Consider the following 72,089-nt stretch of genomic DNA (forward strand, 5'->3'; position numbering starts at 1 on the left):
AATGTGCTTGCCTCTGGGAAAATGCTGGATGGTGTTGCGGCCAAAATCTCAATTCCGACTCATACAGGTGCTTACCTCAGAAAAAGTGCTGGATAGTGTTGGTGGTAAAATTACTATTCCTACTCTGACAGGTGCTTGCCACAGGGAGAGTAATGGATAGTGGTGGGGGCAAAATTACTATTCCTACTCCGAAGGGTGCTTGCCTCAGGGAAAGGAATGAATAGTGGTGGGGCAAATGTACTATTCCTACTCCGACAAGTGTTTGCCTCAGGGAAAGTGCTGGATGGTGGTGGGGCAAAATCAGCCGCGGTCGGTAGGGGAGTACCTGCCGGGGCGGTGACGTGGGGAGGGGGAGGGGCAGGGTGGGGGGTAGTAATCTATGGAAAATGGACGTTTACAGGTAAGTAAACATATTAATAAATCAAGCACATTTCGTTGCGTGCACTGCATTGCATTTAGGGATGCAGTGCACACAACAAAATTTGTTTGATTTATTTATATGTTTACTTACCTGTAAACGTCCATTATCCATAGATTACTACCCCCCACCCTGCCCCTTCCCCTCCCCGCGTCACCGCACCGGCAGGTACTTCTCTACCGAACGCGGCTGGGCAAAATACTCTTCCTACTCTGTCAGGTGCTTGCCTCCGGGAAAGTTCTTGATGGAGGTGAGGAAAAAATTACTATTCCTACTCCGACGGGTGCTTGCCGCAGGGAAAGTAATGGATAGTGGTGGGGCAAAATTACTATCCCTACTCCTAAATGTGCTTACATCATGGAAAATACTGGATGGTGGTAGGGGCAACATTACTATTCCACTCCTAAATGTGCTTACCTCAGGGAAAATACTGAGTGGTGGTGGGGGCAAAATTACTATACCTACTCCGAAAAGGGCTTGCCTCAGGGAAAGTGCTGGATAGTGGTGGGGGCAAAATTACTATTCCTACTCTGACAAGTGTGTGCCTCAGGGAAAGTGCTGGATGGTGGTGGGGGCAAAATTACTATTCCTACTCCAACATGTGCTTGCCGCAGGATAAGCGCTGGATGTTGTTTTTTGTTTTAAACTTTTTTTAAATGTGTCATTTTTTCATTATACATTTTTATGTCAAAGGATAACAACAGCAACACAAAACAGCTGGAAAAAACCCATATATTTTCTAAGAAAAGAAGCCACAGAAGACCATCAGAAAATTATTAAAAAAGGTAAATTATTTTGAAAAAAATACATGAAAAATCACAAAAGCAATTATTTTGTAAGTTAAAAAGATTTTGCTAAATAGAATTACATCTCATTTACATATTTAAAACAATGTATATATTTTTTTCTCCCGAATTTTAAAACTATAAACATCTCTACTTTTGATAAAGTCGAGCAACAAAGCAAGAAACATACCCAGGAAGTTTTTACAACAAGTATATATGTCAATAAAGTTTTTGAAAAAAAAAAGGAAATAGTTGTTCAATACAAAATAATGCTCTTCTCCAAAGAAATACCAATTCAACTAGAAAGCTACTTTGTGAAGGTAAATAAATATCTCATTCTTCTCATAAATAATATTGCAAAATATTCACAAATGTATAATTTCTCTGAAAAGATAAAAACTATTGTTTTAAAATCAAAACATTCTCCTGTTCTTCCATAACCAAAACTATTTAATTCAATTTCAGGTAAAATATTTCCAATTATCACCAACACCTAACCAAAATATTTTTTTTATTATTTTAGACTACATTAAAATTCTAACTGGTTAACAAACCCAATAACCAGAAGAAAAAACTTCAAAAATGGTGAGATACAAAAAACATTAAACAATAAAATTACTTAACTATAATTCTCTCCTTAGAAATCTTTATTAAACTAACAAAAGAGATATAAAACACATAAAATCTTTTCCCTTTCAGAATCACCTAATAAACAAAACCCTCCTCCAAATCAAAGCATCAAGAAACTTCTTTACAAAAGGTAAGAATCTTGAATTATTTGGCAATAAAACAACTTAGCCATTTTTTTCTCCCAATAAAGCATTTTTTTAAATGAACATATCAGCAAAATTAGAAATCCAACATGTTTAAAACATTAAATCTAACTTCAAAAAGCATTAACGTTAAGCAGTAAAAAATGCAGATTTTGTACTGTACTTTTTTCTTCAAAACAGATAAACACAGAAAATTAAAAAGAAGCTAGCACATTTTATTTGTATAGTTTCAACCCCTAACAGAAAATGACTTCAAATCAGGAAGCAAAATATATCACCTCCAGCCAGGGAAACTGTGGGGCATATTATCAAGGGGGTTTATCTCCGCTTTTTTTGGCTTTAAAAGCCAAGAAAGCGGAGATAAAATTATCTCCCTATTACCTAGCTGTTGCTAACACCAGTTAGCGACAGCTAGTAGGAGATAGTGACCATCTTGGGCCCCACTTTGCATGTCAGTGATATTTATCACTAATGACATGCAAAGTGGGCGTGCCAAGATGTTAGCGACTGGAAACAGTCGCTAACATCGCTATCTCCTATTACCAACTTTTGGAGATATTCGCGCTAAGCGCGAATATCTCCAAAAGCTAACACCTGCCCTGAGCAGTTCTTAGCCATGTTATCCAATGGGAGGTGGATAACATGGCTAAGAGCATTAGCTCGGTAATGCATGAATATCGCTGACTTTACAGCGATATTCATGCATTGCGGCCGTTTTTTATCGCATTTGCGATAAACCTTGGTAATACCAAGGTTTATCTGCGATAAAAATCGCCGCAGCTCAGCGATAAAATTTTGTCTCTAACCAAGCAATAGCGATAATTATCGCTATTGCTTGGTAATATGCCCCTGTCTTCTCAAACATAGTGGGTGTGGTTATTGTAAGAGAGAGACTAACTGAGCCAAGGTGTCATTGGAGGTGTGTGCAATACTACTCAACCCATTGCACAGGCAGAGCAGTTACTCTTGGTAACTCTGTTTTAAGAACCACCGAATATAATCACTCTGCCTCTGCAATGGAGATTGAGGTAAGAGAAACAATTAATACACCTCCAATTAACCCTGTGGTACAGTTTTGAGGGCCCAACACATTTCATGTGCAAGTAGGGTACCCTCAACTCCTAATCTAAGAAGAATTGTACAAGGTAATAAACAGGAAAGTAAGCCACAAAGAGTTACACCCCAAACCTTTTCTGACATAATCATTCCACCTGAGCTCTCTGTAACTGTTACTAATAAACCATTTCTTTTGCATGACAACAAAAAGCCTAAAAAAAGAATACTAATCTTTAGCACACCCCGTAATCTTGTAAGGTTGGTGTACAGTGATATTTGAATGATGGATGGGACTTTAAATGTATGCCCCATCCATTCACCCAAATATACACTATTCACACATATATTAATAATACAGTAGTTTCCTTAGTTTATAGTTTACTCCCTGATTAACAATCCTCAACATACCCTGAATTATTGTCAGTGATAAAAAATAAAACATCAAACAAAAGTCCGAGAAAAGTACTAACTGACTTGGAATTACCTATGATTAATACTATTACCAAATTGTACATGGATACCCAAATTCAAGTATGTTTGTTTTACTTTTCACAGGCATATTAGAGAAAAAATCTAAAAACATCCTTAGTTGAGGAATATATATCGGATAGAAAACTACAGTTTGAACTAAAAAACTAACAGCCCTTTGCTTTGTTCCTCCTAACAATGTAGACAAGTAGTACACTTCAATTACAGAATCATAATACTTTACTTCAAACAAAGAAAAATTGGCACCTATTCTAAATTATTTTGAAGACACATGGATTGGCCATCTAAGCAGGTCGGGTCGCATTTCCATGTGAAGTGGTGAGACTGCTACACGACCTGCTTAGAGGGAGTGGCAAAAATAAACAATGCCATAGAGGGATGGCACGCCTCCTTCAATAAATCAATTGACAAACATCATCCTAATTTCTATCATTTTTGGGAAAATTTGAGGACGCAGCAAAGTTTTCAAACAAAGGAGAATGTTGCGATCATTAACAGGTAGTATGTACCCAAGCATATCTAAAAGAACAAAAGAAATATCAGAGAGACTATTGGGAGCAATTAAACAGTTTACGTTGATGGTGGCTTCAAACTACCTTGATAATATGGCACACATCCTCCATTTCTAACCTACACTATCTTCTTACTTACCTGTTTTGCCGTAATAAAATAACCCTAATTCATTTAAAACATTTTTTTTAATTAGTATTAAAAGTTGGGTCTCCTTACCTTCAGATGTCTTCTTTTTCAACTCTTAAACTTACGTAGCATCCATTTTTTCACCAAGACTCCTTTGTCTTTTTTAAATCCATTGCCAATAATCCACATTCCTTTCACAAAACCCATGACCCGAATTAATCTTTCTAAATGTGTTCATAACTGAAAAAAACATATCTGTGCATACCTAAAAACAACGCACCCCAAAGAAATCCAGAAAAAGTTTTGACTTTATGCAAAAAATGCAACAAAATCCAAAGATGCAATCCAATCTATTTAGAAAACAATTCCAAATCGAAGTTCCATAATCCATCACGAAAATCCATCTCCAAAAAATTAAAGTTGAACTTCCAAAATCCAAAAACCAATAAGCAATGGATGTAAAAATATCTGATCTTCTATTTTCCCCAAAAGATTTTTTTTTCAAATATATTAAAAATACATCTAACCGCGACAAAGCAAAATTCTTTTTAAAAAAAAATAATCACATAATTTAAAAAGATACATTTCAAATCACTTTTTTTAATTCAAGTTTTGAATGTATATATTTTTAATAACTTTATTAAACAAAAATTGTTAGGAAACAATGAGACCCAACGTGGGCCTACTACTGCAACCTGTTATGGAGTGAATTACTTGGTTAACAGACAACAAAAGTATTATAAACACATTTATTACATCTATATACCTCCCTCCTCTATCCTTACAATAAACATTAACATTATGAGGCGTGGCTTAGCTGTCTAACATGGCACACGTGCTTTAGTGAAGCTCCTGCAGCCTGCCATTAATTTGTCATTTATCCTCTTTCCAAATCGACATTCTTCTGTCCTGGAGTGTGCGGATGCCTGGTGGTATTGCCCCGCAGCTGCGGAGGACTCCCTGAAACCGCCCTGTGGTGTTAGTGGGCTGAGGGCCTAGCAGCGTGGCAGCCTGGTAATTGCGGGACGCGCTGCCTACCTGATGGGCGCCCGCTGGTTGACCGCATATTCTTCTGCCCTGGTGCTTGTGGCCACCTGGCGATGTGGCGATATAGAGATGGAGCTCCCTGAAGTCAACCCTGGCGAGAACGTGAGGTGCGGACCTGGTGATGTAGAGACCCGGTGAGTGCGGGTCGTGCTGCCTGCCTCGTCGGTGCCTGCTTGCTAGCGATGCTTGGGCCCAGTGTGGCGGGCCTGTGTCCGCGGGGCTGAGGTGGTCGGGACTCTGAGGACCTGAACGGGTCACAGTGGGTAGCCTTGGCCGATCCCCGCTTGCTTCCGGACCCTGGCAGACGACTTGCCAATTGGAGAGCCTCCCAGCTGTGGTCGTGCTGGTGAGGCTGGGGTCTGCCGTGTGGTGCCGTCAGTCTGCCTCAGCCTGCAGACTTGAAACTGGATGTTGCCTGTTGTTCTGGAGAGTGGTGTCTAACAGTGGCAGTGAGGGACCGTTGTCTCCAACTCTATAACGGCGACCACGTGGTGATGTGCGAGATGCAGGAGACTGTTAGCCCAGCGGTCAGCAGAGTAGACTCTGGGCTTTTATTGGATGGCCAGATATCCTGCTGGAGTGTGTCTGGAGCCTGCAGATGGTGGGCTGGACACCTCCTGCAGTTAGTGCGAGCGCCGGAGCCCTGGTGCGGGCCTGACCTGGCTGAGCAGCAGCTATATCTACCCGATGCGCTGCAGGGGGGCACATCCTGGAATTCTGCTTGCTTTGCATGACTGACTTGCCATTGGTTGGACAGGCTAGCATTGTAGCCCACCGTACATACACTTCTGGGCCCCTGTCTGCTTGCTAACACGGGCTGCCCCTGCTATGCCCTTTGCGCTCACCGTTGCAAAGCGTGTCACCCTGTCACCCTACTCCTTCCTTGAGAGCTGTGCATGGTGCTGGTGGCTGAGAGATACGGGCGTGCGGCCTATACTGTTGCTACACCGTGGACTGGGGCTGTGCTGGGATGCCTGATAGGGGAGGCTGTGGCACATCATTCACGGAGGTGGCCAAATGAGATTTGGTGCGGCTTCTGGGTGCGGTAGCCCAGTCTGGTCCGGCTCCCCCTACTCTGAACGTGATACCTGGTGCCTGTCGCACCCGTCGTTTCTACGGGGGCAGTGGGAGATAGCTGCATTGTGGCAGCTGGACCACCCTCATCGACTACATGTAGACCTACCATGGCAAGGTTAAGCAGCTGGGTGGGTCCTCTAAACAAAGCACCATAGACAAAAATACTGGTACAGTGACCTCAGGACCCTCACTTGGTCACCCGGAAGCCCATATACCAGATAATTCGGCGCTGTTGGCAGCAATTACGGAGTTGTGGGAAACATTGGAGACCAAGATAGGGGCAGTTAGCACAGATGTTTTGTGTATGCGGCAGAACCTCCGGAATGCAGTACAGCGCATCACAGAGGCTGAGTCCCATATCTCGACTCAGAGGACACAGTGGACACGCTGACGAAAAAGGTGACTACCCTTGAGTCACTTACCCTGGGTCTGGCCCTTGCCCCCGACTCCCTTTCATCATGTTTTGTGCTGGAGCACGTTCACTGTGCTCTATTGCAGAAACCTCCACCGGGTGCCCACCCGCCCTATCATCGCCCATCTCCTTATTTATAGGGACCTGGATATAATCCTACAACAGGCTAGAGTGAAGGCTCAGCGCATCCTCATCTTTCCGTACTACACCAAACTCATACAGCAGCGCAGATAATCCTTCCTCGAGGCTGAGGCTCGCCTTCGGGGTTGCTAAGCTTCCTTACTCCCTGCTGTTTCCAGCTCATCTGCTGGTGGTGTACCAGTCCCACACCTACTTTTTCGAGTCCCTGGAGGAGGTGTTCCAATGGCTTGAAGAGACGGTGCGGATTAAACCCCACACTACACCCAGAGACTTTCCTAAGATCAAGCAGTACCCTCAGCGTCCTAACTGATGCAGCTCCAAGAACTGTAACTATTTGCATTATATGACATTCACTACACGTTTTATTGCAGGCTTGCCTTACACAATGAGTCCCTGATTTTCAGTTGTTTGTTTTTCTATGTGCAGGAGATTCATGCTGGGGATCCATTGGCTGATCTTTGGCAGTAACCCCTGTTGGAGTCTTGATCTAGATCATGCCGTGACAGATACTTCTGTGTTTGGGAGGTATTGGGATGGGGGGTTTGTTGGGCACTTTACGTGGGTCTTTTTGATGTTCTTTTTCTGTGCCACTATGTTTTCTGCTAGGCACGATTTTGCAATTGTCACTGCCACTCCATCAGCTACGCCTATCCATGCATACCGTGACCAGCCATGATGCAGGATTTGGCCTGTGTTGGGGGTAGGGAGCTCTGAGTTCTCAGCTGGAATACTAACAGCTTGCTCAGTAAGATCCAGAGGGGAACTGTGCTGTGCCAAGTTAAGCGTCACGGGGCGGATATACTCTTCCTACAGAAGCCCCACTTAGAGAATACAAATCAATCAATCAATCAATCAATCAATCAATGACAACATTTGTAAAGCACACTACTTACCTGTGAGAGTCTCAAGTTGCTGGGGGGTGGCGGTGCTGTTACTGCTCGAATAGCCAGGACTTGAGGAGTCTTCTGAAGGTTAGCTGGTCCTGGGTCTGCCGTAGGAGAATAGGGAGGGTGCTCCATGTCTTGGTGGCAAGGTGGGAGAACGATCTGCCGCCGAAGTTTGCTCTTCGGATGCGGGGAACTGTGGCGAGGGCGAGGTCAGCAGTGCGGAGCTGGCGGTTGGGGGTGTAGAAGCTGAGTCGTCTGTTGAGGTATGCTGGTCCGGTGTTGTGGAGTGCCTTGTGTGCGTGGGTGAGGAGCTTGAAGGTGATCCTCTTGTTGACAGGGAGCCAGTGCGGGTCTCTTAGGTGGGGTGTGATGTGGCTACGGTGAGGGATGTCATGGATCAGGCGTGCAGAGGCGTTCTGTATGCGTTGCAGTCGTTTCAGGTCAAGGCTCCTGCGTAGAGGGCGTTTCCGTAGTCCAGCCTGCTGCTGACGAGGGCCTGGGTGATCGTTCTTCTTGTTTCGGTGGGGATCCACCTTTAGATCTTGCGGAGCATGCGGAGGGTGTTGAAGCAGGAGGACGAGACGGTGTTGACCTGCTTTGTCATGGAGAGAGTGGAGTTGAGGATGAACCCTAAGTTGCGTACATGGTCGGTGGGTGTTGGAGCTGTTCCCAATGCGGTCGGCCACCAGGAGTCATTCCAGGCTGAGGGGGTGGAGTTGAGGATGAGGAATTCTGACTTGTCCTAGTTTAGCTTCAGTTGGCTGTTCTTCATCCACTCAGGGACGTCCTTCATTCCTTTGTGGAGGTTGGTTTTGGCGGTGAGGGGGTCCTTGGTGAGGAAGAGGATCAGCTGGGTGTCGTCGGCATCTTAGATGATGTTGAGGTCATGCATTTTGCCGACGTGGGCGAGCGGTGCCATGTAGATGTTGAACAACGATGGGCTGAGGGATGAGCCCTGGGGTACGCCGCAGATGATCTTGGTGGCTTTGTGGCGGAAAGTGAGAGGTGGACGCTCTGGGTTCTGCAGGAGAGGAAGGAGGTGGTCCAGTCCAGAGCCTTGTCTTGGATCCCAGCGTCGTGGAGGTGTGTGCATAGGGTGCTATGGCAGACGGTGTCAAGGCGGCTGACAGATCCAGGAGGATGAGGGCCGCAGTTTCTCTGTTGTCCAGGAGGGCCCTGATGTCATCAGTGGTGGCGATGAGGGCAGTTTCGGTGCTGTGGTTGCTGTGGAACCTGGAATGGGATGGATCCATGATGCTGTTCTCCCCAAGGTGGCGGGTCAGTTGTCTATTGACGGTTTTCTCGATGACCTTCGCCGGGAACGGGAGCAGGGAGATGGGCTGGAAGTTCTTGAGGTCCTTGGGGTCATCCCTGGGGTTTTTGAGTACGGTGTTGATCTCAGTGTGCTTCCAGCTCTCCGGAAAGGTTGGTGTCTCGAAAGACACAACAAAGACACCCTGTCTGGGACGGTTCGGTTATGCACACACTTATCATGCTGGCTTCCCGGGGAGTTGGAATTCTCATACATCGCGGACAGCCGAACATGGTCAGACCCCCAGGGTAGATTCAGTGTGGTGTATGGGACACTGTATGGGGAACCCATTTTCCTGGGTAGTATTTATGCCCCCCTCTTTCGTGGCCTCTTGTGGAGAGGTTGACAGCGCTCTAGACTGACCTGCCATCGGGGTTGACCTTGGTGGGGAGAGATTGGAACGATGTTATGTGCCCGTCGCAGGATAGGTGGTGCACCACGACCCGGGCAGCAGAGACTCATCATCCTCTCAGGGGCACACACCCATTGACTGTCTGCTGCTGCTATTCTCCCCAGGGGTCTGTCAGTTCACTCACCAGTATCTTCAATTTTGTCTCCGGATCCCAGATGCTCTCCTTTCAGGTGGCATCTATCGCCATGGCTGCTACATGATGATGATTATAGATCGCATATCCATTGATCCCTCGTGGACTATCTCTCAACAAACATGGGTACGGTGGACTCCCCAGCTACCTTGTGGGAGGTACCACCACCAACATAGGTAACTACTACACCAACACGACCTACAGCTTCCATATTTTCTCATCAGAAAGGCCGGCAGGGACCTCCATCCAGCTCGACCTCCATTACCTCAAGTAGTGGTGCTGTAAGTGCACAACAGGGTCAAATTCAGCCATGCCCATCCTCCACTTCATCTGGCATTGAAAGTAGCACCTCCACCACCACCAGAAATCTCAACTCCCCAGTTTGAGACTTCTTTAGTATTAGCAAAAAGGCAGAAAACCTAGTCATTTGTTCGATTTGTAAACAAGTAGTTAGTCGGGGTAAGCTTGGTACCAACTGTGGTACCGGAGGCCAGAGAGGTCATCTCAAAAAACACCACAGTATCCAGTGGGAGGCACACCTAAGTAACATCCGGAAAGCCAAAAGTACAAATCCAAACGTAGACATTGATATTGCATCTGTTGATGAGGAGGAGCTGATCGTGCAGAGGGGAGGTGAACAACCGAGAGACATTTTTCCTGGTACACACAGTACCCCTGGCAGCAACACTGCAGTGGTAGCCCCCACACCCTCCTCTACCCCAGCAACATCAAGGAGGCACAGTAGTCTGGTAGAGACACCAATGCGAAAAAGTACATCAATGAGCCTAACTGGGTTGAAGAGGTCTGGATCCTCATCACATATGAAAACGGTCCAGACCACCATTAAAAGCATGTTTTGGTTGAGGCGCCATTGGAACGCAACCACCCAACGGCACGTCTTTATAATGCAATGCTGGCTAAAATATTAGCGCTGGACCTTCTCTCTTTTTCTTTCGTGGAAGGGGTGGGTTTTCTAGATTTTGTGGCAACAGTCTGCCCTAAATGGAAGGTTCCTAGCCGGTCCTTTTTTGCCAGAGTTGCGGTTCCAGCACTACATCAAGATGTGCTGGAGGTGATTGGGGCAGCTTTGCAGAAGAGTGCTGTTCACACTATCCACCTGACAACAGACATGTGGACCAATTGCCAAGCCGTTGATTACATGTGCATCACTGCACACTGGGTCTCTTTTGCGGGGGTTAGAGACAAGATAGCTGCAGGTGGACACAGTGCCACAATTTTTCAAGCTACTCGGAAACATGCAACAGTAGCCATGTTTGCCATGGAGAAATCTCATACTGCAGTAAACATTTTGGAGGAGTTTAACAGTAAGGCCTTTGAATGGCTGCATCCAAGAAAGTGCATGATAGGTTATGTTTCCACGGATAATGACAGTAATATAGTTAGGGCCATGTCCGATGGTAGCTATTTCAGAGTGCCGTGTTTGGCGTACAATATTAACATTGTTGTTCAAGATTTCCTGATAAAAGAAAACACAGTCAGCAAGTTACTGGCCACCTGCCGAAGAATCTGCACACATTTCAGCCATTCTTTTAAGGCCTGGACGCAGCTGAGGTTCATTCAACGTGTCCGTAGAGTGCCAGTCAGAGGACTCATCCAGGAGGTGGCAACACGTTGGAACTCAACCTTCTACATGCTTGAGCGTCTGTTTGAGCAGTACTTGGTAATCAATGAGTATGTCTTTAACGCACGGGGTGCTTCTATGAAAGACATGAGGCTAGAGGTGGAGGAATGGGACCTAGTTAAAAGCCTGACAGACATGCTTTATCCTTTTGAGGTCTTTACGAGTTGAAGTGAGCAGGGAGGACTGTACTTTGGGCAAAGCTATCCCATTGTCGCTCATGCTAGAGCACCAACTGAAGGCGGTGTCTTCAACGTTCCAACATGATGCTGATAAGCAAGACGCATATCAGTTGGCGGAGACCTTATTAACCCGCCAACTTGACAATGTAAGGCTTAATGGAATAAATTGTGAACAAACTTACATTTGTGCAACTATTCTGGATCCACGGTACAAAAAGGCACTGGCCAGCAATACATTCATTCCTTTTAATGAAGCAGATGTTTCAAAGTACAAACATTGGCTAGCTCTATCAGCCACTTGGTTAAAAAAAGAGCGGCAGAAAATTGAAGGACCCGCCACAAGTACTACTGAATCAGCAGGCCATCCGGCGTCAAGGTCCACTTCTGTGGCCGTAGGCAGTCACTTTTCCTCAGAGCCGTTACTGACACCAGCAACCGTATCATCATCATCACCTGCACCAGGCCCAGCTATAATATTGTCGAAAGCGGATTGGATAACTCATCAAGGGTTTGCTCATTCCAGTGTTGATGCAAAGGCCACAGATGGTACGCAAAGTGGAGCACCCCTGGATGACCTTGAGTGGATGGTGCAGGCTTATCTGGATGACCCAACAGAGGTCTTCATTGATCAGAACCCATTGCTGTATTGGTATCGGAAAAAGGGTCAATGGCCACTGATCACAAAGCTGGCTCTAAATTATTTGTCTTGCCAACTCGCAAGTGTGTCTTCTGAACGTGTTTTCAGTGCTGCTGGTGCCATTGTAACTTAAAAAATGACCCGCCTCTTGCCCAAAAATGTGGAGAGGTTAACAATGGTCATGATGAATCAGCACTTCGTACCACCAGATTACAAAATACGTGAATTCACGTAGGAAGAAGAGGACACCGACTTAGGTGACTGAAGTTCTTCTCTGTTAGCGGACCTACTCCCGTTTCAATTCACAGAGTTTGAGGACGAGCTCTACTTCCCTGACAGCTAGATCTGAAATATTGACTTTTTTTTTCATCCTTATTCACTTTTATTCCTGTGTGTCTTTCTTTCTTTTGCAACTTTTAGCACAACAAAACTCTAATCACAACAAATCCATCTGCAGCACTGTCTTCGTCTTATTTCCTTATTGAAGGTGCCGCTGTCTGCATTCCTGAAGTTCACAAGTTCACAACTCAGTCATGCTCCTCTATCCTCCTCCTCCAGACTCCCCCTATCCATTTCCCTCAAGGCAGATGGCTGGATAACACAGAATCAAGAAACTGTAGCTTTGTAGACGAGTCCCCTCAAAAGAATTGGGACTGGAATTACTGACTATATGCGGCTGATTAAAAAGTGGAACAGGTAATGAATAATGAGATGGCATGCAGTGGACAACACTGGCTGTCTGGCTCTGATGAAAGCAATTGCTGTTTGTTTGTTGTGCATGAAATGAATCCTATGTGTTCTGTTATTATTTAATCTTTTACGCACTAAATGTAACTCAAGTCTACTCTGTTTTTACCTTGTTTAATTAAAATTGTACTTCTACTGCAGGGCCCATTACGTTGCATTGTTTAATATGGAAAATGTCCTTGGACTCACTGTGTGTAGATTGGGACTGCATGAACAGCATTGAGTTTGCCAATACCATGATGATGATGAGGCTTGATGATCAAAGTTAATATCTTCCTTTACAGTCACTCACTGGGATGGATGGATCATCATTGTTGGTTTACGGAAGAACTATGGCCATTTAGTGAGCGGCAAACAGGTAAACAAGTCAACAACAACCACAGCAGAACTACATGTCTGTCTAGTCGTGGTATGGAGTGGTCGAGCCAGTGTAGTGTTATGCCAGAGTCCAGGCAGCGGTTCATGTAAAATTGCAGCTATGTGGCTTGCTGCATAAAATTAGATCTGCTTTGTCTGTCTGTGTCAAAAAGGTATGCTACATGGAGGTTGGTTCACTCAGTGGTGCCTGCCTTGACTGTCTGCATGGCCCTGGCCTGCTTTGTGCTAATTACTATCCTTGAAAAGGAGACTCAGTACGCACTTTAGAAATGATGCTTGTATGTAATACTGTCGCCTCTGAAAGTGAAAGTGTTATTTTTTCACTACACGCCGTAACTTATCATTTTTCTCCGTGGTGTTTTAATATCCCTTCCTGTTTTTCCATTGACTATTACAGGCCGGCTTTCCTTTTACCCTGTGCGATGGGAAAAACATTAACTCAGGCTTACCATAGCAATCCGCAATTCTGCATCCGCCAGGCAGGCAGTGGACAGTGTGTCTGGTCACCAAGATTGATCAACAGAGCGTCAGATGGAATGGAGGAGTACCCCGAACCAGAGGAATGGATGGATGCATGCAACTTCCCAAATTGAACAGGACAACTACAACATACAGTATCCTCTTCACTTCTCCTTATCATTTAAATAATGTTATTGTTGTGAACTTCTATGAGTGCGACTCTGTGCGTTTGCTCTCTGCTTCAAATGCATCCCAACAGCTATTCGATAAGTTTCTTTTCTATTTTTAAAACAAATTTTTTAATGTACTAATACGTGTTTATTCTCTCTGAGGGCAGATAGGCAAGTGAAATTGCGTAATTACTGCAGCCCTATTGTTTATTCATAGTTAGTAATTTGTAGTAACTACTACTTTTCAGTAACCTAACCATCCATTTAGCACACAACTTCCTGCATGCAGTGCACTTCCTTTATGTCCCTTAAAAGATTTATGGATATCTTCATATCCAAAGATTTGTTTTTCTTCATTTGTTGTTTGTCCATGCTGTTTTTTTTTTCCTTTCTCCACAAAACTTTCCCAAAAACCCCCATTCCCATCCAATTTTCTAACATTAACCCTCTTCCCCCGGGCTGTGTGGTTTTCATTGAGGTGTGACAGACTAAATGACAACAATAATTCCTCACACTTGCTGGGGAGGATAAGGTCAAAGATACAGAAAATCAATTTCAAGGCTGGTGAAGGAATCCGCTTGACACACACCCATGAGTATTTGCAAATCAAATCAGAATTTCATGTGTGCCATTGAGTGGATTCATCATCAACAACATCCTCCTCCTACCCGTGACGGCTGCTGTGCCCTTCACCTTTAGTACTATTCCTTGTATTAGCCATAATCCACGCAACTAGTAGTTATATTTTGAATACTTTAGCATTTCTTAGGCTATAATTTATAGCACTGTTCTTGTGTACTGTACTATCTATCGTACTGTTCTAATGCTCCGCTCAGGCCACTCAATGTTTCATTTCCTTTATTTTCATATGCTGCTCCTGCCAGTGTGTACCACTACCACTACTACTACCACCACAGCGATGACATTTCATCCGTCCAGGATTCCATAGCCAACCTTAATCGCCATTTGCCATGCAGCCAGCCCTGTGCCTAGCCCTATTCTCAAACATGAATCACAGGTAAGATAAGCATTTTGGGGGAGGAAGAATAATGGAGTGGGAGGAGAGGAGAGACTGACGGTAGTACTAGTAAAGTAGTAGGACAATTGAATTCACTAACTCTGTCAGTAGCACTTTTGTACAAATTTGGGCAATTAGACATTTTGAATCAACCAGCCAGTTAAGTTTCAGGAAAACAAACGTACAGTTAACCCCCCTGCCTCCCCCACAAAACAGTAAAAAAATGCGTATGCTATGATTAAATTGAAAGACCCGACCCACCCCCCTCCCTAACCCCAACCAATGTCCATGAAATCAGTCCCCAAAAGTCCAAAAACACCAACGCCCAATTCCCACCCCCCAAAAGTCTTTAAAAAAGGGGCAAGGGACAGTCTCTCTACTTCCGCGGGCAGTGTCCTTTGGCCAGGTGATCACGCTGCTCTCTCCGGAGGTCCTTGAGCAGGGCTTTCAGCCTTGCCACCTCCTGCTCAAGGTTGGACACTCGCACGGTCAATTGGTGCACACATGCCTTGCACTTGCAGGTACGGTGGGTGGCAGCTGTTGTTTTTACTGCTCAGCGGCGGCGGGTGGCTGCCGGACCACGGCTCCGTACCGCTGGAGGTTTGCGCTGACTGTATGACCCAGGGGCAGCGGAGGAGGATGCAGGTGTCGTGGATGTTGTTGACTGCAACTGCGAGTCATCCTCCTCCTCTTGGGCCACCAGCCGTCGACATTCTGCGACAATTGCCTCCAGCTTCCGTTACCGGGCCCGTCTAGCCAACTCCTTCCTTGTTAGTTTTGAAGGAATATCTATATAAAGAAAGAAAAAACATACTGTAACCAATGCTCTTTAAGATTAACACAAAATAATTCAGCAGAAAGTTGGGTCACAGTAGCACTAGCAACTTGCAAGCACAGTATATAACATTTGTGGCATGTATCTATCTAACCTCCCACTTCGTCGGCCTCTGCTCTAACATTAGTGGGAGTTTCAGGAATTCTACTAGCACTATATGGACTCACTACATTAGACTCAGATAGTACACCAGTCTTCTTCTTCTCTCTTGTTTAGCAAAATTGGTACGTAAACTTGTGGAAGCCGGCATAATGCCAGCGCAGTCAACTTGCACCCGAGAAAAACAGACGCAAGCCATGATGACGCAGACTTGCGTTACTGTTGCCAGTCCAGTACATGCAGGTGGTGAAGCTCTTACTTTTCTATTACGAGTGGCACTGGCCATACTCTGTTACAAGGGCTACTGCTTAATTAATTCATCCAGCCCTGCCCCTGACTACTACAAAAAGAAAATGAAGAAGATAAATAATAAGATCATCTATCCCTTCACAGGATCTTTGCTTACATATGGGATGACTTTAGGTGCTTTGTTTTTGATTGAGTGAACACCGATAGGCCACACATGAATGACAGAGTTGTAAAAAAATTATTAACAGAGGTAGTGAGTGGTCCCCGTAATCGCCGGATATATGCTGTGCTTGCAAACTACTGTTACTAGTCTTGGTAGTATTCTGAAAAATTACAACTTCTTTCCTCGGCTTTGCTACTCTGGCATGAACGTGCGGTATTACATGCTCTTCAAAGTAACACTCTTCATCCAGTGACCGTCTACTCTGTCTACATAAACCTATGCTATCTATGAGGAAGATACTATCCAGGCATCCATCCATTCAAAGTAAATGTCAATCATTCTTCTTAATGTCTCAACTGGATAAACCTTACTTTTTCTCACCGAAAAACAAACCCTTTTATTTTATTTTGTAAAGCTTACCACTGCCCGCCACTACCGTGGCATCCCCCTCAGCAGTTCCTGCTGGCTGTGGCACCACATCTGCCCCTGGAGTGACCACCTAGAGCTGGCCCCGGCACTGGTGGTGGGCTGTGCTGATGGTGTTACACCTAGAAAATACATTTAATATTTTTACATGCCATATACACCACTCCCTATTTTGTCTAGGAATTAAAAAATATGTTACTAGTATTACATAAAGAAATGTAATGATTTGTGACTCTTTAGTCTAAACTAAAAATGTCTCTTTCTTTATGGAAGGGTGTTTTTTATTTATGCTTAGCCATAACATGCAATGCTACACTTTTTGGCACAACTGATGAATGCTTGCTTCTTAACACACACTATTTTTCTCATAACAGACAGAAGCTTCCCTTCTAAGAACAAGAGCAAGATCATATGAATGTTAGTCAGAGTCATCATCATCACCACCAAGACTTTAAGTTCCAACCAGGTGAGGGTTCTCCCATAATTACTGTGTAAATCAGCCACTGTTGAGTTTTCATGAGTTCACCATTTATCTTCTATGAAGTTAATTTTACTAAATGTTTTCAATGCACAATTTTATACAGAGTAACCACAGAGCTAGCTGTTTTACTTTTAATAAAGCTTTAAAACTTACAAAGACTCTGTGGTTTTTGGTCATGACACATGAGTGAGTGAGCGAAAGGGTATGCAATTTGCAAGCATGAGTCCGTGACTCTGAGAGGTCAGGACTCTGACTCCGTAGTCTTATGTTCTGGGTTGTATATTCGTTGGGGATCATCGCTGTATTCGGGAGCTAAATAATGACTCTGACACACTAGCTAGTCAGTAAGGAGATTGGGGGTTCAACTTCTGTTATGACTGAGGTATGTGGAAAGTCTAACTGCGCCTATTATCACCAATGCCCTATTTCTTGTCCATAGCTCTGTATGTGCAGAATAGTCCCTGCAACAGTAGTAGTATGTCCTCCTATCCAATCAAAAAGTAAACTAGTATCTTATTCTTGGTGGCCATTAACATTTTATTGTTGGGAATTGTCAAAGCATAAACATTTAGAAGACTTCAATAGAGATTATGGACAACCCAGAGTACTGCACTCAGTGCCTAGAGCTATTGCTGAATAGGAGTTTTGTTTAACACCTTTTGCTAACTGTGCAAGCTTAGCTAGGTACACAGACAGACTAATAATAATCTAGTAGTAGCACAGAGAGCCATAGTAGAGGCAGGATAAGAATTTAGAAACAGTCTACAAGAAGATCAAAGACGTTTTAGGAAAAAATAGAATGATGAGGAACGGTTGGAATAAATAGGTGCTGTAAAAGATAGGGAAGTATAATTAATAATATTAACAGGAAAACATACTGGGGCCAGCAGAGGAGCCCTCGGAGGACCTATCCTGGCCTTCCTGTTCCTGCTCCGCCGGCGCCGCTACCTCTTCCTCTGTCCTCTTGCCCCTGAGGGCAGCTGATGTACAACATGAAAGAAAGACACAAACATGGATGATTGTTGTCAACCAAATCAAACATTTCAAAAAAACAATAACAAATTATTTCGGGGAAAAAAACAACATTTGCACAAAATGTATTGACCTATCTGATGTGGTCTGCTAGATTATTAGTATTGCTGGATTCACGGACCGTTTACTTGGAAATTATGTAACTCACTAAACCAACTACAAAAAGGTTCTACTAGGACTGGCAGGCAGCACTCCGCAGCACGCGAAGTGACAAACACAGTCCGTCATGATTGCAGACCACTAAAAAGTTTCCACTAAATAACCAGTCATAATATACTCACACTATCAATCCACCACCACTATCTCTTCTTAGTGGCAGGAGTACAAAGGAAGGACTGGACTTGAGTCTCTAGTGTCTAGCATTACACAGTTCTATAAAGTACACTCATACATAATCACTCAGGCCAAATGAGCACAAAATTGAAAACAAGTAAGCATAGTAGCACCGCCAGTGAGCAGGCGAGCACCTGCAATCACAGAAGCTTTTGAAACATAATTTACCTGCAATGTAATCGGCAGCATTCTTGCTCTTCGGAAAAAACAAATATTTGCAATATTATAACACAGAGCAGGAAAAAACAAAGTAGTGATTAAATAGCTACTACTACTCACCAAGCCCAGGGATCTCGACGCCAAGCAGGTGGAGCAGGTCTTGTTACCGGTCCAGGATGTCGGACCACTGGTGTGTCACCTGGTTGTAGGTGCGCCGGACCCCAAACTCCCGATACATGGCCCGGCACACCTTCCCCCATCGCTGGCGATGCTCCCGGAGCCCGTACCCGGTACCGGGCCTGCCACCTGCAGCAACGGTCACTGCGCTAAAGATCTCCCTGGGACTAACTGTCTCCCCCCTTAACCGCCCACAAGGGATCCGGCTACGGGGCGCGGGACCCTTCCCCTTCAGGTTTTTGCCGGCTCTCTTTGCCATGGTCCTGGACAGTTAAAGGAAAATAAAATAGGAAAGAATAGGGAAAGTAAGTAAAAGAAAAGAGAGTTTAAAAAAGTACTTTTAAAGTAACCAAAAGTAGAAAAAAACACAAAATATAGATGTACAAAAATAAAGAGATAGATAATGAGTAAAAAAGATTAAAAGTTCAAACAAACAAAGGATTACAAAGATTAAAGGAGGACTGAAAAAGCATGCCCAGAACCATAGCAATGAATGAAAAACAAGATGGTCACACCCATTGCGACCACCTGGGTAAGTTAGAGCGATATTTCCCCCGCGAGCATGCAAAAATGGACACGAACACGCAATTTTGCACCACACGTAGGAAATGCACAACGCGAGCATGCAACTAGCGCCTGGAAATGGAAATACGCAACAGTGAAAACAATATGGCTGCGCCCATGTATGATCGCATGGGTAACTTCGCGGTAGCCCCGCTGAAAAAAACCCCAGCGAACACGCAAAAAAAAATCCGCAAATTTGCAAAAATTCACGGATTTTGTGGACCGCGAATTCGCGCAAAAGCGAATTCGTGGTCCACAAAATCCGCAAATTTCGCCCATACTTAGTTTAGAAGTGACAGCTTGCAATATGCACAGTTTTTTCAACAATCATTTTATTGAAATTGTTGCAGTCATATCATGAATATTGTCATAGAAGATGTCATGAGTGATGTAATGTGTGTAAGTGTGGGCCAAAAATCCGTTCTGCTTGCGGAATTTGCGGATTTTCGGCAACTTCGCGATCCGCGAATCTCGCGAAATTGCCCAAAAATCCGCTTGCGGGTGGATTTTTTTTTGAGCCCACAGGAAGCACTTACAGTTAAGGCAGGTGCTCGAGTTGAAGCTAACTTTGTAACCATTTTAGAATGGCGCCGGCAAGCTGCCAGAGTTGAAGTTGCAATTTCAACTCTGACAGCTTGCCGGCACCATTCTAAAATGGTTACAAAGTTAGCTTCAACTCGGGCACCTGCCTTAACTCTGTAAGTGCTTCCTGTGGGCCAAAAATTAAACCTCAACAGGAAGCACTTACAGATATAAATAAAGCAGGTGCCCGAGTTGAAGCTCAAATTCAGTAACGTTTTAATCAGCCCAAAATATTAGTGAGCACGGTCGAGGCTGGGCAAGTGTGCTGTAATACTTGAGGGAGGTCTTTGCATCCATGAGTTTCTCGAGCGCAACCCCGGTGTAGTTCCTGTGACCAGGAGGCTGCTTTCTCCTCATCTGCTGCCCTGCTCGCTCTCTGACCGTTTATACACAAGAGGCATGTTGACACGCATAGAAGCACCGCACCACACACTAGCGGTATCAAACGTCTTCCCGCCCTTTCCCAACTATGATTGACAGCTCACTCAAGGGACCTCGGCACCTTTTGGTGTGGTGGCAAAGTTACAGGCACACATGGTCAGTGGAGACCAATCTTCTGGCCCTTTACACAGCTACAGTATAGGAAAAGCACTATACATTTACCCAACGAGGTAGCACTTACTGATTAGCCAGTAGAGTACTCCAGTTGAGTAGAGTGCAAATCGCAAAAAAATCTGCGAGTTCGCAGGGAAATCTGCGAATTCGCGGATTTTTTTCTGATTTTGCTGGAATTTTGCAGACCGCAGATCTGCAAAATTCCCCAGTCTTTAATGTGTGGGTAAATTAGCAATGCATAGAGAGGGCACGAGTTATAGTTACCAGGGCTAACAATAATTAGTGAATTTCAGTGGTTTTGTATGTTTGAAATGTTATGCTGTCATTGACATTTTCACTGAACTATAATGTTATTCTAAGCTTTGCTTTTTTAGTGAATTCCTAGGGTTTTTTGTTAATGCATAGTAATATTTTGTTACTGTACGTAAAGCCAACACCAGACCGCACATGGCTGAAGGCTGGAAAGTGTTGACCACAGGGCCTGTCCTCTGGCCAACCCCATGCAGTGCACAGCCTTTGGTCATGCGCATAGTGCAGAGAATTTCTTCCCTTTTGAGGACATGCTGTTTAGGCAACAGCAAGGGACCAGTATGGGCAGCACCTTTTCCCATAGTGTGGCAGGACTATATGTACACCACCTGGAAAAGCACAAAATCCTGTATACCTACCCACATTGCCAAAATATCCAACTCTAGAAAAGATACATTGATGATGTTCTACTAATTTGGGAAGGTGACAAATCGGAAGCCAATTAGTTCATTGGGTGGCTTAACCACCAGGACCCTTTCCTCAAGTTTACACATACAATGAATAGACCAAAAACTGGTCTTTCTGGGCCTCAATATATGTGCTACAGATAGCCTATTGAAAACAACCACTCACTTTAAACCCATGGCAAAAAACTGTCTGCTACTCTATGACACCTTTCATCCCAGACACCTGAAGGAGAACCTCCCTTTTGGACAGTTTCTCAGGCTCAGAAGAAATTGTTCTGAGACTAAGAACTTAAAAGCACAAGCCAAAGACCTATCTGAGAAATGACTCCCTAGGAAATACCCAAAGAACTTGATATCTAAAGCTAAGAAGAGAGCCACAAACAACCACAGAGAAGCGCTTCTGGAAACACAACAGAAACAAAACACAGAGAAAGACAGAAGACCAATATGTATCACAACTTTCAACATTGCATGGGACTGTGTCACCAAAATAGTATAAAAAATTGGCATACCCTCACCACTTGAAAGCTTGACAACCCTAAACCCATGTTCTCACGTAGGAAAGAGAGAAACCTAAGGGACATTTTGGTACACACCCACCCTAAACCGCACACTAGGAACCATAAAACACAACCATTGCTAAGCACGCTACTAATGGGTTACTACCCCTGCGGTAATTGTAGCATGTGTCATCTTACCTCAACCACAAAGAAGTGACAACTAAATGGTTTAGAAAATATGCAATTTCACCGTTTGCAAGACCCCTTGGGTGGTGTACATGATCACATGCACATGCAACCTGCAATATGAAGGTATGACCACTAGAAAGGTCAGCACCAGGGTATGCGAGTACTGAAGCAACATCAGGTGCAAAAAGATCACCACAAAAATGACATCACATTTTAAAGAAATGCAACATACCCCAAACGATCTGCATTGGATGGTGTTAGAACACATCACACACACTGACAATCTAGAACACAGGTTACTAGAGAAGGAACAAAGATGGTGTACAAATTACACAAGGACACTGAGGGCTGAATGACAATATTCCGTGGGGGCAATTTGTAAAAGAATTCTGGTACACATGGTCTACAATTTAGATACAGTGTTCTAGGCACAATACCTTGCTACCAGTATCACTCAGGGGAATAATCATTCCCTTTAGAATACCCACACTGGCATTATGTAATGCCATTTTTCGTGGTCTCCTTGTCATCAACCTGATCACCACCGACATCCCTCATTAAGAATGTAGGAGCTATGTTTAACACCTTTGTTGAGGTGGTCCATTTGTTTAGAGACCCCGCACCATTACATTATTCTTAGACATAATAAGATGGCCCCGCCGTTTTTAGACATTTTAGATAGCTTCCTTGCATATTATCTGCAGTCAAGCCAACCTCTCATTTCTAGCATTCTGTTTTCACTCCATAAACCAGACCCTTGAGTATTTCGCTTTTGTGTTGGTTTCACATCTTCAGTTCCATTTCATTTATCAAATATGCCACTCAGAGGTCTCAAATTAAGGCATCTGAGTCACTCGCACAAGATGGACCCTGGTATTGCCACATGGAGCGGCCATTTTGGAGGTTTACTGTCCAGCTGCCAAAGCAATCATGACTGGGCGGTTCTGGCAGTATTTAATGCACTCCGGGAAACAGATGCAGTAAGATGCAGTCTCCGGGGGTGCCATTAGGTGATTTGCCAGAGGTGCACTTTGACAAAGTAAGTCTTGCTAAACATTTTCTCCTTAAGTTCCTTTCCTAGGAATGAATGAGTTTTCAAAATCCCATTGTAGGTCAATGTGAGACACCCAGAGAATTTCTCTCAGTTTTTTTCCTCGCTAATTACCACTCTGTGTCCCCACTATTTCCTTAGGGTGTGACTACAAGTCTCTCTACCCCTCCATATCATGACAGAACATTCTGCCTAAAGTATGAGTCACTGTAATATGCTGACAATTAAGTGTTATATGTTGCATGTCACGTGGTGTCTCGAATACGAGTGCTTTTCATTATGTATTTAACCACTTATTTATTACCATGCGTCGCAAGTGTGAGTTTCTTACCTCGCTGGATGTTCGTACTAATTATTACTTTTAATTACACCCACCCACTATCGAGGAGTACATTGATTAAGTTAAGAAGACACATGTGTCAAGGAACTACCAGCCTGTCTGGGAGGCGGGCTCATTTTTAATTCTTTCTTTGCTTTATTTCCTCAGATACTACGTGTCAGTGATTAACCGTATGTATTACATGTTTGGTGTATACACCGTAGGTGTGCATCTCATTTATTCCTGATTTTAGATTAGCTTAGGAGTGGCACGCATAGGGCTGGTCCTTGTGTTGTACTGAAAAAGAGCTTTGAGGGGACAGCTCGAAACAGGTCGACCCAATACTAGGGACTCTATACTCATTATAGTTAGACTTTCCCTATTGTTAACCCCTGATTTTAGTCATACCAACTAGGGGCAGGAATAAAATATTAGTTCACTAATTAGGTATTTTCAAATTTTTGTTTTTCCACTCCACTTTAAGTGCACTACACATTTTCCACAACTTAGTGCTCCTACGTAGTCCCGCAGGTTGTAGCACGCCTCAATCCGCAGAGGATTGAGAGGACCCAAATGATGAAGCATGCCACCTAAGGGAAACCCTGTGGGTGAGGGGACTCTAGAAAATAATTTTTCTTTCTGGAAAGAGGATTTTCATATATAACGTCAGTGAAAACCCTGCTTTTTCCCAACGGTTAGTTTTTTATTCTGGTATTCCAGATTTTGTGTAACTTCATTCAGTTAGGAGGTTGAACCTGTCCTCAACCTCTATCTCCCCCATCTTTAGATTGCATTGTAATTAATTTACATCAAGGTTAGTCTGAGAAAAAACATGTTTTTTGTTTTCTGCTGAATTTAATATGGTTCTCCAGGCAGCTGATGTCGAGAAGTAGTAAGTCTCATTGAGCCACAGCTAGATAAGAAAATGAGCAGCTACAGATATTGCTTTTTGTTGTGCCTATTCTTGGCTACTGCTAAGTTCTGTGATCTCAAGTTTCAAATTTGGTTTTTCAAATTCGAGTTTGGAACGCAGTATTGCTGGGCCATATTTGTAAAGTGTTTTATTGGCTTGGCAGAGTAGTGTGAATATACCTCTTTTGCGCATCGGTGGCCAGCCTGTAGGGGCTATACACAGACTGATGCTGAGCTAAATCGATCTTTGTTTCAAATAAGCCTGGATGCCTCATTTTGAATTACCTGAAGTCGGGTGAAGAGATAGTCATCTATGCCCACATAAAGTGCATTCTGGTAGTTCAGTCTACTCGTTTTTTCCAGTCAACAAAAATCCAGCAGAAGAGTTTACTTAAGAGTGTAAGTACACCAAATTAGTTGCCACACATGGCATTGACTTGCTCCTTTGTGGAGTAGGAGTCATTGACTAAAACTCCTAGGTTTTAGCCACTTTCTTGGGCTCGGGAGCTGAGCCCAATGCAGTCACTCAACAAGAGGAGTCCCAAATCTTTTGTGCACCACCAAAGAGCAGGATCTCTGTCTTTACAGCATTTAATTTCAAACAATGTGCTCTTATCCAACTTGACACCTCAGTAAGACAACTGGTAAGATGTTCCCTATTGAGATTCCCAGTTGGGTGTCATCGGCGTATGAGGAGATCTCAAATTCCCATTTTCTGACAATTTTTCACAATGGATGAGATGTCCACATTGAAAAGTATTGGGCTGAAAGAGGAGCCCTGAGAGACCCCACATTTGGATGTAGGGGGACGGTACCTGAAAGTATCTAACTGAACATATTGAGTTCTCTTAATTAAAAAGGAGCCAAACAATTATCATTAGACTATGGGAGACATTATCAAATGTCATGGAGAGATTGAGTAGGATCAGAACTACAGACTTGCCTTGATCCACTTCTAGCCTTATATTGTCTAGTACAGTAAGGCGGGTGTGTTCTGCACTACTGTTGGCTCTAAATCTAATCTGTGATGGATCTAACACGTGGTTGTTTCCAAGAAAAAGGAATTATGCATGGCATTGACTAGTATTTCCATAACTTTAGGCATATAGGGGCACAATGAAATGGGTCGAAACATGGATAGAGAAGAAACATCTATGCTTGCTTTTTTTGCCAACTGGAGTATTAACCCTTGCTTCCCAGCTTCACACTACTCTTCGGTAGACAGGGATAAATTGAAGATCTGTGTCAGGTAGGGGCATAGTATGGAGGCTAAGCGTGAAAAATAAAATGAGGGCAGGGATTTAGTGGGGATCCAGACTTGACTTCCATCATCATTTTTTCAAATTGTTCTACATAGAAATGTACAAAATTCCATAGTTTTGCGCTGCCTACCATAGGGGAGCTAAATTGTTCCCAAGGGAGCTCGTCTAGATCGAGTTGTGTATAAAAAGTTGTATAAACTCTGTCACTCTTTTTGGGGAAAAAGTTGCCTATTTCTCCACAATAAGTAGATGAGGGGATGATAATTTGCGAGAGGCAGACTGGTTGAGAGAGATCTTTTACAATTTTAAAAAGTTCTTTTGATGAACTGCAGTTTTCTTCAAGTCTCTTAACGAAGTAGTCTTTTTTAAGCACTTTTAAGTGCTCCATGATAGTTATTCAACTCTTGTTTATATCCTTGATGGTCCTTAACCCCATGCATGCTGCGGGTTTTCCCGCTGTGCGCTAACATTTGCGAAAAGCCGCGTTACATGACGAGCTCAGCTCGTCATGAGCGTACGACAGGCATAACTCATGACGAGCTGAGCTCGTCATTAGCATGGAAGGGGTTAATGCGTTTGGAATGCCTGCAGGCTTGCTCCAATGATTTACATTTCCTCCTTTTTGTTTTGAACTCTAATGAGTACCATTTTTCTGATGGTAAGCTTCGCAGTGATTTACTTTCAGTGAGGCGCAATTATTCAAAGAGTTGGTAATGGTAGTATTAACATTCTCTGCGTAAGCACCAAGTTAAAACTCCTGATCAGGTTATAGCAAGCAGTCTAGTTCTTGCTAGTTTGTTAGGCCCTGGAAGTGTTTTGAGGAGTGTTTCTTGAAATGCCATTCATAGTAGGCACTCGCCAGCGGGTGGGAGTGACTCCTTTCTAACCAGTTGGGTAAAAAGTCTCATAGGTAAACTGGACCCACTTTTTCAGCAGTTCCTGTTGGCTCCTCTTGTGAAACAGCTTCATAGTGTGCCTTACTCCTAAAATCCAAGAAGGGGAAACCCCTCCTCTCTTGTGCAGAGCTCTTGTGTATACCCAGATGCGGGGCCAGGGAAATGAGTAGTCTCTCACTTTTTTCATGAACACATTTTATCTCCATTTGCACTACGAGCATTTAACATACATGCAGTTCAACCAATATCAAGCAATAGCAATGTGAACAACAGTTCTGATTTGTTAGCATTGACGGTGCCTGTATGCCTTCATCAACCTACAGGTAAAGCAGCTTTGCTTATTCCTCTTCACAACGTAATACTATGACCTTGTGGTCAGTGCTCAACTATAGAAGAATAGTGAAGTCATTTGTAAAACAACACTCTCCAATTTCCCCCACCTCCTCCCCCCTTACCAGGGAAGCAGGTGCCCCATTGTCTGTTAACATTTTGTGTTCTAGCATTGGCACAGTCCTCTGGGTTGTCAGGTAGAAATATATGACACAGATGGTTAGTAGGTGGAGGAGAGCTACTGATTCATGGTCCCCTGTAATGATTGAGAGCTAAAGCCGTGTATCCATTAGTTGATAGAGAGCCTGACTTCTGTGTTACCAGTATATGATAGCTTTGTATCATGAGGGGATGGGGGGTCTGCTTACTGAGGAATCATCGTTCGCTTTCATTACTTCCAGTAGTCCCGCCCACGCCTTTGCAGCTTCAAGGGAGCCTCTACCTTTCTTAGCTTCCCTATGGAGGGGCCTAGCCAGTCCTAAATGTGCTTGTGCTATGTTGTTCAAGTGTATTTTGAGCCACTCATAAAAATACACATTTGTTGGGATTTCATTTGCAAAAGACTCAAACTTCAGCAAATAAATACATCTACTTGAAGCTCTTGCTTTCCCTTTGTCCTGCCTCCTTGCCCGGATCGCCAGGAACCTGAGCATGATGGTGAAATGGTGGTTTCAAACGAATTCTCCTGCCTCAACAGCAATGCTGTGCATACCCCAGCCCTCTTATTCCGTCAGCGCAGCACTCATCAGCATGCCAGTGCAGAGAGGGGAAATTAACTTTCAGTGACAAGCGGCCCTCTCAGGCAACGATGCAGACTCTTCACTCTCACGTTATAACTGGGGAACGCAGCTTAGGGCTTGGAGTATGCAGAGGGTGTGTGTGGCAGGAGACCGGGTATTCATTTTTTATATTTTTGAGAGGCCATTCTCTGTTTCCTTTGTTTTAGATTAATTTCATGCCGCAGATCACTTCCTGGTTACTTCTGCTCTTAAAACCCTCTCTAAAGCCTCATGTGATATGGGAGAGATTACACCCAATCACAATTAATATTGCCGGCATTACTGCTGCAGCAAGCGATCTTTAATACATCACAAGGGTGTACATTTCAAGGTAATTCTATTAAACTTTTATTTTTAAAAGTACACGGTCATTGATTTGTTTTATGCGTTATATAATAGTCACAAGTAAGACAAGTTAAGTTTCTGTGCATACTTCAAATAGACACGTTTTCTGCCCTCATGTTTATAACTTAAACATATTTCTTATTAGGATTTGAGGTTACACCTGCCAAACACTTTACAGGTCTTCGGGACCATATTAGATGTTTTCAGTGTTCATTTCCACTCAGTTTCTTTCTTTAGTGCTACGGCTCCCCACCATACTCTTGGCTGCCAGTTTCAGCTCCTACTGGATTAAGGAAAGTTTGGAGCCCCTTCTGGCCCCAGCTCACAGCTCAGTCTCATCTTGAACGCAACCGAAAGGTAAGCCACCTCTGGGTGCAGTTTAGTGCAGCTGAGAAGGTGTTAAGAGGTAGGTTGTTGTCTGGGCACAGTCTAGTGCAGCTAGAGACGTCTTGAGAGGTAGGTTGGTGTCTGGGTGCAGTTTATTGCAGCTGAGGCTGTGTTGGGAGGTAGACTGTTGCCAGATACTAGTGAATGCCAAGGCTGGCATTTAAAACATACCAGTCTCTATGACTGGCCTTGTTTTTCTCTGGTATGAGTGTTTTTCATCTGGGAGTGCCTGTTAATACAGCCATGGCAACCAGTGCACTCCCCCATTTATCTTAAAGTTTGTCTGTATTGCTCCTCCTTGATGCCTATACTCTTGTTAGACTATGTGATCTACAGAAACGTTGGTTCTTACTCTTGTTCTTCCCCATATGCATACATTGACAGTGCTTTGAAAAAGGGTTAATGCTAATAGTAATTGACATAATAAAAACAGTAATTGTCAAAGTGACCAAGATTAGCTTTCATAAGAGTGCAGGCACAGACCATCATGTCTGCATGCATGAATTTACTTAGTGTGTGTGTATGTTCCGAGTACACCCATATCTACCACCTGCCTTCTTGTTAGTTCTGTGCATGCACCATAGAAATGCCGGATCTTTTGGCTCTGCTAATGCTTGGTATTTTAGTGATTGAAGTGGAATGACTTATTATGGAATATGTCATCTTAGCTTCTTAATTACTATCCAACTTTCCTGTATTTCACAAGTATTTGTTTGGGCAGGAAGGGATTTGTGGATGGATGTTATTGCAGTAATGGTTTAAGAATTAGTGCCTGTGAACTGTCTGGCGGCGACACCCATTTGGAGCCATCCTACTGACCACGGGAGTCTCCCCTTTCCTGTATGCTCCTGCTGTTGGAGTGGCTCTATGATCTTTTGGTAAATACCATTAAAGACCTCCTTACATTTGCTTTCCTCCTTACCCCTGACATCTGGGCAGGACATTTTCATACAACCTTCATTAGTAATCAGTTGTATTTGTCAATTTCCCTGGTTTATAGTTTATCGACAAGGAGTATTGGTGGAATGTCAGAACCATAGCAATAGCCCATGGGGTACTGGCCTTGTTCAGGGCCAACCAACTAATTAGAGCATGCTTTGTTATGCCCTTGGTGTGGCACCCTTGTGAATAATATTTCAGTGCTTCCATAGCTCATTGTGTAGCCAAACATTGTTTTTCAATAGTCGCATATGTCATCTCATGAGTCAACACTTTTGAACTAATGCAGAACACTTGGGGGCCCATTAGGATGTCGGGCGGATCGTCACCGCAATGTGGGCGGTGGAGATCCGCCCGACATCCTTGTCCGCCTGTCACCCATTTCCCCCGCCATATTACTATGGCGGGGGACCGCGGCGGACGGAAACACCGTCCACCGCTTTTCTGCCCCGGCGCCTTGCGTGTTCATATGGTGGCGGTGTCTATCAGACACCGCCAGCCATATTAGGATGGGCGTCGTCAGATGCTTTTCCTTGGCGGCAAAAGCATGCGGTCTTCATTTTGGAGGCCCGTTGCAGGCCCCCATGGTGAAGGTGAGGTGGGGGTGCACATGGGGGGGGTACCTGTGGTACCCCCCTGCATTTGCATACACAATGCGGCAGGCACCACGCGGTGCCTGACGTTTTGTGTGTGCAAATGCATGCCATGCATTTATAACATTACGGCGGGTGCTGGTGTAAACACCGTCTGCCGCAATGTTAGAAATGCATGATGCGCCCGCCAGTGTGGCGGGCGCATCATAATATGCATCGCTGGACCGCCACTCAGCTCGCGGGCGGTCCGGTTTTCCGCAAGAATGGCGGGTAGGCAAAGTCCGCCCGCCATCCTAATGGGGGCCTTGGTGTTCCCCATCGTCAAACTCCTGAAGCAAGACTGTCCCAAGCCCAGTCCAAGATGCATCTGTTTGTAGCAAAAGTTATTTTAAAATATGGTCATCTAAAGACTGGATCTACTGCTATTGTTGCAGGGGCTGTCTACAAGTTGGCGTGAGCTATGGCAAAAACCTAAATACCCTTTTAGAAGGATCCTGCCGTGAGGTACATTAATTCATGTTAAGTGATATTAAGGTCTCCTGTGTCAAGCTTTCCACACACTGCCTGCCACCCATTCTACCTACCTCCTCCATGTCCTTCTGCCCATACAGAGATTGCTCCATACAAATTGTCTTCAAATCTTGTATTTTCAGTGATATAACCACCGAAGGCCCTGATTCCATATTAAAAACACAGCTTTCAACTATACCATTTCCCACTAAAAGGCAATATTTCTCTCCATGTGTTCCCATACCTGGAGTGTCATGCAGTTTGGTGCTCACTTTCCCTCCATGTTACAGAACAGTAGATGTTTCAGCACCCAGGCTATTATGCTGCATTGCTAAATACATATAAGGTCCCAAAGGCAAGACCGGTGCATTGCAAATGCTTGTTATAACTCTAAGCAGTTCAGTCTATTTCAAGGCAATTCTTCTATAGTAGAACTCACACTCATGTCATATGCAGCAATTAATTCCACCTTCCTGAACAAGTGTTATGAAAGTACCTCTTGTCTTTCCTTGCATGTCAGCATGGTAACTTTAATGCTTCTTTATTAGCAGGTAGGGAATACTTGACTATAGTATGCGATCAGTTAAACAACATTATTGTTCAGAGATAGATTTCAAATGCAATTCTAATTACATGCATAATTTTTATTATTACTAATAAAAAGGAAATCCAGGACCAGAGCAGACGGCACCTTATAAATGTCTTGCTGTCTCTCTGAAATTGTAACCAGGTTACTGCATTAGTTTGACAGATAGAGCAAAAAGCTATGGAAGTAAGACAAATGGGCAACGTATTATTACACTGTGACTGCAGGAATAAAACAGCTCAGGTTGTCAGAACAATTGTCTTTGGGTCACCTGCCCTGAGACCGCCCTCCAATTTGCGAGGGACAGCAGCTTTCCATTTTTTCAAAGATTTTAGAAGGTCACGTTTCAGCCAATCATCAAAACATCCCATTACAAACGGAGTCTGAAAAATTACTCTGCCTTTCAAACTTGAAGTGTATCTTTTCCCAATTGCTACACCTCATATGAAATTGAGTATCATTTCAGGGAAGACTTGATGAGGACTTCAATTGTAAGAATGGTCCTGTTTAAGTAAACCATGTTAGAGTTTATTTTATACAATGCTAGTTTATTTTAGGCATTTTTAAAAGTGAGTCTGACCACAAGTGCCTATTGAGCATTGTACGAAAGACGCACTTGATATTTAAAAGTCACTACTACGTAGCAAATAGCTCTACAAAGAACAACTCAACCAGAGGAGATTTACAACTAAAATCACCCAACTTTAACCACCATTCCTCTAACTTCTGCCCCTAACTTTTACCCTCTTACAGACAAAATAAAGGGGGTCAACACTATGGCGGATGGACTTCAGACCGACTGCCACCGTTGCTGTAGTGGGACCGGCTGCCTACGAGGTGACCCACCCACCGACTGCATTAGGATGCGAGCGCCGCCATGGCGGCTGCATTGCCTATCTACTGTATAGAGGCGGGCATGCGGTTAGCAGACCCCAACGCAATACAAAAAAATGGTGCTTGCATATCCCTGCATTACGTGGCCACATGGTGCAGGAATATTTAGGGGGCATCATAGGGGTGCCCCCCAGTGCCCTTGCCCCAGGCCCAAGGATGAAATGGGGCCCGCTATAGGCCCCGAAATCCGTTTCCTCCTGCTGTTTCGTGGCAGGTTGACCGCCATAAAACGAACAGCAAATAGGCACATTATTATCCCCACGGCGGTGCCTAACAGGCACCGCTGCAATGCTGGGCAATGCGGCTGCTGCAACAAGTGGTCAGAAAATGACTGCCTGTTGGTACCGTGATGGTCAGTCTTTCCGACTGCTACGTTTCCACCTGCCATTGTAAACTGGTGGCCAGAAAACCGCAGTATGATGTCGGAAGGCATGTCCCGACAGCTGTTTGTGGCGTGCTCTCCGCCAACGTAATGACCCCCTAAGCTTCGAAAAGATTGGCTTTTTAGTTGTTAAATACCATTAATTGTTTAAATGCCAATTAATTATTTTAATTGACAAATATTTACTTTAATTGAGTAATTATATTTTTTTAAGTTACATTTTAGATGCAGGTTGTGGGGTTTATAGGGGTAAAGGGTGGGAAGTTAACTCATTTTAAGGAATTACTATTAGGGGCCTCATTACGATGTCGGGCGGAAATTTCTCCGCCCAACATCATCTCGGTCAAGGGACCTGAGACACCCGGTTGGCGGTCCTTACCGACTAATTAGGAGGCGACGTACACTGGTCGGTTGGGGTGTCGAAGGTTCTTACCGACTAATTAGGAGGCGACGAACACTGGTCGGTCGCATTCCTATACTTTACAATGGGAGCATGTATTCCAGACAGAATGCATGCTCCCATTGTAAAATAGGAAGTGACAACAAGGGGGTATCATAGGTGTCCTCTCGGCCTCAAACCAGAGTCCTTGGACCTAAGGGGGCCCAGCTGGCTCCCCCAGAGTCGAGTTCCTACAGCCTTTCTGTTTTGGAAAGACCAGCACGGAAAGGCAGCCGAAACCTGACATCGTAATCCCAGGGGCGGAAAGAGCTGCCCTTGGGATTACTGGCTGCATTCCGATTGGCTGAGGGCTGCTACACCCCTACGGAAGCCAGTCGGAATGACCGTTCGGATTCCTTTCTCACCGCCTCCATCATAATGAGGCGGTCAGAAAGGAATCCAACCGGCATTTTACAATGCGGTCGGAAAGCTCAGAACGACGGTCGGAGCTGTTTCCGACCATATCGTATTCAAGCACTTTGGGGCCCATTAGGGTGGCAGGCGGATCGCCACCGCCATGCGGGCGATGGCGAACATCCCGACATCCTTGCCCGCTCGCCACCCATTTCCCCCCGCCATATTACTATGGCAGAGGGACAGCAGCGGACGGAAACACCATCCACCGCTTTTCCGCCACGGTCGCCTTGAGGCCGGGGCGGAAAAGGGTTTATATGGTGAAGGTGTCTATCAATCTATCAATGAAAGCACCGCCCGCCACAATGTTAAAAATGCAGGATGTGCCCGCCACTGTGGCAGGTGCATCCTAATTCCCCCCACAGGACCCCCGCCCTTATGGCGGGCGGTCCCGTTGTCCGATAGGGTGGCGGGCAGACAAAGTCCACCCGTGATCCTAATGTCGCCCTATGTTTTTAATTAATAATATGTGTTTAATTGATAATTCATAATGTTAATTGTAAAATGAATATATTTTTTTATTTTAGGTTTGTGTTTTGTGTTTTGTGGGGGTATATTGTGGTAAGTACATTAATTATGATTAATTAATCATCCATATTTAATTAATGATAATTAGTGTGTTCATAAATATGTATATCAATAGTAACATCTTTCTTTTTAAGCTAAGTTTTAGGTGCAGGCTGTAGGTTTTGTGCAGCTATAGGGTGGAAAGTAACTAAATTAAACGTAAGTAATAAATATATTTATGTTAATAAATAATTTCTAAATAAAAATATTTATTTGTTTAAAAATTATTTTTGTATTTTATTTATGATATTTGTAGCTATTTGTGATATTTATTCAACTATGTACGATCTTTTTATTTTTAATTATTTTTAATATTAAATATATTTTTATTTTATTGTCCAACATTTATTAATATTTTTCTTTATTTACTTTGTTTTTGAAATAACTGTATTTTGTTCAAGATATTTTGTTTGTTTTTGATTTTGCACTGACTGTTATATATTTACATATTTGTAGAGGGAATAGTACATTTTCCCCCTCTGCAATTTAACACTTTCCGTGCTGATGTACTGACTGGAGTGGGAATAGTGCATTTTATACCTGCACTGTCCACAACTTTCCCTACTGTTGTACTGACTGGAGTGGGAATAATACATATTACCCCTCTGCAATCCAACACGTTTCCTACTGTTACACACATTGGAGTGGGAATAACAAATGTTACCCCTCGGCTATCCAACACTTTCCCTACTGTTGTATTGACTGGAGTGTGAATCGTAAATGTTACCTGTCTGCTATCCAACATTTTCCCTACTGTTGTACTGACTGCGGTGGGGAAAGTAAATTTTTCTGGTGGATAATCCAACACTTTCCCTACTTTTGTACTGAGCGGAGTGGGAATAGTACATTTTACCCCTCCGTAATTCAACACTTTTCCTACTGTTACACTCATTGGAGTGGGAATAGCTAATGTTACCCCTCCGCAATCCATCACTTTCCCTAATGTTGTACTGACTGGAGTGGAAATAGTACATTTTTCCCCTCATTAATCCAACACTTTCCCTACTGTAACACTCATTGGGGTGGGAACAGTAAGTGTTCCCCTTCCACAATCCAAAAATGTTCCTACTGTTGTACCGGCTGGAATGGATATAGTAAATATTACCTGTCTGCAATCTACTGTTGCATTTATTGGAGGGAGATTTGTTAATTTTATTCAGTTACATTTTTATGGCATTGCATGCAGTGGGAGTAGTAAATCTTTTACATATTTTCCATAATAGTTTCTCTAGTGTTGAATACATTGTAGTGGGAATAGTATATGTAATTCATGTAATATTTTACATTTTAGTGGGACTAGTATATGTAATAAATGTTATATTTGATCATTTATTCCATATTTTTATATTTCATATTATGTTTTTGTTGATTTGAAAATATATTTTTCAGTATGTATATGTTTAATATGTTTAATAATGTTTACTAAATTTAAAAATGTTTACGTTGTTGAATTTTATTACTTAATTAGAACTGTTCCTTAAATATTTTATGTTATTCGTATATTTATATATATATTTACTTGCCATATTTGTATATTATTTTGAAGTTATAATATAAAATACAATTATTCATTTAATAATTCTTTTTCAAGTAGATATATGTATATATAAATACATATATATATGTGTATATAATATACATGTGTGTTAAACTTTATTAAAAATTGTTTCTTAGTTATATTTGTTAAAATAAAAGTTAAATATACGAATGACTTTTTAATATATGTAATATATATTATTCTATTTTATATATATTTATAACACAATATTTAATGCACCGATATTTATGACATCAATATTCTTTTTCAATGTGTTTATACTTACCATTATACGTATAGGATGACAATAATTTTGACATCGATATTTTGGTCACATAATTTTTGTATGTTGTTATTTTGAGGTTCGATATTTTGTCAGTGAACCGATTTTAGATTATCAAAGTAGGTAATACTAGAACCCCATTGGTCAAGTCATCCACAAACAAGGCAGGGACAGTGCAAGAAATGATTTAATCTATATATTTCTTAGTTCTTAAGGAGTGTATGCCACATATCAGTATAGTATGTGGTTAGTGAATAGAGTATTCAATCCTTTCGATTTATATAACAATGTATACATTAAGAGGAGGTGTTTGGTCAGTGGCACATCATGTACAGGAATATCACATTTTATAATAAATAGTTGCTCCTCAGAATTTTCAATATATGATTTGTTTACTTCTTGAAAGTTGTGAATCGTGACACAGCAGGACATGTATTCCAAGAACTGGTCTTTCTGGGCTATGATACACTCTGAATCGAAAGATTCATAATGGTGATGTCTTCCTCCTATTACCCTCTCTTATCATTGGTGGCTGAGAGACATTTGTGACACACTACCCTATTTCACACATGTTTTAAACTGTCTCCCACTTTAGCATCCACAAATGCCCTACTGCTTTACACTAAAACTACTTCCCCCCAAAAAATATAATCATATATTTATCACGTAAACACTAAGGTGGATATAACGAAAGGGTCATGCAATAATCAGGAAGCATCTATACATTCAGATAACATGAAAAGTTACTTACATTATGTAAAGAAAGAGTTACGAGCAAAACATGTTCGACGGGTTGACCATATAAAGGCAGATGCAAGGGAATTAGATGCCTCTTGCCTCTCAGGAGTTATATTATGTAGCAACTGTGCTGATTGTACTGGATGTAGGAAAGTGGGTTATTGTTTAGGGTGGACAAGTGTTCACTTCAAAGTATAAGGTCACCATCTGCTAGATGCCACACAAATTATAATAAGCTTGGTGCTCATTCCCTGGCTACATGACACAAAGTAGTCAGGCGTAAATCAAAGATAATATGTAAAGTAGTAAAACAGTGTATTAACAGCAGAAAAATATACAGGAAACACAATACCCCACCACCAATTTTAAAATAAAGAGAAACATTGTTTGATCAAAATGAGAACTAAACAATATTTTAAGAATTTACGTGAAAGTAATGCCAAAAAGCACAAAGTGACAATGATATTCTATGGAAAAGCTTGACCAGATTGTAGGTGCGATTTGAGCCCAACCATGAAGGAGATGTTTTTTGTTTTTATTGTCCTCATTGCCCAAATATACCAGAGCTTTGGGTCTCAGGTCCGAATCAAGAAAGAATTGAAACTACCCAAACATTCGTATGTTGGGATGGATCACTCTATGCCGTGCCCTCCTTATTCAACCATCGGTAGCTGATTCTTTACGGCCCTTGTATGCCACAGTCAGAATATTAGGCAATATGGTATAGAGGCCTAATCATCGGACTTTTATAGATTCAACCCATCTCTCATATGGAACCCAAAAGTTGTTTCTCTTGCATATTGAAGATCTATCTAATACATTAGTGTGTTGTATAGAGGACAACCATTCTATTTTACTAGGAGGTACCGCTTTCACCCAATTTGTACATACTTCCCTACGGGCGAGTAGTATAAGGAGGAAAATCAGTTTATTTGTGTTTTTTATCTGTGATGCATAATTAACAGGGATCCCAAAAAAGATCAAAGTTATGCTTATCTGGAGTGTCTCTCCAAGTATAACAGAAATTGTATTACTCACTTCCAACCAAAAATCTTGAATCATTTGACAATCATAAAACATGTGGATGTTGTCGCCTTTCACTTTACCACACTTAGGACATTTTGGCACTACTCCATTCCCCATTTTGGATAATTTGTATGGCGTCCAATAAACCCTGTGGAGACAAAAGAGGTGGTTCCGCCTTATTTTTGCGGGCCGTACTGTGGAATATAAAGTAGTACAAGATACTTGCCATAATTCTTCCAGCTGCTCCCCAGGCAAGCTCTTCTCCCACAGTTCTTTCGGCAGGTTAAAATCACCATCACTCAGCTCCACCAACAGCCAATACCCTTGTGCCACGTCTTTATTCTGGTTTGCTCTAGCCACCAGGGATGATTCCAGTTTATTATCCTGTCCTGACCCGAGTCCCTCAGTACGGCTGCAACTCAACATTTGGAGATATTTGAATCTTGATAATCGTCCATTTGTTAGTATTTGGACCTCCTCCCAAGAGATTAGAACATCATTTTTCATCACTGAACCCCAGACCAGTAGTCCCGCTTCTTTTAGTGGCTGCGCCAGACTGTCCTTATTCCATTCCGGGGAACCTGGCGATTCGAAGATTGGCACCCAACAACTATAATACTTGATTTTTAGTTCCCTCCTAACTTTATACCAGGTTGAAGCTAAACCCTGCAGAGTATTTAATCGAATCTTTTTAAAATAGAGAGGGTCCCCATATTTATGTATAAAGTCAGTGTCTCCCCCTTTTACATTTTTTAGCATCGCTTTATACATCTTACCTATATCCAACTCCTCTGGAGCTTTAAACAGACTTTTACCTCCTTTTAGCAAAAACACCCATGCTTAGTAGGAAAGATCCGGCAAATTAAGTCCTCCTTTCTCATATTGCCTTCTAAGTTTCTTCCAGGAGATACGCACTCCTCTAGAGGCCCATATGAAACTAGAGACTTTGGACTGAACCTTTTTGAGCCATTCTTCCTTAAAAGCCATCGGGATATATTGAAATGAAAAAGTAATTTTTGGAAGGATGGTCATTTTAATAATATTCACTCTTCCATAAATTGATAACGGGAGATGTGACCAGCCCAGCAGCAATTTCCCGATTTCTTTACTAACCTTTTGAAAATTTGTTTCAGGAATTTGCACTATACTCTGCACTATTCTTATACCCAAGTATCTTATTTCCTCTCTTACACCTTCTACCGTGTATCCATATTCCAAACCATTATCACCGTTTTACGCTGGTTAATTTCGTAATCTGAGATCTTGCCAAAACCAGCAGCAAGCTCATACACCACTGGTAAGGCAGAATCCACATTCGATGAATACACCACCAGGTCATCGGCGTACAGGCCCACTTTCTTTTCCCAACTTCTTGCTTTAAAAGGAATAATTTTGGCATGTTTCCTAATCATTTCCGCTAGGGGCTCAATATATATATTAAAAAGTAGTGGGGATAACGGGCACCCTTGTCTTGTCCCCCTACAGATGTTAAACTTCTTTGATAGTCTTCCATTTGTTGATATTTTTGCAGATGGGGCTTTATACAATTGCAATATAGCCCTACAGAATTTTTCTCCTAAGCTAGATAACCTCAAAATGTCCTCCAAATATCTCCAGTTCATGCGATCGAAAGATCGGTAATAACTGCTAAAGGCACTTTATCTACTGAGGCTAAATCAATAGCGCCTATGAGGTTATATGTAAGATCTTTAATATTTCTCCCTCTCATGAACCCTTTTTGATCCTCATGTAGGAGTGCTCCCACCACCCCATTTAGCCTCTCTGCTAATATTTTTGAGTAGACCTTGTAATCAGAATTTAGGAGCGAAATGGGCCTGTACGACAGTGACTTCATTCCAAGAGGGAGGGATCTCGTCACCTTCTCAAAAATTGCAGAAAACAGTTTCTTTAAGACCGGAACTAAAACTTTCTCTAATTTTTTGTATAATTCCGTGGGGAGGCCATCCGTACCCGCTGCTTTATTCGATTTCCCTAGTTTAATGGCCTTCTCAATTTCTTCCTCCGTTAACTCCTCGTTAATACCCTCCTTCTGAAACTCTGATATTTCGAGTGGGAGCTCTTGGTGTAGCCATTCAAAAATCTTGCCCCTGTTGTACTCAAATCTTCTGCATATACTTGTTTAAAATATTTTAATATTGTGTCCTCCGTACTATCCCCCACTTTTATTGAGCCTCCTGCTGTCTCGTAATTAAGCTCCTTTATATAACTTCTCACCTGATCGCTTTTTATCTTCCAAGCTAGAAGCTTGCCACACCCCTCCCCATAGTTAAAATGTGCCAATTTACCAGCACACCATATATCTTTTCACCTCTTTTCTAGTACTGCTACAAGATTTAATTTATGAGTCTGGATAGAAGCTTGACCCTCCTCGCATTCTATCTCATTATTGTGTATCTTGTATTCCAAGCTCTGAATATTTTTTTCTAGGTCTTGAATTTCCGCCTTCCTCTGCCTATTTTTGTATACCTGAGCCGATATAATTTTCCCTCTTAAAAAGGCTTTATATATATATATATATATATATATATATATATATATATATATATATATATATATATATATATATATATATATATAAGTATTCCCAGATTGTTGTAAAAAATTTCTTGTGATTCCAGACCCAGTCTTCCCATTAGGGTATCATCGCCAATATAGTACGATCCATAGTCCACCGCTGTTGAACCCCCATATCCTGTGGAAACAGAGTTAGCATAATAGCGGAGTGGTCTGACATATGCGCACCCACATGGTTTACATCTCCAACAAGATGTTTTATGCTTTGGTTCACTAAAAAGAAGTCTATTCTAGACCGATGCCCATATTTTTTGTTATTAAATGTGAAACTTTTTAGCAACCCCTTCTTTTCTCTCCAGATGTCACACCACCCTAAGAATTTGATTGTATTAATTATTAATGATCTCGACTTATTATACGTCCTACTCCTACTTTTTGTGGAACGATCTACATTTCCGTCTATAACCACATTAAAGTCTCCTGCCATTATTACAGGGTCAGGAAAATCCAATAACTCTGAGATCAACTGACCAAATGGAAGAGGGTCATCGATGTTGGGCCCATATTACCCAACCACTGTATATAGCTGATTATGGCATTTTATCTTCACAATTACCCATCTGCCTGTCTTGTCTACTCTACTTTCCATAATCTCAACTTGGGCGTTCGCTTTCATCAATATCACCACCCCTCTTATTCCGAGCTGCTGTTCCGTGCATATCAAACTTTGCACCCATTTCCTTTTCTCAAATAGCTCTTCATCTCCTTACAGGTTAAGTGGGTCTCTTGTAACAAAATAATTTGAGCTGGCTCATCCCTTAAGTACTGCAACACCTTCTCCCGCCTATGGGATCCTCTCAGGCCATTTAAATTCCATAATAAAAATTCTATACGTGGCTGCTGCTTATCTGCCATTACTTTTTGTTCTCTCTGGCACCATTACATCCTGCGGTACGATATATATAGAGGATAAACTTTTTTTAATCTTTTTTTCACAATGCTCCCACACCCGTGCACTAACAACAACCCGTGATCCCCACCCCCCTCCCCTCGGGAAACCCTCCTCTTCTTCCTTAATGGATCAAGGCCTTAGGAAGCCCCATTCAGGAGATTTTCTTCTATTAACTATCGTGCCCTTGTCATCTGAACCATGCTTCCAAAAGGTTATATTTTTCTATGCTATTTTGTCTATATGTTATGCATTATTTGTATTCTCGGAGATATCAGATCTAGATATAGTTCCCCATCCCAAGATCTACCTGGCAGCTGGCTATGAAATTGATTCTAAAAAATTCTCTGCATCTTCAGCTCTGCGAAAATTCAGCATTTTATCATTATACATAACACGCAGGCTGGTGGGAAACTTTAGCTGTACTGTCGCTCCCAGGCTCTTAAACGGCTCAATCAGTTTTCCTAGTTTCCATTGTCTGTTTGCAGTGATTTGTGAGATGTCTGATCTTATCTCAAAATCATTTCCATCCACTGTCAAAACTTTTAATGTTAGCGCTCTCAGAATAATTTCTTCTTTCAGATTATATGTGTGGAAATTGACCAATATTTTCCTCGGTTTGCTTTTATTCAAATTCCTCCTGTACGGGTCTCTATGTACCCTCTGTATATCTTTCATTAAATCTTCTTTCGTCTAATTCCCTTGCAATCCTTCTTTGAACAAATGCACCACAAAAGACTTAATGTCTTCTCCCTCTACTCCTTCTGGGACCTTTAAAATCCGCAAATTACACCGCCTTTGATTGTTTTCTAACGATTCAATTTTTTCTTTCAATTGCCTCTCAGCTCCTCTTAGGTCGGTAATTTCCCTTGTGTTAGCTTTTATTTGAGAAGTTAGTTCTTTTACTTCCACTTCCAGCTGTGTGATCCTGGTAGTAACCTCATCCAACTTCCTTCCCAAATTATCACAAACCGACCTGATCTCCTTCTGGTTCTGCTCAGATATTTCAAATCTGCTCCGTACCTCAATTGTTAATAACTGAATTAGCTCTACTACTGATTGTGTTTTTTCTTGTAATACAGATGGTGTCGCAGATTGTGTCTGTTCGAGACATTGAGAGTGAGGCTGCAGATGCGGCTTCGACATCAACGACAGAGGTAGAGGCTGTGCCAACACCTGGGACTGAGGCAGAGGCAGAGGTTGCGATTGTAGCTTAGGATACTGCACCTGATGGGGTTGTATCAGAGGTATTGGGTAAGATTGGTTTCCTTCTTGCACTCCCACTGCTTGAATTATATCTCCCCCTCCATTACCTGAGGTCACTATCTTTGTCCCTTCTGTTTCTAATCCTGTTTGATTTTAAATCTGGAGCGACATACCCTGCTGTGGCGATGTTTCCTGCTGTATCGGGGCTGACCCTGACTCAATTGAGGGTCTATTATTTTAGAAGACTCCTCTTCTCCAATCCCAACGTGTCCTTGTTTTCTTTATATAGCCACCCTTTCTTGAGATTCCGAAATCTCCGCCAAAATCTGATACTTATTTATACTTAAAATATTTTCCTCTTTTGAGACTGCTTTGGCCGGGGCTAAAGTTGGCTTTTTTAATAGCACTGTTTTTGGAACTACCTTAAAAAAGGTTCTCAGGGACGGAGTTATCTTAAGGTAAGAGGCTTGAAACTCTCCTTTCTGTGTCTTAAGATTTTTCTTTTTAGGGGTCTTATTTTTGGGGGTCACAAACTCTCCGGGATCCTTACCACTCTCCTCTATAAGTGAGGTAGTTGTCTTTCCTTTTTCGCTAGGATTGCATGATAGGGGCTGTCACGCCCTCCTACGACCACCCCCTTTTCCACTTCTCAAATTATATCTTTTTTGTAGGGGTTTTACTGCTCCTACCACCCCTACAGGCAGAGAGTCGACCTTCCCCTCTGCGTCTTTCTTTGCTGGAGATTCAGGTACCCTTTTTACTGATGAACTCGGATCTAATTTCTGACCTCTCAATTTTTCTCTGCCGGTATTCCCTACATTCCCCTCTCTTAGCCTGCTCTCTTCCCGTGCAGCGCCCTTCTTCTCCCTCACCTCCTCCATCCCCCCTATAGCAATACTGATACTACTTACTTCAAATCTGTCCTTTTGCAGTCCGTAGCTTGCTCTCCGAGTTAATGCCCTCCGGCCCCTACCAAGTTCCCGAGCCACCCGGGCCGAGCAGGGGTCCTGTATCGCAACTCTTGCCGTATCCACTTTCATTTTCTTTTTAGTCTCAATACTCTTTCAAAATCAATACCGCCTCTCCAGCCATGCTGCTGTGCTGCCTCTTCGCAGTAGCAACCATCCACTTCCAAACCAAGACCCCACTAGTGGCACCTGGATCGCTGATAACCAGGTACAGCACGCTCGAGTCGCTCTTCAATCGTGGCGTTCTCCCTGCCTGCACAGCGTCCCAGACTCACAGTTTACAGATTGCGGTAAGTTTTACCCGATTTACCTGATTTTGCCAAAATCATTCAAACGCTGATTCTGAATACCCCGAGTGCTCATAAAACCTTAGCACCCGCTTTCCGGCATCTTCTGCCGTAAATTGCCCTTATTCTCGCTTCTCCTTCATGAGAGCCTCCACGACCGCGTTCTAAGCGGCCGCCATGTTTCCCCCTACCAACCATGAAGGAGATGTTGTTAAATACATCAAGAAGTTTGGTCCATATTAAAGTCTTCATAGTCAAAAAGTTTTAAAAAGTTTCAAAGCCACAATCTAAAAAGGGAATTTGTAATTTATTGAAGAAAAATCTTCTCCAACCGGGACAAGGCTGAAATTGTATATGTCACCATGGACTGAAGGTTGGATAAGCAGGTTTGCCCCGCTGAATCTCTGTAGCTTTGCGATTTCAGGTCATATGAGTTTTTAAGTCCCCACACAGAAGAAGTCTTTGTTGTTTTTTCACATGTACAGGAGTTATTTTTAGGGGAACAAATCTGAAATAATTCAGTCCAATGCCATGAAAGAGCTGTTGAGTACTATGTTGCTGTAGGCCCCCTAGGCTCTTTATCTCAAGAGCGAACATTTTCAAATGTTTCCATACTTTAACTCGGTGCCCAGACATCCACAAAAGTACACTTAAAAATTCCTACAGGAGTCCAAATCCAGTTGCCACTGGTCAGTTGTGAATTTCCAGAAACATGTCTCCTTTAGCTTGCTGTGCCTTTAAGCCACACAAGAGGTCAGACAACTGGCCCTTGGAGTCCAGTCCTTTGTACTGGGTCGACGGGAAAGCAGGTACAGACTCTCAGGCCCCCTCACAGGCCACAGACAGGAATTCTAGTCCTCTTATGTTCTTCTACAGGTCCCAAAAGTGTTTTGAGGAAGGCTGGCTGAGGGACCAGCTTTGTAGGAATCACAGGCTTGTGGATTGTGGAGGCTCCTGGGTGCTCCCCATCCAAAGGAGTAAATGTTCTTGGGGCAGCCCTGTCCATTTATCTACAATTCCTGATTGCCCTACTTTAAACAATGCCAGGGTTCACTTCACTCTCAAAATCCAAGATGGAGAAACCGTTCTCTTATTGTGCAGAGCCTGCTTGGCCACTCAGAGGTGTGGTCTGGGTAGTGAGCAGTTCCCTCCTCTGTGTTCACTCAAAACAGTTTCTGGGGATGGCTGTCCTTCCACTGGGTTTGGTATCAGCCTGACTAAGAGGACACTAGCGGGGGACATTTTAGGTGTCTCCTAACATTTACTTGTGTGAGGGAAGTACCCTGTGACATAAAATACATTCCTGGACCCATCCTAGCTAGTATTCCTACCAGGTGTGCTCCTTGAAATGTAGATTTTCCACAGCCTTGGTGGGCTGAAAATCTGAATTTTTACTAAGGACACGGAGGCTAATATTATGCAAAAATCCTTTATTGCTACCACTCAGCAGCAAGAAAATATGGAAAAAAAGGTTCTTAGAATAAAGAATACAGAACTTCTTAGAACATTCTAACAACAACAAAACTCTTTCTCATCATCTCCTCTTCCTTCTTACATTACCTGCTAAAAGAGAAAAATTCTTAATACAAAATATATTCAGAATTCAGTCACTAAATAATCAAAACACAAGAAGTCTTCTTGCTTCTCGAAATATAGAGATGAGATAAGTTTGAATCCAAATACTCCCAGACTGTGTAATTTTGACCTGCATTAATAACAAAGGAAAAATATCATCAGGGTTGGGAAAAACATGGGACGGATAATATTAGCCTCCGTGTCCTTAATAAAATCCAGTTTTCCAGCCCACCAAGGCTATGGAAAATCTACATTTTATGGCACGACACGGAGGCCAACATTATGCAAATTCAAAGCATATTAACCAGACATTTAGCTGTGCTATCAATGGGTTTAAAGTAAAATTGTCTAAAAACAGGATCTATTGACCAATCAGCACATTTTAGAATATCTTGCAGACTTCCTCCCAAAATACGTGCCTTTGATGCAGCTGCACCTCTCACGGAATGAGCACCAAACATTCTTATATCTATACCTGCCTTTTCCATCAAACGTTTCACCCAGCTTTATATGGGTACCTGAAAGAAATTAGTAATTGATCCACCCCAACATGCCTTAAAGGTCTCGTTCTACATTCATACTCTTTCACACAATGCACCACACACAGCTTTTCCTTTTCAAATAGGTACGGATAAAAAACAGAAAAATAATTCATTTTTGTTCTTTGTTTAACCCCTCCGCTGCGCCGAACGTTCCGCGCTGGTGCGGAACGTTCTATTGCACGGGCAGGGCCGGAACGTTCAGCGGACGTGCGCAGCACTACCGAGGGAGTGCCCGCGACGTCCGCTGAACGTGCGCCGCACGGAAGGGGTTAATGTAAAAACAAATTCCCTCAGGAGTAAAACACCTGCTTGTTATTTCTAATGCATGCACATCAGAAGCTCTTCTGAAGGAAAGAAGACATAACAACATAGTAAGTTTATAGGATAAATCCTTCAAATCTAAATGCATATTGTCATCCCATGATTGAAGAAAACGTAAAACAGGAGGCACATCCCAAAGCGAAGTATATCTTGGACCAGGGGGTTTAGCCAACCTAATGCTTCTTAACAACCTCTTAACCATAATGTCCTGTCCAACAGTAATGCCATACATCAGAACATGACCTGCCGAAATAGCAGATCTATGTAAATTCACTGATCTATAAGCCAAACCCTATTTATACAAATCAGTTAAGTAATTCAAAACATGAAATACATCTGCTGAAACGGGATCCATATTCCGTTCCACACACCAACCATTCCATGCTGACATATTTACCTTCCTTGTTCCATCTGCCCATGATACTTCAATGAGTTTCGAAGCCTCAGATGAAAGTCCTGGCTTTCTCCAGACTCTCCTGAAAGTTTCCAAGTCACAAGCTGAAGTTGACCTGATTCGATCAGACTGTGAACCTCCCCTGGATGGCCTCTCAAGATCCCTGGAAACATTGGTAGAAGAACTGGCAAATCCACAGACATCTCCAACATCATAGGGTACCAAGCTTGTGAGCTCCAAAACGGTGTGATTACCACCACCGTTTCCCTTCATTTCCGTATCATCCCTGTTACCCTGCTGATCATTGAAAAAGGAGGGAAAGCATAAGGTCAAAGGCCTCTCCAATCCTGCAGAAAAGCATCAATCCCCTGAGCTTCCGGATTCGGATGCCAACTGAAAAACCTTTCTAACTGAGAGTTTATTCTGTTCGCAAAAAGGTCTACATGAAAAGGTCCCCAGAAAAGATTCAACTTCCCAAAAACCAACCTGTCTAATGTCCAATCGCCGGAATCGTAAAAAATCCTCGAATACCAGTCTGCTACTGAATTTCAATTTCCTGGGATATGTTCTACCTGAACATAAAGGTTTCTCTCCAAACAATAATCCCAGAAAAAATCTTCGCAAACTCTACCAGACCTTTCGAACGTGGACCACCCATCCTGTTGACATACCTCACAGCAGAAACATTGTCCATCCTTAAAATAACCGAGCATCTTGCAGTCTGTTCCCCAAAACATTTTATTGCACACAAGCCCGCTAATAATTCCAAACAATTTATATGCAGCTTTCTTTCCTGATTTGTCCAATGTCCGCCAGTACTTAGCAATACGCATCTTGCACCCCAACCTTCCAAGCTTGCATCTGACTCCACAACAAGATACGCATTCTCTCCAAAAATTGATCGCCCATTCCAAGCTTCCATATTCCTCAGCCACCAAATTAACTTCTGTCTTGCCTACTGCGTAAGACATACATTCTCTGAATATTTCAAACCATTCTTCAAATGCAAAGCTTTTAATCTCTGTAATGCCCTGCAATGTAAAGGACATGGGAAAATTGCCTGTATTGTAGGTGATAAAAGTACAGCAATTTGTGCCAACATTAAAGAGATACAGTTTATTTTCAGTACATTTTTCAATTCTTTTCTTATTCTCTTCAGTTTCTTTTTTGGAAGTTTCAAAACAGCTTCCACCGTATCCACTACAAAACCCAAAAATTATGTTTGTTGACTTGGCACACATTGAGAATTCATTCTGTTCACCACAAAACCCAGCGAATCTAAAAACTCTACTGCTAAATTTGTATGAGAAAGAAGAGTGTTCTTGTCCTGATCCATAATCAAAATGTCGTCCAAATATATTATTAGACGAACACCCCTCTCCCTCAGAAAAGCTACCACCGGACGAAGCACCTTCGTGAAACACCACGGAGCTGACGACAGACCAAATAGTAGGCAAACAAACTTCCACATTTGGCCTTTCCACACAACCTCAACAATCTCTGATGCGCTCTCCAAATTGGTATTGTAAGATAAGCATCCTTTAAATCCAATCTGGTCATCCAATCTCCTTTCAACAACACATCTTTTAACGGATGAATCCCTTCCTTTTTGAAATGGTGATAAACAACCCAATCATTCAACTGCTGTAAATGAATTACTGGACACATAGCCCCTTTGTCCTTCTTCTCCACCAAAAAGATGTTGCTTATAACATAACATAATTTCTACGAACTCCTTCTCTCGCTCTATTGCTCCTTTCTTTAACAAATCTTGTACCTCTAAGTCTATCATCTTTACCTGTTCCTTTTAAAAATTCATTCTTTTTGGAACAAACCTCTGTATTGAGTTTGCAATAAACTCTATTTTGAAACCTTGAACAGTTTCCAACACCCATGGGTCCTTTGTTATCGGCGCAAGTCTGACACCCAATCTTAAGTGGATAGCAGAAGTGTCTAGACTTACCAGATGCGCCTCTGCCTCGCCTTTCACCTCTGTTGTATCTTCCTCTTGAACGTTGTCTTTGTGGATAAAATATGCCTCCGTGAAAGTACTGTTATCCCTGGTAACCTCTATTACCGAATCCTCGCCAAAAGGAGCCTCTCGTGATGCCAACACCTCAGCCAGGGAACCGACTCCGCGTTCTTCCGGCTGACCCAAAAACACGATCATTTAATACTTTTTTAATCTCTCTCTAAGATTTTTGTATGCTGCTGAAAGCTCCTAAGTGCCTTGATAGATCCTTAATAAACTCGTCTCCAAAAAGAAGACCCTTAGCCAAAGGACCTTCCTTCTTAGTCGCTAGGCTTCCAACTTTGGATCTATTTTCAGTAATATAATCTTTCTCTGTTCTATCAAGAGAGCCGTATTCCCATTTCCCAATAAGCAGACCACCCTTTGAATCCACTCACGTAACTCTTCACCATCAATACTTTGTTTTCCGACATAGGCCTCCTCTGCCATGTCAAATATTTTTGAAACAGGCCCAGCAACATCCAACAGCCTGCCATGGCAGGACTTTAACCCTCGATCTAAACCTTTTCTTGGGTCACATCCCCCTTTTACAATAAAAACAATCATCTTAAAATCAAGTTCAGGTATAATCAACACCTTATTATCCACAGTGGGTCAAGGGCACTCGGATCGGAGTCTAACATGCACCTCCTTTGATATTTCCCTTCTTATCCAGTATTGTAAGTACTCTGCCACAAGATCACATGGTGACCACTCTGGTGAAAAAGGGTGTTTAATTAGTAAAGGATCAAACATAATATCACCCAATGGATCTTTAATATTAAAAGTCTCTGAACCTGACAAGTCATCCTTTTTAACACTCTTTTTGACTACTTCATCCTCAGTATCAAAGTCAGAAATACAACTTAATTCTACCTCTGCACTCCCAGAGGAATCTTCACATACCACATATTTATGTGTGCGCATCTTCTTACCTGCATCTTTATTTAGGCATCTTTCTTGCCCATCTTTAATGCCCGTGGCATTCTCAATTTGCCTGTCTAAACAGCAAACATGTTCTACCATAGTAGATTTCTTTTTCTTTCTAAGCTGAACACTTGAAGAAACATGTTTCCTTTTTCGAGATGCCTTCTTATTACTACCATGCGCATTTTAATTTTCAGGTGCAGACCAAAATCTTTCCTCCTCCTGTCTACTAAACTTAGAATGTGCTAGTAGTTCCAATTTCCTTTCCATTCTCTGTGAGATCTCAGTAGTAATTTTCTCTATTGCTTCATTCAATCTCTCCTCCAATGAACACTCTTCATGTTCCATAATACTTTCTAAATTCTAAATCACACTCTTCCAAAAATATAGTATTCCTCAAAATAAAACTCCTAATACACCTAACTTCTCTCAAAACAACAATTCAAATACCTTTCACAAGCTTAAAACACAAAATTCTGACTCTATACCTATTCTTAATCACTTTAAGTCTGCTCTGTAAAACCTCACTAAAACCTCTCTCAATGCGTTCGCCTCACCTCACGAAAAAACTGACTAGAGATTTCGACTCCGTCAGTTTCACGTCGGTGCCAAGCAATCGAACGTGTACGGCATAATCAAATCCCAAAATAGCTCTGATTCTGACCTTGAACGTAAACGCGTTCACGTTTGTGTAAGTAATTTCTGCTGCGTCAAGGGAAAGCCTCGTGAAGACCAAGCTTTCCGTAAAAGCTTGTGAAGACTAAGCTTCCATCACAACTAGAGCTCGTGAGGACGATGAGCTCGAGACGGTAACACTCAAGCTGTTATTTTACAATTCAGACTGCTCGCGCAAGCCTACAGCGCGTAAACATTTTTTTTCATTAATCTTTATTGCCATCATAAATTTACTCAATTTATCCCGCCAAAAGCATGCTCACATAAATAAATGTTTAAAATTACATTAAACAGGTTCATTTTAAAACGTTTCTCTTTTAAACCTTTGATCACAACAAATCACATGTTAATAAACAAGAACATTTCAAACTCTTCGTGTATACTTAATACTCTACCTGTTTTCCTAAATTCCATTCTATTTTAAAATCCAATTAGTTATTCAATAATTTTAAAACAGCATGATACTCTTTAATCAAAAAATCTTTTAAAACCAATTTTAAAATTTATTTCACTATATCTTATATTTCCAAAACACTAGATAGTTAGTCTTAATAATTATATACTTTACTTATTCTTTATAAACCACGTATTTTCTTAATCTTAAAAATCAATGCAAGATAGTACTTATCTCTTTTTGCAGCAGCAATAAAATAGGGAAGAGGAGATGATGAGAAAGAGTTTTGTAACTGATTTGTATAAAAAGGGTTTGGCTTATAGATCAGTGAATTTACAAAGATCTGCTATTTCGGCAGGTCATGTTCTGGTGAATGGCATTACTGTTGGACAGTACATTATGGTTAAGAGGTTGTTAAGAAGCATTAGGTTGGTTAAACCCCCTGGTCCAAGATATACTTCACTTTGGGATGTGTCTCATGTTTTAAGTTTTCTTGAATCATGGGATGACAATATGCATTTGGACTTGAAGGATTTATCCTATAAACTTACAATGTCTTCTTTCCTTAAGAAGAGTTTCTGATGTGCGTGCATTAGAAATAACAAGCAGGTGTTTTACTCCTGAGGGAATTTGTTTTTGCATTAAACAAAGAACAAAAACTAATTATTCTTCTGCTTTTTATCTGTACCTGTTTGAAAAGGAAAAGCTGTGTGTGGTGCGTTGTGTAAAAGAGTATGAATGTAGAACGAGACCTTTAAGACCTGTTGGGGTGGATCAATTACTGATTTCTTTCAGGTACCCATATAAAGCTGTATTGTCACCGACTTTGGCGAGGTAGGTGAAAAGTTTGATGGAAAAGGCAGGTATAGATATAAGTATGTTTGGTGCTCATTCAGTGAGAGGTGCAGCTGCATCAAAGGCACGTATTTCGGGAGGAAGTCTGCAAGATATTCTAAAATGTGCTGATTGGTCAACAGATTCTGTTTTTAGACGATTTTACTTTAATCCCATTGATAGCGCAGCAAAATGTCTGGTTAATATGCTTTGAATTTGCATAATGTTGGCCTCCGTGTCGTGCCATAAAATGTAGATTTTCCACAACCTTGATGGGCTGAAAATCTGGATTTTATTAAGGACACGGAGGCTAATATTATCCCTCCCATGTTTTTCCCAACCCTGATGATATATTTGCTTTGTTATTAATGCAGGTCAAAATTAAACAGTCTGGGAGTATTTGGATTCAAACATATCTCATCTTTACGTTTCGAGAAGCAAGAAGACTTCTTGTGTTTGGATTATTTAGTGACTGAATTCTGAAAATAATTTGTATTAAGAATTTTTTTCTTTGAGAAGGCAATGTAAGAAGGAAGAGGAGATGATGAGAAAGAGTTTTGTTGTTAGAATGTTCTTAGAAGTTCTGTATTCTATATTCTAAGAACCTTTTTTCCATGTTTTCTTGCTGCTGAGTGGTGGCAATATAGGATTTATTGCACAATGTTGGCCTCCGTGTCGTGCCATAAAATCCTGCATTCATAGTAGGCACTAGCCAGTGGGTAGGAGTGACTTCTTCCTAACCAGTTGGTTAAAAGTTCTCATAGGTAAACAGAACCCAGTTTGTCAGCAATTCCTGTTGGGTCCTCTTGTGAAACAACAACTTCACAGTGTGCCTTACTCCTAAAATTCAAGAAGGGGAAACCCTTCCTCTCTTGTGCAGAGCTCTTGTGTATACCCAGATGTGTCGCCAGGGAAATGAGCAGTCTCTTCCTTTTTTTAAGTGTACATGTTACTTCCATTTGCACTATGAGCATTTTACATAGCAGTTCAGTCAATATTAAAGCAATAGCAGGGTGAACAATAGTTCGGCTTGTTAGCTGTGATAGTGCTGGTATGCATCCATCAACCTACAGGAGTAGCAGCTTTGCTTATTGCTCTTCGCAGCATGAAACAGTGAGCTTGTGATCATTGCTCACCGATGGATGAATAGTGAAGTAACTTGTATAACAACACTCTCCAATTTCCCCCACCTATCCCCCCTTACCTGTCTCACAGGAGCCCCATTGTCTGTTTATGTTTTGTGTTCTATCATTGCCATAGTCCTCCGGGGTGTCAGGTAGAAATATGGCTCAGCTGGTTAGTGGGTGGAGAAGAGCTACTGATTAGTGGCTCCCTGAATGATTGAGAGCTTAACCGGTGTATCCATTAGTTGATAGAGCGCCTGACTTCTCTGTCACCAGTATATGATTGCTGCATATTATTGGGGGGGCTGCTTACTGAGGAATCATCATTCGCTTTCATTACTTCCAGTAGTCCCTCCCACGCTTTAGCAGCTTCAAGGCAGCCTCTACATTTCTTACCTTCCCTATGGAGGGGGCTACCCCGTGCTAAAGGTGCCTGTGCCTATGTTGTTCGAGTGTACTTTGAGCCACTCATAGAAAATATAAATTTGTTCGGGTTTCATTTACAAAAGACTCAAACTTCAGCAAATGAATCAAAACATGAATGGTGAAGTAAGTCTTTTCAAGCATGTTAACTTAGAAATGTACTTCTTTTCAACCTGACAGTTTTTGCACACATAAATACATTTGTGCTTACCTGTGCCCTCGCACGATGCAGTTCATTTTGGAGAACACATGCATGTGGGGTCTGTGTTGTTCTTGAAATTGCCCAGTCTAAAGCATTCATCAACTTGGAAAACCACTGTGGTAATGCGGGAGCTATCCACAACATAGTTCTGAAACTTGTAGAGGCACTTCTTGCTCTTTGTTTCCGAGCTTTGCTTTCTGTAACCCTTGCACTGCCTTGAAGATTTAGCAAATTAATTAGTGTGCATATTTAGAGAAAGAACAGAGGCACAGACCCCATCTCCATTGGCCCTCCGCACTCATTGGCATCACGATGGAGCGCCAGAGCCGCTTTGCATAATGCAGCCCCTGTTTTAAAAGTGCAGCAGAATATGACCTGGGATCAAATGCACCATAATCGGTGAGCAATAAATACAACCTTTACCATATAAGTTCTTTTGAAGCAGCTAGAGCATTTCGATATATATTTAATGGTCTCTGATGGCATGGGTGCTCTATCCAAAACAGATGGTCATGACAACATGCTAACTGGCTAAACATATGATAGAAGAATCTGTTTCTGGTAACTATCTTAAAAGTCAGGGCAAGCCCTTTTTATAACTCTAAGCAGTTCAGTCTATTTCGAGGCAATTATCCTATAGCAGAACCCACACTCATGTGTCATATGCAGCAATTAATTCCACCTTCCAGAACAAGTGTTATGAAAGTTCCTCTTGTCTTTCCTTGCATGTCAGCATGGTAAATGTAATGCTTCTTTATTAGTTGGTAGGGCATAGTTGAATATATTGTGAAATCAGTTAAATAACATTATTGTTGAGATAGATTTAAAATGGAATTCAAATTGCATTCATAATGGTATTATGACTCATAAAAGGAAATCGAGGACCAGAGCAGAGGGCACCTTATAGATATTTAACTGTCTCTCTGAAATTGTAACCAGGTTACTGCATCAGTTTGACAGGTAGAGCAAAAAGCTATGGAAGTCAGACAAACGGGCAACGTATTATTACACTGTAACTGCAGGAATGAAACCGCTCAGGTTTTGAGAACAATTGTCTTTGGGTCACTTGCCCTTGAGACCTCCCTCCAATTTGCGAGTGACAGCAGCTTTTCCACTTTTTTCAAAGACTTTAGGAGGTCACGAACTACCCAGTCATCAAAGCATCCCATGGTAAACGGCAACTGAAAAACGACTCTCTGCATTTCAAACTGAAGTGCATTTTTTCCCAGATTGAGCTTCATTTCTAGAAGGAATTGATGAGGACTCCAATAGTACAACTGTTCCAGTTTACGTCAAAACATATTAAAGTTCATTTTATGTAATACTAATTTATTGTAGGCATTTTTAAAAGCAAGTCTGACCACAAGGGCCTATGGAGCATCGTACAGGAGACTCACTTTAAAAGTCGATGCTACGCAGAAAATAGCTCTGCAAAAAACAATTCTATGAGCAAGAGATTTAAAACACATAAAGAAATAAAAAAACTAAAATCACCCACCTTTAACCACCACTCCTCTAACTTCTGCCCCCAACTTTCACCCTGTTACAGACAAAACTTTGCTTCAAAAACAGTGGCTTTAGTGTTTTTATCAAAAGTTTACTTGTGATCTATATGTAAATACATTTCCTATTGAAAAAAACGTTTTTTAGTAGCCAAATATTTTTTTTAATTTCCTTTTAAGTCTAGATGGAGAGGTTCCTTGTTAGCGCTCCAATAATGACTTGAATGTACCATTAATCCCCGTTACTTATCGTGCGCTCCTATTTGTCCGAGCTCTCAAAAGAGCCTACATATTCGGAAATCTGTCAACCTACAAACAATTCTCACCTTTTCCTTGACAAGCCTCACCAGAAAGTGTCATATAAAAAGCCTACCACCCATGTTATTTTTAGCTTATCCAAGTAGGTGATACTAGAACCCCGGTGACAAATAAAGGAGGAACAGCTCAAGAAATGATTTCATCTACATATTTTTTAGTTCTTGATATGTGTCTGTCACATATCACTGGTATATGTGGTTAGTGGATAATGGGAATTTGCCTAGCCTAGGTGCTGGTAAGTTCCGATTCTATTAAGGACTCAGAGGCGAGGATTATGGCTTCTTCCTCCGCTTTATTTTTTACAGCAGCGTTAAAACAACAACCAAAAATTAAATTTCCCATGAACACTTGGGAAAGGAAAAGAAAGTCCAACAACACGAGTCCTTCTTCTCTTCCAGCACCCCAGCCAGCCCTGACAGTCCTTCCTCAGTGATTTCTCATCCTCTTTCTTCGCGCGATGCACCTTGTGTCAGATTTTCACGCACCTTGCTTGGAACAATCATTTCCTGCAAAAGAGGCAGTGTCAGGGCTGAGCTGGAAACAGTGTCACATAGCACTAGGCTCAACAACTGTAAACCAAAGTTAACAACTCCACAGTACGTACAATCCCCATGAATAGATTACTTACTGCAATACGGGGAGGGTCCACTTCACTGAAGTAATTGGGAGGGATAATCCTTGCCTCCGAGTCCTTAATAGAATCGGAACTTACCAGCACCTAGGTTAGGCAAATTCCCATTCTATGGCAGGAACGGAGGCTTCGGATTATGCCAGTTCAAAGCTTGTTGACAACTAGCCTTGCCACTTCAACTATCGGCTTGAAATAGAACCTCTTAAAGGTGGAATCCAAGGACCAATCGGCCGCACGCTTCAGATCCTCCAATCGTGTCCCTAGGGCAAATGCTTTAGATGCCATCGCACCCCTCCTCAACTGAGCACCAAACTGCTTCGTATCTATGCCAGCCTCCTGCATCACCCAACGCACCCATCTGGTGATAGTCGGGGAAGAAACTGCTTTGTACGGCTTGCGTAGCGCAATGAGCAGTTGTCTTTCGCCCGGAGGGCGAGAATCATCAGTCATTTCTTCGTACGCACGGAGGCACTGAACCACAAACAGCTTCGGGGAGTCAGGAAAAGCTGGGTATGAAATTACCCTTGTGTTAGTCTTTCTGCTCACTGTGAATGATACCCCTTCAGGGTAGAAAACTCTGGCGGAAATGTCTAAGGCCCTGATGTCCGAGACCTGCCTGCAGGACACTAAGCACAACAACATAGCCAACTTGGCTGTTAACTCCTTAAGACAAAGGAACCTATTCGGTTGCCAAGAAAGGAACAGGTTTAAGACTCTGTTCACGTCCCAGAAGACAGAATATTGCGGATCCGGGGGAAGTGAGAGACACATTCCCCTAAGGAGACGGCACACCAAGGGGTGTTCGCTGATAGGAGAGCCCTGCACCTTCACATGTCCTGCCGAGATTGCACATCGGAAGGTGTTAATTGACCGATAAGCCAGTCCTTCTCCCGCCAAACTCACCAAAAAATTAAGGACATGGACTACATTCGCCCCCATGGAATCAACACCCCATCGTAAACACCAACGATGCCATTGGTGCCAGACTGTTCTGTATTTCTTTGTCATGCTATCTGACCATGCCTTGAAGAGCAAGTCCTCAGCCTTTTCCGAAAGGCCTGGGAGCGTCCACCGATGCCGGAGATCCTCCAGGCCATTATTCTCAGCGTTCCATCCTGAACTAGACAATGAGTAACGAGATCTGGATTGAGAAGAATATGAGGAGAGTGGGGGAGTTGGGTTGGAAAATCCCAGCAAAGCTCCAGTAGAACCAGAAACCAAACTTGAGACCTCCTCAGCAGGGTGATCAACACCACCTCTGCTTTTTGGCGACGCAGGAGCACCGATACCCTCATGATCATAGAGAATGGGGGAAGGCATAGCCGTGCTCCCCTTGCCAGTCCTGGAGGAACGCATTCGTTGCCTCCGCCATAGGATCCGCCCGCCAACTGAAAAATCTCGGTAGCTGATGATGTAGTCTCGGCGCAAACAGGTCCACCGAGAACAGACCCCATAGCCCCGACAAGCAGGCACAGATCTGGGGGTCCAGCTTCAACACACTGGCATCCAGAAGATGGCATGAGTGCCAATCGGTCACCTCATTCTACCGCCCCGGTAATTTACTCTGCAGTAACCGAAATCTGATTGTCGAGGCCAAAATGCCAGACATCCCTGGCTCGGTTCGCTAACATCCTGGACCTGGTCCCACCAAGATGATTGATGTAATGGACTGCGGGAACGTTGTCCATCCTGAGGAGGATACATGACTGCACTCTGTCCTTCGTCCAGCACTGTACCGCGAAGGAGCCCGCCAGCAACTTCAAACAGTTGATGTATAATGACTGCTCTGGAGTGGAACAAGCGCCACCGGTGGAAAACTCCCCGCAGCGAGCACCCCACCTTGAGCGACTGGCGTCGAACTCGATAATAATATCTGTGGCGGATCCGAAAATCACACGGCCGTTCCAGGCTTCCATGGGCGTGAGCCACCACCTCATTTTGTCCCGAACTTCGTCCGATAGGGGATCAACTGAGGATATGTCAGCCCCCGTCTGAGATGATAGGCTTTCAGGCACAGCATGGCTCGGTAGTGCAAGGGACCGGGAAAAATTGCATGAATTGAAGAAGCAAGCAACCCCACCAGGCACGCCAGCTGGCGCAAAGAGATTTGACTCTTCACCAAAGTCTGACGCAGCTCGTGTCTGATCTTCGCCATTTTCCTGGCGGGGAGACTCAGAGCGGACGCTACCGAGTCGATGTCGAAACTCAAGAATGTTGCACACTGGACGGGCACCAGCAGGGACTTCTTTTCGTTGATAACGAAACCCAGACCCTGAAGGAGGTTGACTGCAGTCTGTAACTGGGCTGACAACCTCCGGGGACATTGGTCCAAAACAACATGGCATCCAAATAGATGATCATTCGCACTCCCCTCGCCCTGAGGAACTCCACTACCAGCCGAAGGACTTTCGTGAAGCACCACGGCGCAGAGTATAGACCGAAAGGGAGTGTGGCAAATTCGTAAACCTGACCTTCCCACCAGAACTGCAAAAAAACGGCAATGAGGGAAAAATATGGGCACCGTCAGGTTCGCGTCCTTTAGGTCTAACCTGACCAGCCAATCGTTCGACCTCAAGATGTCCCGGTGGAGGTGAATGCCCTCCATCTTGAAGTGGTGGTACACTAGCCACTCGTTGAACTCCTTCAAGTTGATAACCGGGCGCATGCCACCATTGACCTTGTCAACCAAGAAAAGACTGCCATCAAAACCTCTTGGATGCTCGGTAGAATAGCAAATCGCCCCTTTTTGGAGGAGGGCGCAAACCTCCTAGCGCACCATCTCTGTGTCGCATTGCAAAAAGGAAATGACGCGGGGGTGATGAAGCTGACAAGGACGACAATGGAACTCCAGCTGGAAGCCCTGGACCAACTGCAGCACCCCGCATTGCTGATGAGGGCAACCCACGCTGAGAAGAACTGTGCCAAGCGCCCACCTGCAAGCTCACCGAAGGCAGCACACTCACCTCGTCCGGCACCTTGTTGCTGTGCTCTTTGGTGGCCACGGCCGTGGAACTTCTAGGCTCTTGTTGGATAGAAGTTATTGAACCGGGCATTGTCCTTGACTTGACCTCGGCCGGAGCCTCGCCCCTGGTCGGAACTGTTGAAGTGACCGAACGAGCGGCTCCTGCCATGTCCGGCCCTATTGAAAACCTGAGGGGTAAACACCTTTCGGATATTGGCTTGGGCCCTGTCAAGGGAGGTGAAAGTAGCAACAAACTTCCCCAACTCCTTGAAAAAAGGGTCACCAAACAACCCTCCTGGGCTAACGCTCCAGCCTCGGAAGAAGCAAGGACCCCAGCTTGGGATCAACCTTGATAAGGAGTGACCTTCTCCCCTCCGTGGAAAGTGCGCAATTCGCATTTCCAATGATGACTATTGCGTGTTGCACCCAATTTGAGAGAACCTCCTTGGAAATCACATCCCGACACCTTGGCCTTTTCAGCCATGTCCAAGATTTTCTTGGCTGGCCCTACTGCCTCAAGCAGCTTGTCCAGACAAGTGCGCCAGGAACGATCTATACCCTTTTTTGGTCCCCTAACAAACTTGGCCAGGAACGCCGCCATTTTCTGGTCTATCTTGGGCGTGAGGGTAACCTTCCCATCCAGAGTAGGCAGGGACACTCCGCCCGAAGGCAGCTGCGGGCATCCTTGTCTAAGGGCTTACGTAGGCACGCCGCCACATACTGGGCCACCTTATGCCCGGGAACCCAGTCTGAGGACCTCGGGTGGACTATATCATCCGGGTCCAGCATGTCAGAAGGCCCCAAAGGGGCAGGTTTCGGGGCCCAGGACCTAGAGGAGCATGCCTCTTCGTCCATATCCAGGGAGTCTCTGTCGTCAAGGGTGTCCGAAGTTATGGGCCTGGGAGAAGGAGGAGGCCCCCCTGTAGGAGCTGGCGGGTTGGGATTAGAAGGCGGCTGAACCACAAACGAGCTCTTCAAACGGGCAAAGGTATCCGTATCAATCCCTTCAATACAAGGCTTTTTGCCGGGGGGAGGAATTCAGCACCGGGGGAGGGGGAGGGGCAGGGGTAGTGGGAAAGAGGGCTCCCAGTTTGGTGTATGCCTCCTCCATTCGGGCTGACAGATGTTGCGCCACAGGCCCCTTGGCCTGATCTACTGCCCTGTAGATTGAATCGTCTACTGCCTGGTAAAAATCATCATCCCAGTGGAGGTAGCTCAGTGGGTCCTCCTCCTGGTAATGATCCTGCTCCCCCTGTATGATGAGTTACAGTAGGCTCAGCAGGGTCAGAAGCGCCAGGCAGCCTGTGTGCAGTAGCACAAAGTATAAATGTATATAGCCCTACCTAGGCTCAGATTTGGAACTGGGAGGGAGCCCATGCAAATGTAGGTGGCCAGAGGTGCACGATGAATGGGCAGAGCCCTAGGGACACAGCAGCCCTTCCTTATCCCAGGGCAAGCCACGCGGGACGATGCCCCTGTGCACTACACACACAGTGCGAATTACAACCCCACAGGTTGTTCAGGGGTAAACCAACTACTGACCCAGAGGGCATTCAGGTGAAAAGGAAAGGTAAATACTGACCCCCAAGGGCGTAAACTGGGTGGCAGGGGACAGGCAACCTCAAGGGAACAGCGCTAGTGTGAAAGCTCCGATTTTCGCGCTCCCAACTCACGCTGTTCCCCAAGAGGGAAGGTAGGAGGACCACACCGCACCTGCTGTTGGGCTCAAAATCGCATTACGTATGCCTGCAGCGTCCCGTGATTGCTAGAGAATCTAAAAAGTAAAGAATAAACACCTGCGAGTCCCGCAAGAAACGGTGACCATAAGCAAACACACCCAAACCCAAGGAGATAAGGAAAAATTGTGACTTAACTTGCTGCTGAGCAGCAAAGAAAGAGGATGAGGAATCACTGAGGAAGGACTATCAGGGCTGGCTGTGGTGCTGGTAGAGAAGAAGGACTCGTGTTGTTGGACTTTCTTTTCCTTTCCCAAGTGTTCATGGGAAATGTAGTTTTTGGTTGTTGTTTTAACGCTGCTGTAAAAAATAAAGCGGAGAAAGAAGGCATAATCTGAAGCCTCGGGTCCTGCCATAGAATCCGCTCAATCCTTTCAATTTATATAACAATGTATAGATTAAAATTAAGTGTTTATTTAGTGGCACATCATGTGCACGCATATCACACTTAATAATCAATTGTTGCTCCTCAGAATTACAAATTGGGTTGGAGTGCGCCCAAAGGACATTGAGGGCGATGTTGTAATTGTTACCTTTAAAGATAGCAGAGTTATCCCTCATATTAGGGACTGGTTCTCAGATTCAAACAGGGGGTCGATTACTCCAAAAATTCTGAGCTACTTTTCTCCTGAATCCTTGATGCCCCGTAAAAACTATCGTACAACACAGCTCTATGATAACTACTCTTTTCCCCAGCGCCATGGACAATTATACAACCCCCACCCCCAAGGCCAAGAGTCATGGAAAACACATTTCTTCGTTCTTTCCCACATGGTTTCGCCGGGTATGGACAATGTCTCCCACCTATAACTCCCCAGTGGAACATTCCGTGCTACAATCAATATGCGCCTCTTTCCGGCTTGGACGATATTGAATGACTTTCCATCTTAGATACAGATTTGACAAACTGCTGTGAATATCGTTTTAATTATCAACAGCCGAACATTGTGCCCACAAAACACTCAATTGAAAAAACATCTTGGGGGAGCTTAAATGGCGATGAGGGTGTATGGTCCCTTTCTCGTAAAATCAGTACCCGGAATAAAGGAATTTTCCTTGAGTCTTTGGACCCTCAAAAAAATCTTCAACTTTCTATAGTTGGTTCTCAGCTCGATACTAAAGCTCCAGGTATTACTAGGGCCCTATCTAGATTGGAAAGCCATGAGATAGGGAATATCACTTGTACCACTTCTGATGTAGCACCCTTAACTAGTACTTCCCTGGGTATCAACTTAGATGTTAGTGGGACAGTCAGTCGGGTAGATTTATCGGACCCCTTAACTATACCATCCAGGGCAAATCAGGTAAATAAGACAGAGGTATCTTACAACCATCCTGAAAATCGAGCCACATTTCCCCAAATTCACATTCTTAGCTGGAATGTGGCTGGTATTTCCACTAAAATAGGTCTACCATCCTGGCTTGAGGTGGTTAATTCTTACTCAGTCTTATGTTTTCAGGAGACGTGGGTGGAAACCCCGGTACATCTTTTGGGTTTTCAGACCTTCCATTCACCGGCGCTACAGTGTAAACAAGGAAGAAATAGCGGGGGGTTGTGTATCTACGTAAATGTGGTTGGAGGTTTGAGTGTTCGTAAACATTTTCTTAGGGAGTCTTATCAAATTTATTCCATCCAAATAGGTAAATCTCTAAACTTGTTAATATTTAATCTTTATAACAACATGCCATCACATGAATTAGAGAAAGTGCTTAATGAATTGACCCATGCTGTGGTGTCCGTCAAAGAGCTGTTTGGGGGTGAATGGGCTATTGCCCTTATGGGTGATTTTAATTGTCATACTTGCCAATTTGCTCTAAGGGGATTATGTGAGTTCATTTCCACCCCTGAAAATGAAATCGAAGACATCTCAAACCATTTTATGCACTCAAAAACAGGGGAGGCATTAAATAACTTCTTAGCACGTTTTAACTTAGCCTTTGCAAATGAGCTATGTTTACCACCAAGATCCTTTAAACCGTCTTTTCATGGTAGAGGCTCAAATTCTACTATTGATTTTGTAATCTTTTCTAAGATGCATGCTCCTCTGATATCCTCATGGGATACTCTAGACCAGATATATGGTGATCATTACCCCCTAGCCATAACTATTTTATTACCATCTTCTACTATCTGTCCCCATTTCCATTCTATAACCTACAATCAACCAATTACTATAGGGGCGACAAATGGCTATACCCTTAAATGGGAAAAAATTGACCCTCCTAGTCTCTTAAAGAATCTATTAGAGACGAGGCGGGAAGAGGTCTATACCTGTCTGTCTACGACTGAACACCCTCAAAAAATCCTAAAATCTTTTTTAAAAATACAAGAAACTTTAAAAAAAGTTAATTACCCGCCAGTTCAACCCAGGTCCTTTCATACCTAAAGGATGGTTCGATAATAACTGTACAAGAGCTTTAAAGATTTTGAAGAAGGCCTTACATACCACCCCGAAGTCATTACTCGAGATACGCCGGGCTAGATCCCGTTACCGACATGCTATAAAGACTAGGATAAAATTTTTGAAAGCTGAGGCCTGGCAGACACTTTTGTTAACTTGTGAAAGCCGTGATTCCTCAGCTTTTTGGAAATTTGTTAATGCCCCACTTCCATGGATCAAAATGCCTGAGAGGAGGTTAGACCTGGCAATTGATGGAGACACTTGGGCTGCATATTTCCAACAACTGTATAGCAAACCAAGTTCTCCCGGCATACCTCCATCGGACCTTTCTCCTTTCTCTCATAGTACCACAACGTGCCAGAGAGAGGGCACCCCTAATATTGTTTTTTCCTGTGATGAGGTTATTTTTGCCATTAGGGAGAGCCCAAGTGGTAAGGCCCCCGGTCCAGATGCCATCCCAGTGGATGTCTTCAAGGCCGAAATAGATTTCTGGGCCCCGCTATTAACATCTGTCATGAATTATGCAAATGTATATGGTCAAATTCCAACTTGGTCAGAGACAATTGTGGTACCTATATATAAAAAAGGAGATAGGCATTTACCCTCTTGTTACCGTCCCATCTCCTTGCTTGACGCCTTAATGAAGGTTGCGGGACGTATCATTTTAAAACGCATTCATAATTGGACAGAGGAGGCAGATGTTCTATCTAGACTCCAATATGGCTTTCGAATGGGTAGGGGCACAGTCGAACAGAGTTTGAATCTATATTTTTTAATTTCGAAATATGTTGAGGCTAAAAACGGAAATTTATTTGTCACATTTATAGATCTGAGCTCAGCGTTCGACTGTGTCGACCACAACCAGTTATGGTGTGTCCTTGAGCATATGGGATTAAATGTATCCATTCTAAATTTCATTATTGCTTTGTATAGAGACGCGGGGGCTAGGGTGCGGTTTGGTCAGAGAGGGGAATGCTCCCCAAGATTCACCATTGCTAGAGGTGTGAGGCAGGGGTGCATCTTAGCCCCCCTGCTTTTCTCACTATACATAAATGCTGTTGGTGACTATATGCGGAGTTTTGAACGGAGGGTCATGCTGTCCCAATCCTGCTGTACGCAGACGATGTGGCCATACTGTCTCAAACAAGGTTGGGGCTGCAAAGGGCTGTCACTAAATTCACACTCTTCATGCAAGAAAAGGGTTTGAAAGTAAATATTGGTAAGACCTTTTCCTTGGCCTGTAATAAGAGAATTAAGAAAACCCCATGCCCGATATTCCTTGAAGAAAAAAAAATAGACACTGTGGAACAATTTCCATACTTGGGCATTTGCTTCCATAGAAAGGTGACCTGGCAGTCCGCTGTAAAAGCCAGGAAGCTTGCCTTTATTAGAGCGATTGGTGCACTCCGAGACTTTGCTACCAAAATAGGGGGGAGACCAGTCAAGCAGCTTATTACCATCTATAAAGCAAAGTGTGTGTCAACTGCAATTTATGGGGCTGGTCTCTGGGGGATCGACATCATAACACCCATCCAGAAGGATGAAAATCAGTTCCTAAGGTACCTCTTAGGGACGCCGAAGTCAACGTCCACTTATCTGATTCACATAGAGTTGGAGCTACCTTTCATCTCCGACATAATAAAATCTGAGCCCATTCTTCTATGGCATAAGATTTGGACTACTACAGAGACGGCCTTTAATCGAGAAGTAATTGCTGATTGCCAAAAATTGGAGGGGGCTAAACATATAAAATGGATGTCTTTTGTTAAAAGGTTCTGTTTTGAAATTGGTCGCCCGGAGTTTTTTACCGACCCATTAAGTTTGGAGCAAATTTCCAGGAAAGCTTTGAGAAAGCTCTTAATGGATCATTTAGAAGCCAAAAGATGGTCTATTCAAAAGGACAATAAAACTGTGTTGGCTTTTCAAAGAATTACAATGATCCAGGGTTTACAATTATATCTCGCTACTGTTATTTCTTGTTTCTCAAGAATGCTCCTCTCTAGATTCAGACTAGGCTCCTTTTTTCGGTTAATTACTTTTCCTTCCTGTAATGACTGGTCCCGTAACCTGCCCCCTTGCCCTTGTGATGACATTGCATCCCAATCTAATATTCATTCTATACTTTTCTGTAAACATTATCTAGTATCTAGAAAACTTTTATTGAAACCTCTTTTGAAGACCTGGGGTTTGCGGTCTTGTAAAGACGCTTTTGACCATTTACAACTACTGGAGAATAGGGACGTGATTCTTATTATGGAAAAGTTTTTGAAATTGCTGCTAAAATGTAGGAACTCTTTATGATGTGACATATGAATTTGTATATTTAGTGATTCCTTTTAGAACCTTTTTTAATACGTTTTTTTATGGAAAATGTTAACTCATCTGTCTCTTGTGAAGTTATGTTTTCCTCTTGACATTTTCTTTTATGACCTATATCTGGATTTTAAATAATAAAACTGAATAATGTAATGTATGCTTTTATGATATCCTTGTGATAATCGAATAAAGCTTATTTGATTTGATTTGATTTGATTTGATAGCTTTGAATTGGGACACAGCAGGACATGTATTCCAAGAACAGGTCTTCCTGGGCTATGATACACACTAAATCAAAAGATTCACAACGCGCCTGTCTTCCTCCTTTCACCCTCTCTAATCATTAGTGGTTGAGAGACATTTGTGAAACACTACCCCATTTTATATATGTTTTGAACTGTCTCTCAATTTATCATCAACAGATGCCCTACTGGTCACACTAAATCTATTTACTCCCAACAAATCTAATCATGTATTTATCACATAAGCACAAAGGTGTATATAAAGAATGGGTCACACAATACTCCGAAAGCATCTACACATTCAGATAACATGAAAAGTAACTTTAATTATGGAAATAAAGAGTTTATAGAAAACGTTCCCGCGGGATGACCATAAAAGGCAGATGCTGCAAGGGAATTAGATGCCTTTTGCATCTCAGGAGTTATATTATGTAGCAACTGTTCTGACTTTACTGGATGTAGGGAAGTGGGTTATTAGTTGGGGTGGACAAGTGTACATCCCAATGTATAAGGGCACCATGTGCTAGATATCACACAAATTATAATAAAACTGAAATCAATCCCTGTCTACATGATACAAAGCAGTCACGCGTAAATCAAAGACAATATGTAAAGTAGTTATACAGTGCATACACAGTTAAAAAATTCTCACAAAACACAATAAAATTACACAACTAATTTTAAAAAAGAGAAACATTTATTGATTAAAATGAGACCAAAACGACAAAAATCCAGTAAGGGAACCCAGATCTATAATTTTTTAAAGATTTACATGAAAGTAGTGCCAAAAAGCGCAAAGTGCCAATGATAGTCTATGGAAGAGCTAGACCAGAACGCAGGTACCACTTGAGGCCAACCATGATACAGACTTTGTTAAATTCATCAAGTAGTTCGGTCCTGGTTAAAATCTTTGTACTCAAAAAATGTGAAAAAGTTTCAAAGTACCAATCCAAAAAGTGAACTTGTAATTTTATTTAAGAAAAATCTTCTCCAACAAGGTCAAGGCTGAAATTGTATACATCACAATGGAACTGAAGGACAGATAAGCAGGTTTCCCCTGCTGAATCTCTGTAGCTTTTGAGATTTCAGGTCAAATGAGTTTCTAAATCTCCACACAGAAGGTGTCTTTGTTGTTTTTTTCATATGTGCAGGAGACTTTTTATGGGGAACAAATCTGAAATTCAGTCCAATGCCATGGAACAGCTGATGAGTACTTTGATGCTGTAGGCCCCTGGGATCTGCAGCTCGAGAGCAAAAGTTTTCAAATGTTCCAATACGTTATTTTGGTGTCCAGACAACCACAAGAGTACACTTCAAAAACTCCTCCAGGAATCCAAATTCCAGTTGCCACTGGTCAGTTGTGAATTTCCAGAAATATGTCTCTTGTGGCTTGTTGTTGCTAGCCGCACAGGAGGCCAGACCACTGGCCCTTGGAGTCCAGTTCCTTATACTAGGTACAAGGGAGAGCAGGTACAGACCCTCAGGGCCCTTCACAGGTCACAGACAGCAAACCTAGTAGTCTTCTGTTCTTCTACAGGTCCCAAAAGTGAGTGTTCAGAGGAAGGCTGAATGAGGTACCAGCTTTGTAGGATTCACAGGCATGTGGGTTGGGGAGGCTCCTGGATGCTCCCCATCCAATGGGGTAAAGGTTCCTAGGCAATCAGCCCATTGTTTCTATAATTCCTGTTTTCCCTACTGCAAACAATGCCAGGGTGCACCTCACTATCAAAATCCAAGATGAGGAAACACTTTGCAGAGCCTGTGTGCACAACCAAAGGTATGGCCAGGATAATGAGCAGTTACCTCCTCTGTGTTCAGTCATAACAGTTTCTGGGGATAGCTATCCTTCCATAAGGTTTGGTGTCAGCCTAACTAGGGGAACACAATCTGGAGGCTTTTCTGTTGTAACCTAACATTTACGTTTGTCAGGAAAGGGCCTTTTTACAGAAAAAACATTCCTGGGCCCGCCCCAGCTAGTATTTCTACCAGGAGAGAAATCACATCCACACTCCCAGGCCATTGTCTCTGCTCAAGGAGTAGTTTCCACTTCTTTCACGCCTAATTTAGATTAAACACAGCAGTGCAGTTTCGGGAGAGCTAATACAAATCACTATCCAGCAACTTCAGGGAGGATAAAAGTGACATTTTCAATGTATTTAATAGAAGTCCGGGGCTAGTGGAATGCCGGGTCAGGTGGCTAGTGGACTAATGCATCCACTGCAGGAGCCTGTGTTCGACCTCATGGTCACAGGTTCAAATCCTAGTGGGTCCACTCAGCCTTTTATCCATCTGAGGTCGATAAAATGAGTACCGTTGAGTTGGGTAACAATAAACATCTGTTATTCAGAGCCAAGAGACCCTGACGGGGTAAACGTGCACTTTACAAATACATATGTTATGTTTCACCATTAGATGGGATTGCTATTTCATATGAATGTGAGTCTTTGAAAGGAGTCTGAAGCTAGTATGGGTCAAAGGTTATGGACTAAAGTGTATCATCAATGCTTTCACTTTTCATATGTGCCAGCTATAGCCTGACCAGTTACAATATTGCTTTGGGCCTGGTCACTAGGGGAACATGCCATTTTTAATATCACACATATTCCATTCCTAAATTGTATTCACCCTACCAGGTGGGCAGCAAATGCACCTAGTGTTTACTTATTTAGTATTTATAATCATGTTTCCTACCTGTTAATGTAAAGTTTTCAGTGTTAATGTAAAATTTTCAGGATTGACAAGCACCGAGTAGCCAGAGGGCGATACTTATGTATGGCTCGTGGCATAGAGCGCACGTGGTGATTCTCTCAGGATTATGGGTGATGTAGTCTACACATACACATTTAACTGATCCCACTCAATCCATCTTTATGTGTATTCCCAACCACCCTATCTACGCCTCAGTGTGACAATTGACTTGAGCGCAGGTGGATGTTACCTTTACTGTGATATCCCAAGACGAGGAGAGGTTTGTACTGCTGGTGATTAAACTAGATGGCCCTGTCCTATTCCTGAGCAATGTTTATGCCCCAAACTCAAACCAACCACAGTTTTTCCATCACTTGTCCTCCTTCCTACCCACTTGGGCCCACTTACCTTGGCTACTGGAGGGGAGATTTCATTTGTGTGTTAAACCCCACATTGGACCTCTCCAATCCTTCCCTTCTTAACCCTCCCACAATCACTAATGCATAGAGCATGGTTGACTTGGCTCCAATGGTGGTCCCTTGCAGATGTTTGGTCCCTTCATAACCCAAGGCTTAAACATTACTCCCACTACTCCCCAGTACACAACGTTTATGTCCACTTGAACAGGACAGTCTCTTCTTTGGTGCTGTGTTCCTCAGTGTCAGTGTCGTACTAACTTGATTTGGGAAGTACTTGTCCTACTTTTTAAATACCCTGCACCCTGTCGTTTGGCTTTTCAGGGCCTTCACTAGCTGTGACATATGTTTTAAGAAGGAAGATTTGAGATGGCAAAGGGTTTATTTGATCAGGTTATGGGTACCCGGCCTAAGATTGCTGCTCCACATCAATCATCAAGCCAGTGGAGAAGGAAATGGTCTTAGAAAAGAACTTACATCACTGGGTGGCCCCACCTATGCATCTATTTTAAAACCAGACATAACACAGAACCAAATTAGGCACACGTCATTGGGTGTAGGGCTTCCTACAAATATTCCTAGGCAACATGATCGAAATACACCCCCGGAACGAGATCTACGCCAGCCCCCAAAGATTTACATGGTTAATGTCCCCAAATATGTTAGTGGGAATACAAGATAAAGAGTAGAGTCCCTCACAAACAAGGCAATCCACTGGATTCAACATGTTAGGGGATGCGGTTCTGTTATTAGAGAAGACACACTTAGAGCCCGAAGTCTCTCTTCTCCGGGGAATTCCTTCGACTGTATTGAGTTAATACTAAAGGACTATGATTTGGTTGAGAATTTGTTAGCTCTAGAGTTTTGTACATTCTCCCCAGATTATTCTCTAATACAATTTAGACATTCTCCGTTTGTTTCTGGTTGTTCTGTGGGGCTAGGTGTTCCATCTCTAGAGGGTATTTCAAATCTTGATTCCAATGATTGACTGCCAATAGTACTTCAAAAAGCTATACATTCTGAAACAAATTGTAGTAATACCATCTACCAGCCTAGAGAGGAGATAGTTAAACTGAGCATTATGCCGCCAGACAACAGTGGATTGCAATCCATGGAAGTCCCTTGATTAATTGTTTATAGTAATTCTTTGAGTCCTACTCCCCTTGAGGTTAGTTTTCCGATTGATAAGGAAGCTATTGCTATATCTAATGGTCTGTCGAATACTATGCCCATATTGTGCCCAGTAAGAACACTAATGACTTCCTTGTCTGTGTTGTCATGGAATATAGCCGGTTTGGGTTCTGAGATTAGCTCTCCTGAGTGGCAGTCTTTCGTCGCTAAATACGATTTGTGCCTATTTCAGGAAACTTGGGCAACGGATCCAATACATTGCATAGGCTATCTAAATTATTATGTACCCGCAATCGCCAGGGGAAAAGGTCGGTCCTCGGGTGGCCTAACAGTCTGGGTCCGCCAATAAATTGGCTTTGTGATACAGGTTTTAGAGTCTTATAATAAAGACATATTAGCTGTTAGACTATCGTGGGGTGAGGGTAAAAACCATGATGTGTATAACATCTATGCAAGGGGTACCAAGGGAAAGAAGTCGGAGGTGTTAGCAGCCCTGGACACACTACTCGACCAACATTCTACGGGCATAGATGTAATACTAGTGGGTGATTTTACCTTGACTGTTGAACCGCTTTTAAATGAGTACTCTAACTTTTATGATGCTGACGATGAGCTGTGGAGGACTTTATTACTGTTTTTGTACTGTATACATGATCAAAACTTAGAGGCAATGTGCAAAGTATTTATACAGTATCAAAACTGTAATAGAGAGGCTCTGTGCCATAGCTACCAGGGGGTTGAGCTCAGGATAACTTAGTAACTTCAGTGTTTTACCCTAACATAGATTGATATTATTATTCGAGGTGAGTAATCACCACCCCCAACTAATATTCACAATTTCTCACACATACAAAGTGCAATACATGTCAAACTTTCATCACTCCTTGTTTTTCTGTTGACAGAAACAAGCACTATGGACTGTGTAGTTTAGCTTTTACCATATGATATATGTGCTTTTAAGTACCACCATGCTTTCCAGTTCACTCCTGTGTAACAGTAGATAAAGGGACTGCATATGGACAGTTCACCAGTACCTTCATTATTGCAAATTGTTGCGGGATCAAGTTTAGTACATACCTCAAATGCTGAGTCAACCTCCTGGTAGCAGTTACACACAAAGGTCCAGGGAAATTGACAAAGATTGGCACAGACCTTCACTGCCACCCCACAAAAAGAGGCTCACCCACCATATTTAGGAATCGCAGTCTGTTTTGTAAGGATCTCTGTGATTCATCGGCAGGTGAGACAGATGCACTGTAACCAAAGCTGAATAATGAGCTGGCCACCATGTTGTTCAGCCTACTTAAATTATTATATATTTTTTAATAAACATACTTACAAAGTGGAAATAATACAGAGGGAGTTTATTCTTTGTGCTCAAATGCTTTTAATTGTTTTCCCTTTCCAGGTTCCCGTGCCATGCAGAGTAAGAACAGCATTGGATATGCTATTTGGAATCTAAAATGAAATGGATATTATCTTCTTTTTGTTAAATTAGCATTGTGTCTCTCTTTATTAATACCATCACATGTGGCCCTGAGAAAACAAGCATTTGCAATGCAATAGGTCTCGCATTTACGCGAGTTTAAGCTTATTGGCATTGTAAATGACAATGCCTTTTATTAATGTTTTAAAAAAGAAAACAATAATAAAAAGGCATTGTTATTTGCAATGTCAATAGCTCAAACTCGCGTAAATGCGAGACCTATTGCATTACAGATGCTTGTTTTGGGACAGCACGATGGCTGAGTTCTGCTGCTGCATCGTGCCTATCTAAAAAAACAAATGCAGTATAGCTTGTGCTCCTCACCCGCCAAGGACAGAACGGATATACTACAGGACCGCTCAAAGAGCTGAGTAGAAAGGTTGCCCTATCTAAAGGTGGGCTGGTTGGTTGTTACACGAAGACCAAGCATGCTTGTGGCACTTCAACCATCTAAATCAAAAACAGCATAAAATGACATTCATTGATATCGCAAGATGTGATATTTCAGGCAAAAACAGGTGTAATTTTCACGACCTCAGCATAGAAATATCTAATTTCAGAAAATGTACGGTGACGGTACGATTTCTTGCATGTAGGAATTTTATAAATTTGCTTCTTAATCCACGGTACAGGAAGACATTCGTTAGAGACACGCACACACATTGACTGCACCCACGCTTTACTTTAAAATGGTTAAAGGTACAGTGCGGCTGCCGCGATTGCTGCAAAAGTAAAGAAATTGAAAACAAATCTATTTCCTTACTTTTTCAACAATCGCGGCACCTGCGCTTTACCTTTAACGATGTTAAAGTAAAGTGGGTGCCGCCATTAAGGCCCCCCTCCAGCACTGTGCACGAATAGCAGGAGCATGGCCTGAGAACTCCTGACTGGATCCGAGAGGAGGGGGGTGCCATCCAAGTCCTTTGCACGGACCAGCCTTAAGTTTTGTTATGCCACTGTCTATGTGCAAGGCATTTGGTAAGCCTGACTAAAAATGTGTACTAATAGTCCAATCTGGAGATTACCAGAGCTTGGACCAGTTTTTGCTAGCAGAGGATAAAAGGAAGAGAAAAATAATTTTAGAATATTTAGCAAGTGATGATTTATTACATGCCTCAATGATAATTTCGGAAGCAAAAATGATTCACAGGTTTCTTGTATGTTGCAGGGGATTCATGCCACCATTCAGTTAACCACATGGCGGAGTTTCCAAAAATGATGACCTCAGCCTTTTTTCTATTTCATGCCAGAGAGTGTAATCCCAGCCTTGCACTCTTGCAAAATATCATGAGAAATTATGTCAAATGTAACTCATAAATCTAGAAAAATCAGGGCTAGCATGCTGCCATTATCCAGAATGAGGTGTGTATCATTTTTGGCCTCTGCTAGAAAGTTTCGGTACTTGTGCCTTACCGGAACCTGGATTGCACCAGATGGAGGGACAGATGTGCTTCCAAGTAGCATAGCTCACAGGTTGCCTGTTGACCACTGATTTTCAGATCTAAACTTTAGGACTCCTAAATGCCTTTTGTGAATACTGAAAGTCTTAAAGTTAGGATGTTTCTCAGTTTAGGAGTAGTAAAGTTAGGACTCCTAACTTTAGGACTCCTAAATGGCTTATGTGAATACCGAAAGTCTTAAAGTTAGGATTTTTCTCAGTTTAGGAGTAGTAAAGTTAGGACTCCTAACTTTAGGACTCCTAAATGACTTCTGTGACTACCGAAATGAGTAAGTGCCTTCTGTGAATACCAAAATGAGTAAGTGCCTTCTGTGAATACCAAAATGGTAGTAAGTTTAGGATTTTGTCTTAAGTTAGTTTTGTGAATCAGGCC

This window comes from Lissotriton helveticus, chromosome 11 (assembly GCF_964261635.1).
Source record: "Lissotriton helveticus chromosome 11, aLisHel1.1, whole genome shotgun sequence".
Taxonomy (NCBI): domain Eukaryota; kingdom Metazoa; phylum Chordata; class Amphibia; order Caudata; family Salamandridae; genus Lissotriton; species Lissotriton helveticus.